Source organism: Boleophthalmus pectinirostris, unplaced genomic scaffold (genome assembly GCF_026225935.1).
Source record: "Boleophthalmus pectinirostris isolate CB_2022bp ecotype Guang Dong unplaced genomic scaffold, ASM2622593v1 HiC_scaffold_8, whole genome shotgun sequence".
Taxonomy (NCBI): Eukaryota; Metazoa; Chordata; class Actinopteri; order Gobiiformes; family Gobiidae; genus Boleophthalmus; species Boleophthalmus pectinirostris.
The window spans coordinates 2,514,469-2,586,250 of record NW_026571515.1 but is presented as its reverse complement, the minus strand read 5'-3'; the positions used below and the strand labels follow the sequence as shown (position 1 = coordinate 2,586,250).

The window sequence follows — 71,782 nt, the reverse complement described above, 5'->3', positions numbered from 1 at the left end:
ATTACCGTTGTACATTTATAATTTAGACTGAACTCTGCGCACTGATAACTGGATAATGGTTTATTTTTCATACACATCTATCTGTTCCCGTCTAAAGCTCTCCGCGGCTTTTGTATTTATTCGGCTAAAATCAGCAGATCTCTGGGATTTTCGTTTTGTAAAGGAGGAGAAACAAAGACTGGAGGCCCCTGACACAGAGCAGTAAAACACAATAAAACAACAACAAAGCAACAAAAGTGTCAGCGCAGCTCAACAGGTCGAGTCATCAGATCCATTGTCAGGGCAGAGTGAGGAGAATAACAACCCTCAGGACAAAAGTGTCCATCCTCTGTGTCCTGCAGCATCACAACAGCCTCCAGAGGGCGCCAGGTGAGGCCAAGACACACAACAGGAAATTCTCTCAATCTGTGTGTCATTCGTTCATTCGTTTTTCAATATAAAACCAAAAATAAGAAAATGAAAAAAACAACAATTTTCTTCATTATTTGTCTCCAAAAAAACAAAATGAAAAATCAAATAATGATTTGTTTTTTCAGTTTTCAATTTTGTGTTAAAATGAAAAATGGAAAAAACGGATAAGGGACGTTTCCCGTTTACGTGACTTCCGTGACTGCGATGTCGGACTTTTGCACCGCGTACGGACTGAACCAGGACTGATCCAGGTCCAGGACCAGACTGAGACCAGACCAGAACTAGAGCGGGACTGAGACCGAGACCAGACCGGACCAGAGCGGGACCAGAGAGGGACCAGAGAGGGACCAGACTGAGACTGAGACCAGACCGGGACTGAGACTGAAACCAGGCCGGGACCAGGCCGGGATCAGACCGGGACCAGACCGGGACCAGATCGGACTCCGAGGTTTGACTCCGAGCCTCCACGGGGTCCGAGCCTCAGCTCCGAGCTCTGGCCCTGCCGTTTGCTCTGAGCCTCCGGTCTGGTCTCAGTCTCAGTCCCAGTCCTGGTCCTGGCCCGGTCTCAATCCCAGTCCCGATCTGGTCCCGGTCTGGTCTCAGTCTTGGTCTGGTCTTGGTCTCAGTCCTGCTCTGGTCCCGGTCTCAGTCCTGGACCTGGATCAGTCCTGGTTCAGTCCGTATGTGGTGCAAAAGTCCAACATCACAGTCACTGAAGTCACGTAAACGAGAAAAAGCCGTTATCAGTTTTTTCCATTTTTCATTTAAACACAAAATCAAAAACCTAAAAAAACTAATCGTTATCCATGTTTTCATTTTGGTTTTGGAGACAAATAATGAAGAAATTTGTTATTTTTTCATTTTCTTATTTTTGGTTTTATATTGAAAAACGAATGAACGAACGACGTACGGATTCCTCTCTTCAGCTTTTCTCTCTTTGCTCTGTTGTTTCGGTGAAGAAAGGCGACATTTCCTCTGAAACGTTTGACATATTTGGTGCAGAAAGTCTGTAGCATCTTAAAAAATTCAAGAGAAAAAGTTGATAAAGTTGAAAAACTCCGTGCTCTGTGTGCCAGGAGTCAGCTACAAGAGCAGCCAACCACAACCAGAGCTTCCAGGTTTATGGCATTTTGAAAAATCGGTTTAACTTGGCATAGACTTTTATCCTGTTTTATTTATTTTTATTGGATCATTTGCGGCAAAAGCAAAAACAAAACATAAACCACGACTAAATGGGTCGTGACAGGAAGAGTCCGAGCTGAAACGAAGGCACCAAACGCATCAACAACAAGTTTACATTCACAACTCCACTCACTGGACAAACAAGAGACAAAATATGAATTAAAACAAACAAAAAAAATTCATCACCTCCAGATTTTCCAAAACACAACAGTCTATCGTCTTTTTAAAATGTTTCTACAGTGTTGGACTGTTTAAAATCATCACTCCGATTATTTTACAAACCAAAATCTCTACCAGAAATACAATCACTTACTTCTTCATTCTTATCTTTTTTTTTTTTTTCCCCCGTTTATGGTCGTACAAACTAATAATAGTATTAACAAAGGGACAAAATTTTATCATTTATGATCGTGCGAAACAAAAAACGATGAGAATGAAAGAACGTAAAGGATTATTTGTTTGTTTATGGTCGTACAAACTAATAAACTTTTTCGCCTTCGTTTAACAATATTATCGTTTATGATTGTGCGAAATAAACAACAATGAGAATTTTTTTTAAAAAGTAAGGACATTTTGTTTTCGTTTATGGTCGCACAAACTAATAATAATGTTAACGAAGGCGATAAAGTTTATCGTTTATGATCGTGCGAAACAAACAACAACGAGAATCAAAGAATGTAAGAATCCATTCAATATAAAACCAAAAATAAGAAAACGAAAAAAATGTTTTCTTCATTATTTGTCTCAAAAAAAATGAAAAAACAGATAATGATTTGTTTTTTCAGTTTTTGATTTTATGTTTAAATGAAAAATGGAAAAAAAAACAGATAACGGCCGTTTCCAGTTTATGTGACTTCTGTGACTGCGATGCCGGAACCAGGACTGAACCAGGACTGATCCAGGTCCGGGACCAGAAGAGACCGGACTGAGACCAAACCGGGACCAGACTGGGACCAGAAAGGGACCAGACCGAAGCTGAGGCTCGGAGTCAAAACTCTGAGTCCTTTCTGGTCCCGCTCTGGTCCTGTCTGGTCTGGTCTCTCCCGTCTGTCCGCTCTGGTCCCTGTCTGGTCCTGTCTGGTCCTGGTCTGGTCCCGGTCTCAGTCCCGCTCTGGTCCCGGTCTGGTCCCGAACCTGGATCAGTCCTGGTTCAGTCACTGAAGTCACGTAAACCAGAAACGGCCGTTATCCGTTTTTTTCCATTTTTCATTTAAACACAAAATCGAAAACTGAAAAAACAAATCGTTATCTGTTTTTTCATTTTGGTTTTGGAGACAAATAATGAAGAAAATAGTTGTTTTTTTTCATTTTCTTATTTTTGGTTTTATATTGAAAAACAAATGAACGAATGATACACGGATTTGTAAGGATTATTTGTTTTTCGTTTATGGTCGTACAAACTAATAATAACGTTAACGAAGGCGAAAAAGTTTATTGTTTATGATCATGCGAAACTAACTACAATGAGAATTTTTTTTAAAATGTAAAAGGAAATTTTGTTTTTCGTTTATGGTCGTGCAAACTAATACTAACATTAACGAAGGCACAAAGGTTTATCGTTTATGATCATACAAAATTAAAGAAAATGTTAAAAAAGAGCATGTGTTTCGTAGTTAATGTCGTGTTTTTTTTTTATTTATACCCCCATCTCACTAATCCCAGGTCCTACAAACACAAAACAGGTTATATATAAATAATAACCTGCATTATACTTTTTTTTTTTTCCTTTATACCAGTTTGTACAAGTGGAAGCACATTTTATTTTATAATTTTTATAATTTTTTTTCTGTCTTTTGTTGTTGTATTTATGAGGACCCCCTTGAAAACGAGATGGCAAGACATCTCAAGGGGCTTATCCTCCAAATAAATTAATTAATAAATAAAATAAATAAATTATCCTGTTTTACTGCGTGTGTGTGTGAATGTAGTGATGTCAGTCCTCACTTTTTCTCTCCTCACTTTGTCTTTTCTCACACTGTCTCTTCTCGGCGGGGGTCTAAGATCTGGTTGCGTAATCATCCGTCCCACTGTGCGACCATCAAAGCCCGAGTCCCATTCAAGAAGCCGCTCCAAATCATCAAATACACAAGAACCATGATGAAAAGACAAAAAGAGAAGCGGCTCCAAAAACTCTGTGTTCTCCTGGAAGCAAACTACAGCGTCTATAGTGTTTCAGAGTTTGCTGTTATTAAAGTGTTTGGGTGGATCCTGATTATACTCACCAGTTGACCTCCACCGCTGATCCTCATCCTCCAATCACCTCCAAGTCCTCTTCTCCAGTGCCAGGTCGTTCCTTCGTCCGAGTGATGAACTTGTGCTCAGACTAATTCTATGTTTTTGAAGATTTTGTAGATTTATCTGTCCTTTTTTCTGTCCGTTCTTCAGTGCCTGCTTCATCTTCGTTGCCCCTGGTTCAGGTCCAAGCCACTACTTTCCTGCTGCCGACCCGGACTCGGATTTACAAATTCTACTACGCTCACGCCGAAGTTTGCTAAACTCTGCTTCTGATTGGTTGCGCTTCACACGTCGTCACCAGTAACGTGAGGTGCGCTTTGGCATTTGCCGAAAAGTAGGAGGACATCGTATCAGCTCATCATCGTCTTTTGGTGAAATTTACGAAGAATCTAGCAAAAAAATAAGACACACACACATACAGACATGGACAAAATTGTTGGTACCTCTCTGGTAATCAAAGAAAAATCAACAATGGTCACTGAAATAACTTAAGAAAAGCAGTAATATATAAACATTTCCTGAAAAATAACCAATAAAAATCAGACACTGCTTTCGAATTATTTAAAAAAACAAACTAATACCCTTAGAAGAGATTGTAAATACTTGGACAATTGGGACATGTTATATTTAGGTAGTGCAGAAGTCTCATTAACAGTTACAGAAATTGTTTGTTTGCAGAATTTGCCTCAAAATTTTATGCAACAAAATATTTGCATAAGTAAAGGGACGGAGAAGTTGGAAACGTAAGTAAAAGTAATTTATTGTTTTATCATTATTCGTTTCACGTTGTAGTTCTTCTTCTTCACTTGCCGCTTGATCGGTCCATCAGGAAATAGAGCCCGCGGTCACTTCTGTCATGGCTTTTTGATGTGTTGTGGTGTTTGTATTTGTTGCGGCATTTGCATTAAAATAGAGTCCCGTGGTCAATTCTGTTGTGGCTTTTTTTGGTTTGTTGTGGCTTTTTTGTGTGTTGTGACTTTTTTGTGTGTTGTGTTTTTTTGTGTTTGTGGCTTTTTTGGTGTGTTGTGGCTTTTTTGGTGTGTTGTGGCTTTTTTGTGTGTTGTGGCTTTTTGGTGTGTTGTGGCTCTTTTGTGTTGTGAATTTTTTGGTGTGTTGTGGCTTTTTTGTGTGTTGTGGCTTTTTTGTTTGTTGCGGCTTTTTTGTGTGTTGTGGCTCTTTTGTGTGTTGTGGCTTTTTTGTGTATTGTGGCTTTTTTGGTTTGTTGTGACTTTTTGTGTGTTGTGGCTTTTTTGTGTTGTGACTTTTTTGGGTTTGTTGTGGCTTTTTTGGTGTGTTGTGGCTTTTTTTGTTTGTTGTGGCTTTTAGATTTGTTGTGGCTTTTTGTGTGTTGTGGCTTTTTGTGTGTTTGGCTTTTTTGTGTATTGTGGCTTTTTTGGTTTGTTGTGACTTTTGTGTGTTGTGGCTTTTTTGTGTTGTGACTTTTTTTGGTTTGTTGTGGCTTTTTTGGTGTGTTGTGGCTTTTTTTGTTTGTTGTGGCTTTTAGATTTGTTGTGGCTTTTTGTGTGTTGTGGCTTTTTTGGTGTGTTGTGGCATTTTGGTGTGTTGTGGTTTTTTGGTGTGTTGTGGCTTTTTTGGTTTGTTGTGGCTTTGTTTGTTTTTTTGGCTTTTTGATTTGTTGTGGCTTTTTGTGTGTTTGTGGCTTTTTTGGTGTGTTGTGGCTTTTTGGTGTGTTGTGACTTTTTTGTGTTGTGGCTTTTTGTGTGTTGTGGCTTTTTTGGTTTGTTGTGGCTTTTCTGGTGTGTCATGGCTCTTTTGTGTGTTGTGGCTTTTTTGGTTTGTTGTGGCTTTTTTTGGTGTGTTGTGGCTTTTTTTGGTGTGTTGTGGCACTTTTTTGGTGTGTTGTGGCACTTTTTTTGGTGTGTTGTGGCTTTTTTTGGTGTGTTGTTTTTTTGTGTGCTTTTTTGGTGTGTGTGCTTTTTTTGGTGTGTTGTGGATTTTTTTTTTTGTTGGTTTGTTATAGTCTTTTTTTTTTTTTTTTGGTGTGTTATGGCTTTTTTGGTGTGTAGTGGATTTTTTTTTGTTGGTTTGTTATGTTTTTTTTTTTTTTTTTGGTGTGTTGGATTTTTTGGTGTGTTGTGGATTTTTTTTTTGTTGGTTTGTTATGGGTTTTTTTTTTTTTTGGGTGTGTTGTCGCGTTTGTATTTGTCGCGGCGTTTGCGTTTGCCGTGACGCCTCTCGTTCTTCCGTAAACAAGACATGAGCCTGTCACTCTTTACTCTTCAGTTCCATCGGCGAAACAAAACGATCTTTTCGATTCTCGTCGCTGCAGATCACAGGTTTCGGTCGAGACTTGCAGCTTAACCGACCACAGTTTGGCGAACTTTGGCGTGGTCATAGTAGGATTCGTAAATCATTGTTAAATAAATACTTTTTGTCTGCATATTTGTGTCCGCCAGTTGCCTCTGATAACACTTTCGGGGAACAAAATCGAGGACTGGCCCAGGACTGCGGGGTTAAAGCGGCAGCGCGGTGATGAATCTGTCTCGGCCCCCGGAGAAGTCGAGTAAATTACAGCTCAGACGGCCCGGGCTAATCTGTCTGTTTGCTAACCGGGCAGCACGTCACTCCGCGCCAGATTAAGCTCTAATGTGGGCCTCGTTTCCCCGTGTCATCGGTAATCCCGGAGGAGCCGAGCCGAGCGCGAGGGGCGAGGCTGAAAGCGTCGCCGTGGTGATGGAATGTACAAAATGTCTCTCCCGAAGCAGACGACACATTTAAAAAGGTCTGATATTACACAAAATGTGACCCTCGTGAGGTTTTAGTCACGTTATAAAGCTGTCACCTCCTCAGAAACAGACCTGGAGTTATGTTTTGTTTCATTTACATGTTTGAGTGATGACCGTACTTTTCGGACTATAAGGTGCACTTAAAATCCTTTTAATTTTACTCAAAAATCAACAGTGCGTCTTATGTATTAATTCTGGTTGTGCTTACTGACCTCGAACTGACCTCGAGTCCTGAGTTTAGTCCTGGTTTAGACCTGGTTTAAGTCCTGATTTAGTCCTGGTTTAGACCCAGTTTAGTCCTGATTTTAGTCCTGGATTAGACCTGGGTGAAGTCCTGATTTTAGTCCTAGATAGTCTTGGTTTAGTCCTGGTTAAATACTGGTTTAGATCTTGTTTAGACCAAGTTTAGTCCTGATTTTAGTCCTGGTTTAGACCTGGTTTAAGCCCTGATTTTAGACCTGGTTTTAGTCTTGATTTTAGTCCTGGATTAGACCTGGTTTAAGTCCTGATTTTAGTCCTGCTTTAGACCTGGGTGAAGTCCTGATTTTAGTCCTGATCAAATACTGGTTTGGATCTTGTTTAGACCAAGTTTAGTCCTGATTTTAGTCCTGGTTTAGACCTGGGTGAAGTCCTGATTTTAGTCCTAGATAGTCTTGGTTTAGTCCTGGTTTTAGTTCTGACGTATACAAGGCAAAAAAAAAAAAAAAAGGTGACAGTCCAAACTATGAGTCTTTTTCAGAATTGCGGCATCAAAACGCACATTTAAAGGTCTGATATTCCTCAAAACTCTCGTGAGGTTTTAGTCGTGTTCTAAAGCTGTCACCTCCTCAAAAACAGACCTGATGTGTTATGTTTTGTTTCATTCACACGTGTTTGAGTGATTATTACTTGGACGGGGGGGTTCAGAGGAGCAGGAGCCACGAGGAAACCGGATGAGCAGTGACAGGAAATATCTGAAGAGCACTGGGAGCAAAACAAAAACAATTACAAGAAGTAGCAGAACCACCAGTGTTGGGAATAACGATGTTTAAGTTACGTGGCCATAGCGGCTTGTCAAAACCTGATCCCGTCAGACCTCAGGAGCTCAGAGGTCTGGTCTGGTCTGGACTTGGATGGAAACACTGAGTGTGTTTACATGCACATCAATAACCCGGTTATGATCGGGTTTTTTGAGTATCCCGGTTTCTTGATGGTGCATGTAAACGCAGTAACCTGGTTTCAGTAACCCGGTTATGGCAGTATCCCGGTTATTAGAAACCGGGTTACTGTAGCTGGTTTATTCCGATAATAACCGGGATACTTGTGGCATGTAAACGCAGTATCCCGGTTACTGCAAAATAAAGTTGAGTCGCATGCGTCCAAAAGACACTTTCCAGCCTTTCACCACAACAGTAGTGACATAAATAAATTGACCAACATAAATAAAGTGACCAAACGAGTGAAATGACGTAAAATAAAGAGCTGCGCTAAACCTGCACATGTACAATCTGCACTCGTACGACCTGCACTCGTGTGACGCTGAAAAGCTAAAACATGAACTATCTCCTATACAACACACACACGAAACACACTCACCATCATCAGCACCTCTTCTGTCACAGAAATAACACACATAATCCACAGAGTCGTGTCATTTAGTCCAAAAGAAACTGATCGCATCAGCGGCGCAAGGAGCGAGTTGTTTTTATCGCCGCTAACAGTTTATGCTAATTAGCCAAACGGTCTTAAGTTTCGTTTCTGTAAAACGTAAACAAATGTGATCAGAGCTGAATGATCTGATCAAACGGGCTGATGTGTCTATAGTGTTTATGGTTTATATGTTGTAAAGTTGAGTTTATTTATGCAGAAGATTTTAATGAAGAATCTGCACAGTGGATTGTGGGAGATCTCGTAGCTCCTTAGCTTCTTATGCTAAAGGAGCTCACGGTTTGTATTTTTCCTGGTTTATGAAATTGATTTAAGTTAATTTTTGCGCCTGCGCATTTGTAAGATTATGTCAAGAAACCTTGATACTCCATTTGATCATGTACACGCGGATATGAGTGTCCCGGTTTCTCAGTGCTCATGTAAACACAGTAACACGAATACTGACAGAACCGGGATATGGCTAATAACCGGGTTATTGATGTGCATGTAAACGCACTCACTGAGAAAATCAGGAGCCACAGGAGGCACCAGTCACAAAAACATTTCATTTCATTGTGTCCTTAGGCAAGACACTTCACCCTCATTGTCAAGTATGAAAGTGTGTGTGTGTGTGTGTGTGAGTGATGGTGGTGGTCAGAGGGACCGATGGCGCAGATTGGCAGCCTTGCTTCTGTCAGTCTGCCCCAGGTCATCTGTGGCAACAGTAGCCTGAAGTGACCCAAATCAGATTTTTTGGCCCCCATGTTCCTGTATCTGATCTTTTAATGTCAGTCTGAACCACACAGATCTGATTTTTTCAAATGTGACCCAGGACACTTGGATCTGTGCTCCTGAAACTGATACATATCTGATCTTTTGACATGTGACTTCAGTGTGAACGGTCAAAGCTCATTCATCCACCTACACGTTATCAACAAGACACAAACGCACACAAACGTTCTTCTCGTCGTACGAAAATTGTTAATGAACTCCGTGTGACTGAAGTGAAGCACATCACCACTCACCACTCCACATCCACAAAACACCACGACCAAAAACCTCGTCCTTCTCCTTCTCAATCTCCTCCTTAAAACAAGTCAGTTGTTCATGTTCTGGCTCCGGTACGAGAGGAACTTTAAAATCTCCAGGTGCTCGATGCTGCGTCCGTGTTGACGTCGTCGTGTCTCCAGTGTCACATGTGGGACACTTTTGGGCCGTTTAATGTTCACACTGGAGTCACACACAAGTCACATTTAATTGGAAATGTGAACGACCTCGCAAAAACATCGGATTTCACAAAAAAATCCAAATTGAGCGTCAAGCCCTGCAGTCTGAACGGAGCCTTAGATGAAGAAAACTTTGTAATCGCATCTTTCCAAATGTCTTCTTGGTTTGTGACATAAGCGTGAATAGAGTTTACAGAGACAGACTGCAGCTGGGGTTGGTTTGGTGACTCCTTAAGTAGGTAGTTGGAGAAAACTCCTCCCAGGTGAGTGAAACACAAAGGGAGAGGGAAAAGGAAGGAACTGTAGAATCATTCCAGAGATTCAGTATTTTAGGAGAATTTCTGAAGAGTTTTCAAACCAAACCCGTCTGCACGCCCCATTTAATCAAAACAGGTTTAGTTCAAATCAAAATGTAATACTTGTGCCATTAAAGCGGCCTTCGGTTTAACAAAATCCATTTAATGACTTTTGATTCTTTTTTTAATACCCTGAATTAACTGCGCCGTATCTGAGGAGCTGCGCACGTCCCTGTTGCCATGGTTACCCCGGCGATACCGACCCGGGGATCGCTCGAGCGAGTCACCGAGAAGAAGGATGCCAACGGGAGCAGCCAACCGGGGCACAGACGCCGGGGCCGAGGAGACGGGGGCTCCTCTCTCGGCTCTTTTAACGGGATCCGAATCTCCTGTGAAAGAGCCGTTCGAAAGACAGACGGTTTATTGTGTTTATTTGTACCACAGGAGCCGTTTTATCCACAAACTAATCACAAAGAGGAATGATCTAGGTTAAAGGTGCGCTGTGGAACTTCTCGCCATCCGCTCGTCTCCATGGTGACGGTTATTGCTTTGCCTGGGGTGTTCCACAGTCTGTTATTGAACAAATGTATCTTGTATTTATTAAATTACAGCTGTTTTTATTTCTCAAAACGACCGAAAAAATGCAAAATCATGTGTTAATATTGTGAGCAGGTCCACTTCTCCGCAGATCTGACCTGTAATTTCACCTGGAGATGTGGTCTGTCTGTTTCCGTGCAGATTAAAGTTAAATTAAATGCCAGGAAAAAAATTACACGGAGAACCAGAAAAGTTACACAGTGCACCTTTAAGATTTGTTTAAAGGCCCATTTTACACTATTTTCTTGGACTTGGTCTTGTCTCGGTCTTGAAGCACTTGGACTCGGTCTTGAAGCACTTGGACTCGGTCTTGAAGCACTTGGACTCGGTCTTGAAGCACTTGGACTCGGTCTTGAAGCACTTGGACTCTGTGTTGAAGGTGCTTGAACTCGTTTGACATATATGTACCAAAATAAGTGTAAAATACAAATAAAATAAACGTTGAAAATTAGAAGATGATCTCGATTTGGTCTCGATGGGCCGTGGTTTTGAAGGCGCTTGGACTCGGTCTTGTCTCGGTCTTGAAGGCGTTTGGACTCGGTCTTGTTTCAGTCTCGAAGGCGCTTGGACTCGGTCTTGTCTTGGTCTTGAAGGCGCTTGGACTCGGTCTTGTCTCGGTCTTGAAGGCGTTTGGACTCGGTCTTGTTTCAGTCTCGAAGGCGTTTGGACTCGGTCTTGTCTTGGTCTTGAAGGCGTTTGGACTCGGTCTTGTTTCAGTCTCGAAGGCGTTTGGACTCGGTCTTGTCTTGGTCTTGAAGGCGTTTGGACTCGGTCTTGTTTCAGTCTCGAAGGCGCTTGGACTCGGTCTTGTCTCGGTCTCGAAGGCGCTTGGACTCGATGTTTTCTCGGTCTCGAAGGCGTTTGGACTCGGTCTTGTCTCGGTCTCGAAGGCGTTTGGACTCGTTCTTGTCTCGGTCTCGAAGGCGTTTGGACTCGGTCTTGTCTCGGTCTTGAAGGCGCTTGAACTCGGTCTTGTCTCGGTCTTGAAGGCGCTTGGACTCGGTCTTTTCTCGGTCTTGAAGGCGCTTGGACTCGGTCTTGTCTCGGTCTTGAAGGCGCTTGGACTCGGTCTTTTCTCGGTCTTGAAGGCGCTTGGACTCGGTCTTGTCTCGGTCTTGAAGGCGCTTGGACTCGGTCTTTTCTCGGTCTTGAAGGTGCTTCAACTCGGTCTTTTCTCGGTCTTGAAGGCGCTTGGACTCGGTCTTGTCTCGGTCTTGAAGGTGCTTCAACTCAGTCTTGTCTCGATCTTGAAGGCACTTGGACTTAGTCTTTTCTCGGTCTTGAAGGCACTTGGACTCGGTCTTGTCTCGGTCTTGAAGGCGCTTGGACTCGGTCTTGTCTCGGTCTTGAAGGCGCATGGACTCGGTCTTGTCTCGGTCTTGAAGGCGTTTGGACTCGGTCTTGTCTCGGTCTTGTCTCGGTCTTGAAGGCGCTTGGACTCGGTCTTGTCTCGGTCTTGAAGGCGCTTGGACTCGGTCTTTTCTCGGTCTTGAAGGCGCTTGGACTCGGTCTTGTCTCGGTCTTGAAGGCGCTTGGACTCGGTCTTTCTCGGTCTTGAAGGCGCTTGGACTCGGTCTTGTCTCGGTCTTGAAGGCGCTTGACTCGGTCTTTTCTCGGTCTTGAAGGCGCTTGGACTCGGTCTTGTCTCGGTCGTTGAAGGCGCTTGGACTCGGTCTTGTCTCGTCTTGAAGGCGCTTGGACTCGGTCTTTTCTCGGTCTTGAAGGCGCTGGACTCGGTCTTGTCTCGGTCTTGAAGGCGCTTGGACTCGGTCTTGTCTCGGTCTTGAAGGCGTCGGTCTTGTCTCGGTCTTGAAGGCTTGGACTCGGTCTTGTCTCTCGAAGGCGTCTCGGTCTTGTTTCAGTCTCGAAGGTGCTCAGCTCGGTCTTGTCTCGGTCTTGAAGGCGTTTGGACTCGGTCTTGTCTCGGTCTTGAAGGCGCTTGGACTCGGTCTTGTCTCGGTCTTGAAGGCGCTTGGACTCGGTCTTGTCTCGGTCTTTGAAGGCGCTTGGACTCGGTCTTGTCTCGGTCTTGAAGGCGCTTGGACTCGGTCTTGAAGGCTCTCGGTCTGTCTCGTCTTGAAGGCGCTTGGACTCGGTCTTGTCTCGGTCTTGAAGGCGTTTGGACTCTTGTCTCGGTCTTGAAGGCTTTGGACTCGGTCTTGTCTCGGTCTTGAAGGCGCTTGGACTCGGTCTTGTCTCGGTCTTGAAGGCGTTTGGACTCGGTCTTGTCTCGGTCTTGAAGGCGCTTGGACTCGGTCTTGTCTCGGTCTTGAAGGCATTGACTCGGTCTTGTCTCGTCTTGAAGGCATTTGGACTCGGTCTTGTCTCGGTCTTGAAGGCGCTTGGACTCGGTCTTGTCTCGGTCTTGAAGACACTTGGACATTTTTGGGATGTTTAAAGTTCACACTGGAGATCACATACAAGTCACATTTAGCTGGAAATGTGAACGACCTCACCAAAAAGAAAAAAAAAAATCAGATTTCCCCCAAAAATCTAAATTGAACTTTAAGCCCTGCAGTCTGAATGTACCACTGACTCACACACACACACACACACACACACACACACACACACACACACACACACACACACTGTACCTGGTCTCGCTGGCGGCTGTCTCACGCTTTGCCGACTAAAGGAAATGAAATGTGCATGTGTCAGACGGAGGCGATGGATTATGGGATCATTTGTGTCACGTACCTGCACCTGTCTGTTCAATCGAGCACCTGTCAGGATCAGAAAGTTGGACGAGCACAGTCAGACAGATGTGCAGAGAGAGAGTGTTGTGATGTGTGCAGAGAAGAGAAGGGCACAGTCGGAGAGTTTTGTTTGGTTTTATTTAATTTTACTTTTGTTTGTTTTTTTTATATTAGAATCAATAAAAAAATGATGTGGAGCAGAGGGCAGGTTAGGGCGATACAATTTTGGAGATAAATTGAATAGTTTTATTTTCTAAAATTAACTTTCGCTTCACAGTGACAATTTGAAACATCCAAAAACATCTGAGGAAGGACATGGACGTCTGAAGAACCCGTCACATTTCAGAACATGTTTGTGAATTAGATCAGGGGTCACCAACCCCCGGGCCGCGAAAACCAGAACTAAACCAGAACTAAACCAGGACTAAACCAGGTCTAAACCAGGATTAAACCAGGACTAAACCAGGTCTAAACAGGACTAAACCAGGTCTAAACCAGGATTAAACCAGGACTAAAACCAGGTCTAAACAGGACTGAAACCAGGTCTAAACCAGAACTAAACCAGGACTAAACCAGGTCTAAACCAGGACTAAACCAGGTCTAAACCAGGATTAAACCAGGATTAAACCAGGACTAAAACCAGGTCTAAACAGGACTGAAACCAGGTCTAAACCAGAACTAAACCAGGACTAAACCAGGTCTAAACCAGGACTAAGCCAGGTCTAAACCAGGATTAAACCAGGACTAAACCAGGTCTAAACAGGACTAAACCAGGTCTAAAACCAGGAACTAAAACCAGGACTAAACCAGGTCTAAACAGGACTAAACCCAGGTCTAAACCAGAACTAAACCAGGACTAAACCAGGTCTAAACCAGGACTAAACCAGGTCTAAACCAGGATTAAACCAGGATTAAACCAGGACTAAAACCAGGTCTAAACAGAACTGAAACCAGGTCTAAACCAGAACTAAACCAGGACTAAAACAGGTCTAAACCAGGACTAAACCAGAAGTAAAACCAGGTATAAACAGGACTAAAATCAGGTCTAAACCAGGACTAAAACCAGGTCTAAACCAGATCTCAAAGAGGACTAAAACCAGGTCTAAACCAGAACTAAACCAGATCTAAAAGAGGACTAAAACCAGGACTAAACCAAGGATAAACCAGGATTTAACCAGGACTAAACCAGGTCTAAACCAGGTCTAAATCAGGACTAAACCAGGTCTAAAACCAGGTCTAAACAGAACTAAACCAGGTCTAAATCAAACCAGGTCTAAAACAGAACTAAACCAGGACAAAATTTTCATATGAAATTTTCATAACTGCAAATCGTGCTGTGAAAAAGCCAAAACTCCTAAAATGTACACAGATATGATTATTTAACAAATACAATTATAAGAACACATTTATTTTTGTTGAATTCAAGTTTGAAGTATTACAAAAATGCATTTCTTAAAGGTGAATTGCGCAACTTTTCCGGTGGGACTCCATCGTCCGCTTGACTCCATGGAAATGTTATTGTTTTACCTGGAATGTTCCATGGTAAAACATTAAAAATATCCATCCAGCCCACCTGCTTATCCTCATGGAGACGCCTGATATGTTCCACACTGTGACATTAATTGGGGACTATGCAAGTTTTTAGAGATGTTGACTGGAATGTTCCGCAAATTAGCATTAACAAAACTTTTCTTAGACCGTACTGTGGAATATTTCAGACAAAAGCAATAACCTTTTCATTAGACAAACCCTCCACCAGAACATTTGCATAGTCTCCCTTTAAGCTGCGCCTTAATATTTTCATTTACTTGAGTTTTAAGGCCAACGTTGTAATTATGTTTTCCCTGGTAAAGGTTAAATACAAGTAACTGCTTATAAATACCTTTAAAACTTTTACTGAGGCTCGACTCTCCACAAATCTGACTTGTAACTTATGCTGTGTTTGTTTATCCATCTCGGATCTCAGAAATGACGTCACATTTATTATGTTTCGTGTGTGTCCAACATGGAGAAAAACGTGGACACTAAACCGGAAAGCTGATGTTGATTTAGAATCCGTGTGTCATTCGTTCATTTGTTTTTCAATATAAAACCAAAAATAAGAAAATGAAAAAAACAACTGTTTTCTTTATTATTTGTCTCCAAAACCAAAATGAAAAAAACAGTGATGATTTGTTTTTTCAGTTTTCGATTTTGTGTTTAAATGGAAAATGGAAAAAACAGATAACGGCCGTTTCCCGTTTACATGACTTCCGTGACTGTGATATCGGACTGAACCAGGACTGTTTCCAGGTCCGGGACTAGACTGCAACCAGACTGGAACCAGACCAGGACTGAGACTGAGACAAGACCGGGACCAGAGCGGGACTGAGACCAAGACCAGGCCGGGACCAGACCGAGACTGAGACCAGACCGGGACCAGACCGAGACTGAGACCAGAGCGGGACCAGACCGGGACCAGACCGAGACTGAGACCAGAGCGGGACCAGACGCGGGACCAGACTGGGACCAGACCGAAACCAGGCCAGGCTCAGAGCTCAAGGCATGACAGGAGCTTGAAGCTGAGGCTCAGAGTCAAAGCTCAGAGTCCGCTCTGGTCGCACTCTGGTCCCGGTCTGGTCTCGGTCTGATCTCGGTCTGATCTCGGTCTGGTCCCACTCTGGTCCCGGACCTGGATCAGTCCTGGTTCAGTTCGACATCGCAGTCACGGAAGTCACGTAAACGACCGTTATCTGTTTTTTTTCCATTCTTCATTTGAACATAAAATCGAAAAATTGAAAAAAATGAATTATTATCTGTTTTTTCATTTTGGTTTTGGAGACAAATAATGAAGAAAACTGTTTTTTCATTTTCTTATTTTTGGTTTTAAACTGGAAAAAGGACTGAACGAATGATACATGGATTTGTTTGTAATGAGGAAATAACATGAGAAAATATCGTAACACGACCCTTTAAGTCTGAACAAAGCGGGCCGTTCGTTGGTTTGTTGCAGCCCTGTTACCACGTCGTATTTTTACAGTTGAAATAAGACCAAACGGATTTGTCCTCACACACACACACACACTCAGCCTCCCGTGAGTAAACTTCAGAGCACTGACTCACTATTTGAACTGGAACACTCGCTCTATCTTTTCTCCGTGTTCTCCAGAAGAGTCATGTGATGTGCGTGAACCGTCAGAAAAAAGGGCCCGGCTCCATTTATCTGAGCCCGTCTGCTGCGTGCACCACTGAGCATGGAAATGAACTATTGAGGAGACTGCACGGAGATGTGGTCTCTGAGACTCCGCGGGCCTGGGAAAGCGGCGCTGGGCATGTAGATGGGCTCATTTTGTCAGAGGAACAGAAAAACAGAAGCCGACTGTGGCAGGGACAGAACAACTCGTACGATCTGTGTGACATGTTATGCAAATCTGATTTTTTTAAGGGTCGATATTACGCAAAATTGAGTCTTGTGAGTTTTAAGCCATGTTATAATGTTGTTACCGCATCAAAAACAGACCTGGAGTTGTGTTTTGTTTCTGTCTGAGAGAAGAACTCAGACTAAGTTTATGTTTAAACAGAAAGGAATCACTGCATCCTCGTATCACCGTATTGGAAACGATTTGAGTCCAGACACGTCTCTTCTGTGTCCGTGTGGGGAAGCTGACCAAAGTGGTCAAAGTAGGAGGCAGATGCAACAACAAAAAAAAAAAAAGTGTCTTTACTTAGACAACATTTATTTTAAAACAGACTTTCTGTCACATAGAAACAGAGGAGACCCAAAACGCAGGACTGCTTCAAAGTATTTAATGACCAATCCAAAACTTGAACTAAACTGCCATGACACAAGACAAGGAGAAACTCTGACAGAGACAATGGTCCAACAAAGGGCAGAGAAGAACACGGGGTATAAATGCACACAGACACAGGTGAAACAAGCTGAAAACTGACGCCAAACACAATTTACATGTTCTTTTGATGATGGAACGTTGTTATAACACTGATATAAACGCTCAAAAAGGCAATTTTGCATAACGTGCCCTTTCATAAATGATCTTCTCCATTATCTCCACTCACAGCTGAGCACTACATAACATAACATAACATCACCAGCACATTACATCTCCATCACAGCACACACACACACACACACACACTCAGCCCCAGCACGGCCGTTCACTTCGCGCTCATGCATGACTCCATCAGTGGAATTGTCAGGTTGAGTAAACGTTCCCGTATATGCCTGAGTATAATGAATGTCACATCAGTCACTACAGTAAATATCCATAACAAGAACCAATTATCATTTCAAAGGCGTTATAATGACCGCCGTGCTCGGGGACAGCGCGCGGTTCACAGCACATTATTTATGGAGCTGATTTCTTCCACCGAGGTTCAATGACCCAGGAACATCTCAAACATACACACACATATTCAGAAACGGCCTCATCTGATCGCCGACGTCTCCTGCACAACACCGATCACACACCCCATTAACAAATAAAATTGCATCGAAGGTAGTGGATTTAGCAGTTGTTGATGGACCAGGGGGTTGCTGGTTCAAATCCTCCCTTGGGACATACTGCTGTTGGCTCTAGTGAAGTGCTTCTCATTTATTTTCTGTCGCGCCCCCCTCCTAGGAAGAAGAAAATATTTCGCGTAACGTCGCCTTCAGGCTACGTTTACACATACCTGGGTTTGTTGAGATCAAATATTTTCCTCCCTCCATTTTCCAAAATAACATCGTGCACACAGCATCGTTTTCAAAAAAGTTGTCGTTTACTTTGTTTACAAATATTTTGAAAAACGTGCATTACTGAGTGAGCTCGCCTCTCCAAAGATCTGTTAAAGAAGTGGTAAAGTCACTGACCTCCGAGCTCATTCGTCTCTGGTCATGGATCTGATCCATCAGCTTTGAGCAAATATGCCAGAGCGGGTTCGCAAATCTGAGCCAGAAACAAAGTATACATGGGCTAGTGGCGCAATGGATAATGCATCTGACTACGGATCAGAAGATTCTAAGTTCGACTCCTGGCTAGCTCGCCTATAATTTTAACGTGTCACTGGACTACATCCTTCAACTGGTCTGTCTGTTGAGTACTGTTCCTTTCCTGTGTATAAAATGTAGACTGTAGGCAGATTACTCCACTGTAATTTCTACTGCCAAACAGCCGTGATCGTATAGTGGTTAGTACTCTGCGTTGTGGCCGCAGCAACCCCGGTTCGAATCCGGGTCACGGCAGCACAGCTCTATGCTTGCTATCATTGTAACATTTTTGTATTTCACTCAAAGGCATGAATATGTTTTACATGTATAAAGCACACAATGCAAGATCTTTTGTGAACTTTTACAAATCTTACAACTTTGCGATCCTCTGTTCGTTACAGTATTCGAGACTTTTCAAATCTTTGTTAGGCCAGTTTTGTTCAAATATGCCACAGCGGGTTTGCAAACCGAAGCCAGCGGTGACATCTACGTGGGATAGTGGCGCAATGGAAAATGCGTCTAACTACGGATTGGAAGATTCTAGGTTTGACTCCTGGCTAGCTTGACTACAGTTTCAATGTGACACATGTCACTGAACTACATGATTCATCTGGTCAGGCTGTTGAATATAATTCCATTGTTGTGTTTAAAATGTAGACTGTAGAGGGATTACTCCACTGTAACTTCTACTGCGGAACAGCTGTAAAAAATTTTGAAAATCGTGCATTACTGAGTGAGCTCGCCCCTCCACAGATCTGTTAAAGAAGTGGTAAAGTCCCTGATCTCTGAGCTCATTCATCTCTGGTCATGGATATGATCCATCAGCTGTGTGTGCAAATACAAACACTTTTGGCGAGTCAGTTCCTAAAACTCCACGTATCTCACTTTACACCGGGTTATACACGCAAACACTAAACCAGAGTTTTCCAGAATCTTCACTCTAGCCAGAGTTTTTAGAAAGATGTGTTTTCAGAGGTGAATTCACTCTTTGTAAAAGATGTGTACAAACAAAGGGAAATGTCTCCGTTTAAAAAAATATGTTAATGTAAACGGGGCCTCAGTCACTGACATACAAGAGCAAACGTTTTAGCTGCGTCTCCAAAGCGACTCCCGGGACACACGCAGCATGTGTCCGTCTGTATGCCGCACTGCACTCACCCGTATCATGAGGCGGTCTGCTCCTGTGTCCTCCTCGTCTTTAAAGATCATGTCCTTGTTATAATTTGGCCGTAGGTCAAACACCCCCTTGGCATTGCCCCACTATTTTCAAAATACTGCTCTAGTGTCGTCAGTCCTCTATGTAACGTGTGCTTGGTGTTTGCATTTGCATGTTTTGTTTACTTATTTTGCAGCGCTCTTCAACTGCCTAGGGTCATATATTTTATCTTGCTTTCCATTCAGGGCTGACAGATTTTCAGAGAGAATGAAAAGATAACCTCGAAAACAAACAAATCGTAGGACATGAAAGCCCCAGTAGGTAACTTTTTAGTGACAATATAATACAGACTAAAATATACTTTTTGATGTCATGAGTTTCTGGTTGCTGTGTAAGAAAAGAGGTGAGGACCACAAGAGCGTTTTCTGAAGATTGGTGGTGGACGACAGGTGTGGGGCTCATGTCAGACAGATCAATACATGGTCAAGCAACAACTGTAGTCAGAAAAGTGAACTGTGACACTTAACTTCAGCAACAACAAATGGTTTATTGGGATCCATAAACATTCCTTAATGTAATTTTAGGAAATAATAGACTTATTCTTATATTCTTTACATGAAGCTTAATTGTCATTCAACTAACATAAAAACATGCCTTCACTTTTTTTTTTTTTTTTGGTAGTTATTGGACTGAAAAAAATGAAAAGCCTGTTTCATTGGAAATGTTGCTCCTTTGGCTATAATCTTCCACAGAATAGAATAAAACACAATTTTCCATGGAGAATGTTCTGCTGCTTTAAGTAACAGGGTGAATTTAAAAGGCCCATTTTACAATATGTTCTGATCTATGTTATAATGTTATTTCCTCATGATGAACAGACCTAGAGTTGTGTTTTCTTTCATTCACACGTCTAAGGCTGCGTTCAGACTGCACCTGAAGTGACCCAAATCCGATTCTTTGGCCTCTATGTTCCTGTATCTGATCTTTTAATGACAGTCTGAACCACACAGATCTGATTTTTTTCAAATGTGACCCAGGACACTTGGATATGTGCTCCTGAAACTGATACATATCTGATCTTTTGACATGTGACTTCAGTCTGAACGGCCAAAGTGCATTCATCCACCTACACGTTATCAACAAGACACAAACGTCACTATTCTGCACTGAAGTAGGCGAAAATTGTTAATGAACTCCGTGTCACTGAAGCGAAGCACATCACCACTCACCACTCTTGGCTCCGTCTCCATATCCACACGTTCCTTTCAACGGACGTTGCTGCCGCTGTTCAACAAAACACCACGACCAAAAACCTCGTCCTTCTCCTTCTCAATCTCCTCCTTTAAACAAGTAAGTTGTTCATGTTCTGGCTCCGGTACAAGAGGAACTTTAAAATCTCCAGGTGCTCGATGCTGCGTCCATGTTTGGACAACTTCTGTAAACACAGAGACGCTCGCTGAGGTTGACGTCGTCGTGTCTCCAGTGTCACATGTGGGACACTTTTGGACCGTTTAATGTTCACACTGGAGCCACATACAAGTCACATTTAACTGGAAATGTGAACGACCTCGCAAAAACATTGGATTTCACAAAAAATCTGAATTGAGCATTAAGCCCTGCAGTCTGAATGTAGACTAACACACAAACGCTGCATATTTAGTTCTTCTCTCAAGCAGAAAACATTCTGTTCCACCTTGTGATGTCATGTCAAGTGGTAATACAGTCAGTGTTCCTACTATAAAACAAAATAGTAAACAGTCTCTGCCCTTACCACCCCCAACCAAACACACATATACATATACACATGTACATATTATACATATACATTATACATAGACATATATGTTTTATACATAGACATATACAACCACATCCTACCCATCCATTCACTCACACACACTCATACAGGCACACAGATGTACTTGATCTATATAGGGCCGCACGATATGGGAAAAGAGATAATAAATACATAAAAATATCCATCTGTGATCCCTCCAACCAGCATCCGGACTACGAACAGATTCGCGACCTTCACTTCAATCACAGAGCTCCGTTCAAAATTCAAACACATCTGTCATAATTAACAAAACAATTGGAAACTAATAGGATCATATGTGTTTTTGAACATGTTTGAACAGATCTAAACTCGAGTATCAACAGTTCTATGGAGAAAGTCACATACAGTATTTTCTGGACTATTAGACGCGCTCTTAAGGCTCTAACCCCATCAAAAAACGACCGTGCACCACAATCCAGAGCGCCCTATACACGAATCCACTCGGGTGTCCCAGCACGACTTAAGTAAACTACAAAGCCGCACCACCCGCAGGACACACAAACACACAGGGAGCAGACAGCGACCGCACAGACACACTCATCACTCCACGCCGACGAGGAACGGAACGGTGGAACGAACCAAAAAAGCGAGCGCAACGTGCCGCTTCTAGACACGACTGAACAACTGAGTCACTGCGAACACGCCGACAATCCGTTGGTCCCAGACACACCCTCCCTACACGCCACAACTGAACAAAGCCCAGAGTCACCGTGAACGAACAAACAAACAAAACCACTCACCCATCACACTGTTGTGTTTCCTTTAAAGTCCCACGCGGTTTATTTGTGAAAAAAGTTCGAAAAATAGACCATTTAATGACAGTGCGTCTTATAATTCAGAGCCCCTAATAGCCCGGAAAATACAGTATTTTGTTGTCTGTGAATCCATAAAAATTGCGATACCGATTCAATATTTTATACACATAAATATGTATATAGTAAAACCACTCCAAAACCAATCTACTGTTTTTAATCTCCGTACACCTTCATTAAAATCATCTGGATAATTTCAAATCTGGTATTGCCAATGTAAGCTAAACAAAAGATAAAAGGTCAACCTGAAAAGTACCTTATGTGACATCACAAGGTGGAACAGAGCATTTTACCATACCATACCAACTTTATTTATAAAGCACTTTAAAACTTGCCAGTAGGCCAAAGTGCTGCATACAAACACAGGACAGAAGAAAATATATGGTACAAACACAATACAGGAACTAAAAAACATAGAAAAACAGTAATATACTGAGGAAGAAATATACATGTCACTTATTAAAAGCCAGTGAAAAAAGGTATGTTTTTAGGAGTGATTTAAAAAGACAGACTCGGCCTCTGATCTCTAACGGCGACTGGTTCCAGAGCCGAGGGGCAGAAACAGAAAACACACGGTCCCCACAAAGCTCACGTTTAGTTTTTGGGACGGCGAGCTGGAGTTGGTCTGCAGACCTGAGAGTGCGAGACGGGGACGTGAGGGTGGATCATGTCAGTGAGGCAGGAGGGCGCTAGGCTGTGCAAACACTTAGAAGTAAATAAAAGAATTTTATTATCAACTCTAAAAGACACTGGGAGCCGATGGAGAGAAGCTGAAACAGGTGAGACGCTCTCGTGTTTCCGGGTTCCAGTTAAAAGTCGAGCCGCTGAGTTTTGGACCCGTTGCAACCGGCAAAGTGCATTTTGGCTCACACCAACATAAAGTGCATTACAATAATCCAATCTAGTCGTCACAAATGCATGAATGACAGTTTCGAAGTGTTGTGTTGATAAAATAGGCTTAATTTTGGCCAGTTGTCTTGGCTGGAAAAAAATTGATTTTACAACAGCGCTAATTTGCTGATCAAGTTTTAGATCTGGGTCCATTTTGACTCCTAAGTTTGTAACAACCGGCTTCACTAAATGATTTAATGAACCCAGGTCCACAGGAAAAGAAGAATTTAAGGAGCTAGGGCCAAAAACCATAACTTCAGGTTTTTCTTTTGCATTTTGAGCTATGGACATGCAGACAAATAATAAAAGGTTATTCAAACACGTGTGAATTAAACAAAATATAACTTGAGATATTTTTTGAGGAGCTCACAAGAGTCATTTTCGTGTAATACAGGACCTTTTAAATGTGCATATTTTTATCATATGTATCACTAAATGATTTAATCAGCCTCACAGTAGCAAAATTTGAGACTTTCTAAGAAATACAATTAAAGAAAAGGATCCTACACTGCTGCATTGCGCCACAACATAATTTACCAATTTATGTTTTGACCTTTAGAGATGTATCTTTTTTTATTTTATTGACTTTATAAATGTGTTTTGGTTTTTAGTTACAAGCCCATGCATACGGCCTCTGTGGGCACCACCACCGTTCTGCATCACCGACCCGGGCACATCCCAGTCGGCGCACACACCGCAGCCCCATCAGCCCATCCATCACCGCCGCACGAACCACAAATCACACTTAAACAGCACTAAATCACCGCCAATGACCCTCGCTGACAGGAAGCCTTCCCACCCACCGTCAAAATATTTTGGCCAGTGTTTTTCTATTTAAATGCAAATGAAGTGGCGCTGTCTGGCAGGCAGTGAGCCCCTGGTCAAGGTGATTAGTTTAATTAAATATAGCATACATAAAGCGCTGGAGTTCTCTGACGGAGCCAAAGAGCCACCAGTGAAAGTGCATGAAAGAGCAGGGATGAAGCATGCATTTTTCATCAAAGGTATTGTGGGAAAAAAAACTGCACCTCATTAGTTAAGAGGTCAGCTGGATAAAATCAAAATGGTGGACTGAGAAACAACTGGCATCACTTATCGAAGAAATGTGTAACTGTGGGAAGGCCAGACCGTAATATTCATTTTTACAGAGGTGCTTGGACTAAAAATGGCCATTAACAAGCTCTTTTATGGATTATGATCAGGTAAAAGTCATTTCATAGTCTAAAGAGCCCTGTGATTGAGAATAATGGATTAAAATAATTGAATATTTCCATGCAATGTTGATTAAAATGCAGACAGCTGCCCATAGGGAAAAGTAATGACACAGCAGGAGTCTAGAGAAATGGTTATGGAGATGTCGATAGCGATTCATGTTTGTAGAAATCCAATCCACTTAATTTATATAGCACATTTTATAAATATGCCAGTTTTGAAATTGTTGCAGAGACAAGTGAAAACCATAAGAGAGAGTAAATCATTACAAAAAACATAAATAAAAAGTCAGTGAATCGTATAAAAGACAGTCTGCAATATTGGGCCACTGCAAACAAGGAAGCCATGTGACAGTTTGAAGACAAATAAGAACGGGACAAAAATGAAGATTCTAAGAAGATTCTAGGTTCGACTCCTTCGCGTATTATTTTAACGTGACGCTGGTCACTGGACTACATTGTTCAACTGGTCAGGCCGTTGAATACAGTTCAACTCATGTGTATAAAATGTAGAATTTAGGAGGAGAAGATTCTAGGTTCGACTCCTGGCTAGCTCGACTATAGTTTTAACATGACCCGTGACCCTGGCCACTGGACGACATGATTCAACTAGTCAGGCTGTTGAATACAGTTCCACAAATGTGTATAAAATGTTGACTATAAACGAATTTCTCCACTGTAACCTGCACTGCGGAACTGCCGTGATCGTGTAGTGGTTAGTACTCTGCGTTGTGACCGCAGCAACCCCGGTTCGAATCCGGGTCACGGCAGTACTAATATGTACTTTCCAATGTTAAATTAATGTAGTTTACTCAAAGGCAAAAATATGTTTTACATGTATAAAACACACAATGCAAGAGCTCTTGTAAACTTTTACAAATCTTACAACATTTGCAATCCTCTGTTCGTTACACTATTACAGACTTTTCAAATCTTTCTTAGATTAGTTTTGATCAAATATGCCAGAGCGGGGTCGCAAATCTGAGCCAGAAATGGCATATATGTGGGCTAGTGGCGCAATGGATAACGCGTCTGACTACGGATCAGAAGATTCTAGGTTCGACTCCTGGCTAGCTCGACTATACTTTTAACGTGACCCGAGACCCTGGCCACTGAACGACATGATTCAACTGGTCAGGCTGTTGAATATAATTCCACAAATGTGTATGAAATGTTGACTATGAAATGTTGACTATAAACGAATTTCTCCACTGTAACCTACACTGTGAAACAGCTGTGATCGGATCAGAAGTGATTCTACGGATCAGAAGATTCTAGGTTCGACTCCTTCGCGTATTATTTTAACATGACGCTGGTCACTGGACTACATCGTTCAACTGGTCAGGCCGTTGAATACAGTTCAACTCATGTGTATAAAATGTAGAATTTAGGAGGAGAAGATTCTAGGTTCGACTCCTGGCTAGCTCGACTATAGTTTTAACGTGACCCGTGACCCTGGTCACTGGACGACATGATTCAACTGGTCAGGCTGTTGAATACAATTCCACAAATGTGTATGAAATGTTGACTATGAACGAATTTCTCCACTGTAACCTGCACGGCGGAACTGCCGTGATCGTATAGTGGTTAGTACTCTGCGTTGTGGCCGCAGCAACCCCGGTTCGAATCCGGGTCACGGCAGTACTAATATGTACTTTCCAATGTTAAATTAATGTAGTTTACTCAAAGGCAAAAATATGTTTTACATGTATAAAACACACAATGCAAGATCTGTTGTAAACTTTTACAAGTCTTAGAACATTTGCAATCCTCTGTTCGTTACACTATTACCAGACTTTTCAAATCTTTCTTAGGTTCAGTTTTTGATCAAATATGCCAGAGCAGGGTCGCAAATCTGAGCCAGAAATGACATATATGTGGGCTAGTGGCGCAATGGATAACGCGTCTGACTACGGATCAGAAGATTCTAGGTTCGACTCCTGGCTAGCTCGACTACATTTTTAACATGACCCGTGACCCTGGCCACTGGACGACATGATTCAACTAGTCAGGCTGTTGAATACAATTCCACAAATGTGTATAAAATGTTGACTATAAACGAATTTCTCCACTGTAACCTGCACTGCGGAACTGCCGTGATCGTATAGTGGTTAGTACTCTGCGTTGTGGCCGCAGCAACCCCGGTTCGAATCCGGGTCACGGCAGTACTAATATGTACTTTCCAATGTTAAATTAATGTAGTTTACTCAAAGGCAAGAATATGTTTTACATGTATAAAACACACAATGCAAGATCTGTTGTAAACTTTTACAAGTCTTAGAACATTTGCAATCCTCTGTTCGTTACACTATTCCAGACTTTTCAAATCTTTGTTAGGTCAGTTTTGATCAAATATGCCAGAGCGGGTCGCAAATCTGAGCCAGAAATGACATATATGTGGGCTAGTGGCGCAATGGATAACGCGTCTGACTACGGATCAGAAGATTCTAGGTTCGACTCCTGGCTAGCTCGACTATACTTTTAACGTGACCCGGGACCCTGGCCACTGGACTACATGATTCAACTGGTCAGGCTGTTGAATACAATTCCACAAATGTGTATAAAATGTAGACCGAATTTCTCCACTGTAACCTACACGGCGAACCCGATTTTAGTACTCCGGTGGCCGCAGCAACCCCGGTTCGATCCTCATGCGTCTGACTACGGATCAAACTTCGACTCCTGGCTAGCTCGACTATACTTTTAACGTGACCGGACCCTGGCCACTGGACGACATGATTCAACTGGTCAGGCTGTTGAATACAATTCCACAAATGTGTATAAAATGTTGACTATAAACGAATTTCTCCACTGTAACCTACACTGTGAAACAGCTGTGATCGGATCAGAAGTGATTCTACGGATCAGAAGATTCTAGGTTCGACTCCTTCGCGTATTATTTTAACGTGACGCTGGTCACTGGACTACATCGTTCAACTGGTCAGGCCGTTGAATACAGTTCAACTCATGTGTATAAAATGTAGACCGTAAGCGAATTTAGGAGGAGAAGATTCTAGGTTCGACTCCTGGCTAGCTCGACTATAGTTTTAACGTGACCCGTGACCCTGGTCACTGGACGACATGATTCAACTGGTCAGGCTGTTGAATACAATTCCACAAATGTGTATGAAATGTTGACTATGAACGAATTTTTCCACTGTAACCTGCACTGCGGAACTGCCGTGATCGTATAGTGGTTAGTACTCTGCGTTGTGGCCGCAGCAACTCCGGTTCGAATCCGGGTCACGGCAGTACTAATATGTACTTTTCCAATGTNGCGTATTATTTTAACATGACGCTGGTCACTGGACTACATCGTTCAACTGGTCAGGCCGTTGAATACAGTTCAACTCATGTGTATAAAATGTAGACCTTAAGGCGAATTTAGGAGGAGAAGATTCTAGGTTCGACTCCTGGCTAGCTCGACTATACTTTTAACGTGACCCGTGACGCTGGTCACTGGACGACATGATTCAACTAGTCAGGCTGTTGAATACAATTCCACAAATGTGTATAAAATGTAGACAGTAGGCGAATTTCTCCACTGTAACCTACACAGCTGAACTGCCGTGATCGTATAGTGGTTAGTACTCTGCGTTGTGGCCGCAGCAACCCCGGTTCGAATCCGGGTCACGGCAGTACTAATATGTACTTTTCCAATGTTAAATTAATGTAGTTTACTCAAAGGCAAGAATATGTTTTACATGTATAAAACACACAATGCAAGATCTGTTGTAAACTTTTACAAGTCTTACAACATTTGCAATCCTCTGTTCGTTACACTATTCCAGACTATTCAGATCTTTGTTAGGTCTTTTTTGATCAAATATGCCAGAGTGGGATTGCAAATCTGAGCCAGAAACAGCATATACGTGGGCTAGTGGCGCAATGGGTAATACGGCTACAGATCAAGAAGGTTCTAGGTTCGACTCCTGGCTAGCTCGACTACAATTTTTACGTGACCCGAGACTCTGGCCACTGAACGACATGATTCAACTGGTCAGGCTGTTGAATACAATTCCACAAATGTGTATAAAATGTTGACTATAAACGAATTTCTCCACTGTAACCTACACTGTGAAACAGCTGTGATCGGATCCAGAAGTGATTCTACGGATCAGAAGATTCTAGGTTCGACTCCGTTCGCGTATTATTTTAAACGTGACGCTGGTCACTGGACTACATCGTTCAACTGGTCAGGCCGTTGAATACAGTTCAACTCATGTATATAAAATGTAGACTTAGGCGAATTTCTCCACTGTAACCTACACTGCGCAACAGCCGTGATCATATAGTGGTTAGTACTCTGCGTTGTGGCCGCAGCAACCCCGGTTCGAATCCGGGTCACGGCAGTACTAATATGTACTTTCCAATGTTAAATTAATGTAGTTTACTCAAAGGCAAGAATATGTTTTACATGTATAAAACACACAATGCAAGATCTGTTGTAAACTTTTACAAGTCTTAGAACATTTGCAATCCTCTGTTCGTTACACTATTCCAGACTATTCAGATCTTTGTTAGGTTTTTTTGATCAAATATGCCAGAGCAGGGTCGCAAATCTGAGCCAGAAATGACATATATGTGGGCTAGTGGCGCAATGGATAACGCGTCTGACTACGGATCAGAAGATTCTAGGTTCGACTCCTGGCTAGCTCGACTATACTTTTAACGTGACCCGGGACCCTGGTCACTGGACGACATGATTCAACTGGTCAGGCTGTTGAATACAATTCCACAAATGTGTATGAAATGTTGACTATGAATGAATTTTTCCACTGTAACCTGCACTGCGGAACTGCCGTGATCGTATAGTGGTTAGTACTCTGCGTTGTGGCCGCAGCAACTCCGGTTCGAATCGGGGTCACGGCAGTACTAATATATACTTTCCAATGTTAAATTAATGAAGTTTACTCAAAGGCAAAAATATGTTTTACATGTATAAAACACACAATGCAAGATCTGTTGTAAACTTTTACAAGTCTTAGAACATTTGCAATCCTCTGTTCGTTACACTATTCCAGACTATTCAGATCTTTGTTAGGTCTTTTTTTGATCAAATATGCCAGAGTGGGATTGCAAATCTGAGCCAGAAACAGCATATACGTGGGCTAGTGGCGCGATGGGTAATGCGGCTACAGATCAGAAGGTTCTAGGTTCGACTCCTGGCTAGCTCGACTACAATTTTTACGTGACCCGAGACTCTGGCCACTGAACGACATGATTCAACTGGTCAGGCTGTTGAATACAATTCCACAAATGTGTATAAAATGTTGACTATAAACGAATTTCTCCACTGTAACCTACACTGTGAAACAGCTGTGATCGGATCAGAAGTGATTCTACGGATCAGAAGATTCTAGGTTCGACTCCGTTGCGTATTATTTTAACGTGACGCTGGTCACTGGACTACATCGTTCAACTGGTCAGGCCGTTGAATACAGTTCAACTCATGTATATAAAATGTAGACCTTAGGCGAATTTCTCCACTGTAACCTACACAGCTGAACAGCCGTGATCGTATAGTGGTTAGTACTCTGCGTTGTGGCCGCAGCAACCCCGGTTCGAATCCGGGTCACGGCAGTACTAATATGTACTTTCCAATGTTAAATTAATGTAGTTTACTCAAAGGCAAGAATATGTTTTACATGTATAAAACACACAATGCAAGATCTGTTGTAAACTTTTACAAGTCTTAGAACATTTGCAATCCTCTGTTCGTTACACTATTCCAGACTATTCAGATCTTTGTTAGGTTTTTTTGATCAAATATGCCAGAGCAGGGTCGCAAATCTGAGCCAGAAATGACATATATGTGGGCTAGTGGCGCAATGGATAACGCGTCTGACTACGGATCAGAAGATTCTAGGTTCGACTCCTGGCTAGCTCGACTATACTTTTAACGTGACCCGGGACCCTGGTCACTGGACGACATGATTCAACTGGTCAGGCTGTTGAATACAATTCCACAAATGTGTATAAAATGTTGACTATAAACGAATTTCTCCACTGTAACCTACACTGTGAAACAGCTGTGATCGGATCAGAAGTGATTCTAGGTTCGACTCCTTCGCGTATTATTTTAACATGACGCTGGTCACTGGACTACATCGTTCAACTGGTCAGGCCGTTGAATACAGTTCAACTCATGTGTATAAAATGTAGACCGTAAGCGAATTTAGGAGGAGAAGATTCTAGGTTCGACTCCTGGCTAGCTCGACTATAGTTTTAACGTGACCCGGGTCACTGGACGACATGATTCAACTGGTCAGGCTGTTGAATACAATTCCACAAATGTGTATGAAATGTTGACTATGAATGAATTTTTCCACTGTAACCTGCACTGCGGAACTGCCGTGATCGTATAGTGGTTAGTACTCTGCGTTGTGGCCGCAGCAACTCCGGTTCGAATCGGGGTCACGGCAGTACTAATATATACTTTCCAATGTTAAATTAATGAAGTTTACTCAAAGGCAAAAATATGTTTTACATGTATAAAACACACAATGCAAGATCTGTTGTAAACTTTTACAAGTCTTAGAACATTTGCAATCCTCTGTTCGTTACACTATTCCAGACTATTCAGATCTTTGTTAGGTTTTTTTGATCAAATATGCCAGAGCAGGGTCGCAAATCTGAGCCAGAAATGACATATATGTGGGCTAGTGGCGCAATGGATAACGCGTCTGACTACGGATCAGAAGATTCTAGGTTCGACTCCTGGCTAGCTCGACTATACTTTTAACGTGACCCGGGACCCTGGTCACTGGACGACATGATTCAACTGGTCAGGCTGTTGAATACAATTCCACAAATGTGTATAAAATGTTGACTATAAACGAATTTCTCCACTGTAACCTACACTGTGAAACAGCTGTGATCGGATCAGAAGTGATTCTACGGATCAGAAGATTCTAGGTTCGACTCCTTCGCGTATTATTTTAACATGACGCTGGTCACTGGACTACATCGTTCAACTGGTCAGGCCGTTGAATACAGTTCAACTCATGTGTATAAAATGTAGACCTTAGGCGAATTTAGGAGGAGAAGATTCTAGGTTCGACTCCTGGCTAGCTCGACTATACTTTTAACGTGACCCGTGACGCTGGTCACTGGACGACATGATTCAACTAGTCAGGCTGTTGAATACAATTCCACAAATGTGTATAAAATGTAGACAGTAGGCGAATTTCTCCACTGTAACCTACACAGCTGAACTGCCGTGATCGTATAGTGGTTAGTACTCTGCGTTGTGGCCGCAGCAACCCCGGTTCGAATCCGGGTCACGGCAGTACTAATATGTACTTTCCAATGTTAAATTAATGTAGTTTACTCAAAGGCAAGAATATGTTTTACATGTATAAAACACACAATGCAAGATCTGTTGTAAACTTTTACAAGTCTTACAACATTTGCAATCCTCTGTTCGTTACACTATTCCAGACTATTCAGATCTTTGTTAGGTCTTTTTTGATCAAATATGCCAGAGTGGGATTGCAAATCTGAGCCAGAAACAGCATATACGTGGGCTAGTGGCGCAATGGGTAATGCGGCTACAGATCAGAAGGTTCTAGGTTCGACTCCTGGCTAGCTCGACTACAATTTTAACGTGACCCGAGACCCTGGCCACTGAACGACATGATTCAACTGGTCAGGCTGTTGAATACAATTCCACAAATGTGTATAAAATGTTGACTATAAACGAATTTCTCCACTGTAACCTACACTGTGAAACAGCTGTGATCGGATCAGAAGTGATTCTACGGATCAGAAGATTCTAGGTTCGACTCCGTTGCGTATTATTTTAACGTGACGCTGGTCACTGGACTACATCGTTCAACTGGTCAGGCCGTTGAATACAGTTCAACTCATGTATATAAAATGTAGACCTTAGGCGAATTTCTCCACTGTAACCTACACTGCGCAACAGCCGTGATCATATAGTGGTTAGTACTCTGCGTTGTGGCCGCAGCAACCCCGGTTCGAATCCGGGTCACGGCAGTACTAATATGTACTTTCCAATGTTAAATTAATGTAGTTTACTCAAAGGCAAGAATATGTTTTACATGTATAAAACACACAATGCAAGATCTGTTGTAAACTTTTACAAGTCTTAGAACATTTGCAATCCTCTGTTCGTTACACTATTCCAGACTATTCAAATCTTTGTTAGGTTTTTTTTGATCAAATATGCCAGAGCGGGGTCGCAAATCTGAGCCAGAAATGACATATATGTGGGCTAGTGGCGCAATGGATAACGCGTCTGACTACGGATCAGAAGATTCTAGGTTCGACTCCTTCGCGTATTATTTTAACGTGACGCTGGTCACTGGACTACATCGTTCAACTGGTCAGGCCGTTGAATACAGTTCAACTCATGTGTATAAAATGTAGACCGTAAGCGAATTTAGGAGGAGAAGATTCTAGGTTCGACTCCTGGCTAGCTCGACTATAGTTTTAACGTGACCCGGGACCCTGGTCACTGGACGACATGATTCAACTGGTCAGGCTGTTGAATACAATTCCACAAATGTGTATAAAATATTGACTATAAACGAATTTCTCCACTGTAACCTACACTGTGAAACAGCTGTGATCGGATCAGAAGTGATTCTACGGATCAGAAGATTCTAGGTTCGACTCCGTCGCGTATTATTTTAACGTGACGCTGGTCACTGGACTACATCGTTCAACTGGTCAGGCCGTTGAATACAGTTCAACTCATGTATATAAAATGTAGACCGTAAGCAAATTTAGGAGGAGAAGATTCTAGGTTCGACTCCTGGCTAGCTCGACTATAGTTTTAACGTGACCCGTGACCCTGGTCACTGGACGACATGATTCAACTGGTCAGGCTGTTGAATACAATTCCACAAATGTGTATGAAATGTTGACTATGAACGAATTTTTCCACTGTAACCTGCACTGCGGAACTGCCGTGATCGTATAGTGGTTAGTACTCTGCGTTGTGGTAGCAGCAACTCCGGTTCGAATCCGGGTCACGGCAGTACTAATATGTACTTTCCAATGTTAAATTAATGTAGTTTACTCAAAGGCAAGAATATGTTTTACATGTATAAAACACACAATGCAAGATCTGTTGTAAACTTTTACAAGTCTTACAACATTTGCAATCCTCTGTTCGTTACACTATTACAGACTTTTCAAATCTTTCTTAGATCAGTTTTGATCAAATATGCCAGAGCAGGGTCGCAAATCTGAGCCAGAAATGGCAATTATGTGGGCTAGTGGCGCAATGGATAACGCGTCTGACTACGGATCAGAAGATTCTAGGTTCGACTCCTTTGCGTATAATTTTAACGTGACGCTGGTCACTGGACTACATCGTTCAACTGGTCAGGCCGTTGAATACAGTTCAACTCATGTGTATAAAATGTAGACCGTAAGCGAATTTAGGAGGAGAAGATTCTAGGTTCGACTCCTGGCTAGCTCGACTATAGTTTTAACGTGACCCGTGACCCTGGTCACTGGACGACATGATTCAACTGGTCAGGCTGTTGAATACAATTCCACAAATGTGTATGAAATGTTGACTATGAATCGAATTTTTCCACTGTAACCTGCACTGCGGAACTGCCGTGATCGTATAGTGGTTAGTACTCTGCGTTGTGGCCGCAGCAACCCCGGTTCGAATCCGGGTCACGGCAGTACTAATATGTACTTTCCAATGTTAAATTAATGTAGTTTACTCAAAGGCAAAAATATGTTTTACATGTATAAAACACACAATGCAAGATCTTTTGTAAACTTTTACAAGTCTTAGAACATTTGCAATCCTCTTTTCGTTACATTATTACAGACTTTTCAAATCTTTCTTAGGTCAGTTTTGATCAAATATGCCAGAGTGGGTTCGCAAATCTGAGCCAGAAATGACATACATGTGGGCTAGTGGCGCAATGGATAACGCGTCTGACTACGGATCAGAAGATTCTAGGTTCGACTCCTGGCTAGCTCGACTATACTTTTAACGTGACCCGGGACCCTGGCCACTGGACGACATGATTCAACTAGTCAGGCTGTTGAATATAATTCCACAAATGTGTATAAAATGTAGACAGTAGGCGAATTTCTCCACTGTAACCTACACAGCTGAACTGCCGTGATCGTATAGTGGTTAGTACTCTGCGTTGTGGCCGCAACAACCCCGGTTCGAATCCGGGTTACGGCAGTACTAATATGTACTTTCCAATGTTAAATTAATGTAGTTTACTCAAAGGCAAGAATATGTTTTACATGTATAAAACACACAATGCAAGATCTGTTGTAAACTTTTACAAGTCTTAGAACATTTGCAATCCTCTTTTCGTTACATTATTCCAGACTTTTCAAATCTTTGTTAGGTTATTTTTGATCAAATATGCCAGAGTGGGATCGCAAATCTGAGTCAGAAATGGTATATATGTGGGCTAGTGGCGCAATGGATAACGCGTCTGACTACGGATCAGAAGATTCTAGGTTCGACTCCTGGCTAGCTCGACTACACTTTTAACGTGACCCGTGACGCTGGCCACTGGACTACATGATTCAACTCGTCAGGCCGTTGAATACAGTTCTGTTGATGTATATAAAATGTAGACCTTAGGCGAATTTCTCCACTGTAACCTACACTGCGCAACAGCCGTGATCGTATAGTGGTTAGTACTCTACGTTGTGGCCGCAGCAACTCCGGTTCAAATCCGGGTCACGGCAGTACTAATATGTACTTTCCAATGTTAAATTAATGTAGTTTACTCAAAGGCAAGAATATGTCTTACATGTATAAAACACACAATGCAAGATCTGTTGTAAACTTTTACAAATCTTACAACATTTGCAATCCTCTGTTCGTTACACTATTCCAGACTTTTCAAATTGTTGTTAGGTTGGTTTTGATCAAATATGCCAGAGCGGGTTCGAAAATCTGAGCCAGATACAAAGCATACATGGGCTAGTGCTGCAATGGATAAAGCGTCTGACTACGGAACAGAAGGTTCTAGGTTTGACTCCTGGCTAGCTTGACTATAGTTTTAATGTGACACTGGTCACTGGACTGTAGATGAATTTCTCCACTGTAACCTACACTGCGAAACAGCCGTGATTGTATAGTATAGTATAGTCACTGCTCTACACTTTTTAAGGTAACATTTTTGTATTTTATTCAAAATTCTGACTGATGTCTTTCATATGGAACTTTCAACTTTGTTCAATTTTCATGATTTTTGTTTTGTTTTGAACTTTTATTTACAAATTGTTTCTTGATTTAAAACTATGATTCATAATTACAGCAAGAATTAATCCAACAAATTAAGTCAGAATGTGAGAATTTTCAAAGCCTGTCATGCGCACTTCAAATTAAACGCATTTATATTTACATATTTTGTAGTTTGAGATTAAAGGTTCTTTTGACAGCAGCCTGGTGCATCCTGTGGCAAAGATGGTCCCATTTACCAGCCCTTCAGTCAGTGCGGTTTGCAGAGGGCAGAGTCACGTGAAGGAGGACTGGGGGTGGTGAATAATTAGCCCCGCCGCTGGGAGAGCTTTGCATACTTTTCCACATTACACAGAGTTATGCTACGGTCTCATTCCTCATTCATAGAAATGGCGCACTTCCTCCCAGCTGAACAGTTCCAGTCTAAAAATACTCTGGAGGTAATTTGCTCAGCTTATTACAATCAATATTTCAAACGTGCCCCTGCGCAGGACAGCCCCCAGGTGGTGCTGTGTTTGGTGGGAGGGGGTTGGGCTTTTGATGTGTGATGTGGTGAGGAGTGGGTGTAATTAGAGCAAAAAAAAAAAAAAAAAAAAAAAAAAAAAGAACAACAGCAAAATATGACAGTTTTTCCTTTCTCACAACTGAATTTCAATTTGTGAATCCAAACAATCGTGAAGCTGGTGTAATTATTTCCTCTTTGTAAAACGTAAAACAATTGGGTTATGCAATTTTTCCACGTAGTTAAAGCTGCTCTATGCAAAGGTGGGACCAAGTCATTGTTTTGCGAGTCTCAAGTCAGGAGGAAAAGGAGAAGCATCAAGTCTTCTTCAAGTCACAGGGCTCAAAATCCAAGTCAAGTCACTGACCTTCAAGTCCAAGTCGAGTCCCAATTCTTAGTCTGTTTTATCAAGTCAAGTCTCAAGCCCTAAAAATAGTGACTCAAGTCTGACTCGAGTCCAAGTCATGACTTCCAAGTCCCCACCTCTGGCACTATCTAACTTTGTGGTTGGGGATCCGTCACCTGCTTGTTTCTATGGATACGCCATTACTCTGCTTTAAATGTTCCACAGTGTGACATTAAACAGCTCTACCTTACATTTATTTAATTACAGGTGGGTTTATAGCTCCAAAATACATAGGAAAACAGACATTCTAACTGTGAGTGGGGTCGCCTCTCCGCAGATCTGACCTGGAATTTCGTCTGGTTTGATCTCCATGAAGATAGAAAGGTTTAACACCATACTGTGAAACATTCCAGACAAAACAATACGCTCTAGAGATCAAAATAAGGCACCACACACATGGGTTCGTATTCGAGTTGTTTTGGTTGTGGATGTAGTGTTTGTTCACATTAATCCGACTGAAAACGGCTCCAGAGATGGAACGATCTGGTGCCTCCAGCTCCCACGAATTCACGTTCGTACACATCTGATCCGGCACCGTGTGGACACCTGAAAACACTGATAATCTGATGTAGGTCTGTGCGGCGCGAAGTAATTCACCGCCAAAACACTAAGAAGAGAGAATATCTGTTCACTCATATAAATGTGTGTCTGTGTGTACGACCTGCACACGTATAACCTCTGAAACGTTTCACATGAACCATCTCCAACACGACAGAAACACAGAACAGACTCACCATCAGCAGAACACCCCTCTGTCACAGAGAGAACACTCATATTCCACTGAGTCGTGTCCTTTAGTCCGACAGAAGCTGAACTGCATCAACGCACAAGGAAAGAGCTGGGGGTTTTTGAGCTTTTGTAGTTTATGCAAATGAGTCATGTGATTTTAAGTTTCATTTCTGTAAAACATAAACAAATATGTGCAAAGTTGTGTGAATGGAGAAGACTTGCGGACACAGAAACGCGTTTGGACGCAGATTATTTCCGATACAGTGATTTGTTTCAGTGTAAACGTAGTCAAAGTCCATTCTGTGCTGTCTGCAAGTAATTACAAAGCAATTTAATGTACGATAATCAGGAAGTGCAAGTTAGCATGCTAGTTGTTGGGAAAAATTTGCAAAAAGTAATTATAAACTCATCATTGTCAGTACTTAGAATGTTCAGTATCAAGAAACCAAGGTAAGTGAGGAATAACTTGTCCACCTCAAACCACTCAAACAGATCTATAGACAGTAAAAAAAAAAAAAAAAAACAGGTACAGCGCCTGAATAAATCAGCAGGGTTTGTATTGAACTAGAGACAGTAAAAAAACAAGTACAGCAGCTTTAAGACACATCTTTGAATAAATCAGCAGGGTTTGTATTGACAGGTGAAACATACCCACAGGTGGCAGGCACTACAGTAAAACGGAGAATACGAGAAACACACCACAGGAGACTACGCTGGACGGGGGGGAAACACATTAATATATTCTCTTTTTTGAGTATAGACCCTTAAAATTGTAATGTGTGTAAACAAAAACATTCTAAATTCTGGTAATAGAGGAAACTGAAGGCAAAAGTGACGTGACAAAAGCGGGATTAATCACAGAATTTTACAAAAATATGAAAATATAAAGGAATTTTGGCAAATAAAAACCCCCCCTGTTACATGTGAGTGATATCAGAGTCTGGTTTAAAAACATTCACAATTGTGTTTAATATTATCTGGTAATATAAGAAGAGATTATGATGGACACTTTGCATTTTTGACAAAGATTTATAGATTTTACTGGACAAATCCTCACAGAAAAGTTGAGCTCACTACAGTGTCATTTCATAAACATCATAAATTATACTTTTTGTGAAGCTCCAATACAGTTTTGAGGTTAGTACGTTTTATTTTTCCATCCTTCTTAACAGAGAAGCAAATTAACTCACATGTGTACCTTGGAATTCACATTCACATTTAGTACCAGTTTTTTTTTTTTCTATTAATTATATTTTACTTTGCTGTGAAATACTGGAAAGGTGAATTCTCAAATATGGAACCTGATCATTTCCATTACTGACCAGATACAAGCCTTTTCTATATTACAACAAAAATCTGCAGTGGAGTGTAACCAGGGTTAAATCCAATCCGGTTAGTTCAAAGATCCAACCCAGGTTTTCCCCCACGCCACAACTCCGCCCACTCCACCATTTATCCAATCACAACATGGCAGACGAAGTATAAAAAGGTCCCTGACTTGTCACTCCTCATTTGTGTGGAAAGAGAAGTCAGAGGGCAGAGCTTTGATGGTCAGTACATCCAAACATTTCAACTTTATATTCTCATGTGTTATGTTTTGTCTTCACACTTCATGTTTCTCTTTTAGAACCAGACCTTTTGTTGGGACATTGTCATATTTGCTGAGCATTTGAACTAAACTGAACTGGTAAGTTTAAACCCAAACCCTCGTGTACTGATGACATGTTAAGTTTTTTTTTTTTTTTAATACTTCAAATCCTAGATACAAACAAAAGGCACCGTACAAAGATCACATCCAAACCTAGTAAGAAAAAAACAAAACAAATCACAGTCGTGAAGAAAAATAAAAACAAAAGTACATTCATGAACGAACCATGGGGGCAAATTCTAAAGCTGTAATCAAAGGAACAAATTGACATCATTCAAAAAAGATACAAGGAACCCGGCTTCTCTTTTTTTAATCAGGTTCAGTGAGTCTCCTCCTGAGCTGGACATTAGAATCAACAGCCATGCTAACTAGCATTAGCATGCTAACTGTTAGCATATGCTAGTCATGACACTGTGTTTGCGATTATTTTATTCAACTGTTGTAATGGTAATGATAATTTATTAATTTTATTTATTTATATATTTCATTCATAAAGAATAAAAAGACATAGACAGTTTCACAACATCAGACACACAAGAAATTAATGAAAAGGAGCAGAAAGAACAAAAAATTCTGCCCCCTTTCCTTTTTCAAGACAAAACATAAACACCAATGGTTACGAAACATTCCAAATCAGTTCAGACACAATTACTGATCAACTGCAAACAGAAATCTTCACTATTATGCACAACAACTTAGTTTTCTTTTTCATACAGACATACTGCATTCGATTTTATATGTTAAATGTCGTCATTGTACTTGATTCTTTTATTTCTTTGTCAAGACTGTTCCATAAGTTAAACTCCTTTCACAGCGATGCTTCGCTCCATAACCTTAGTTCTGACTTCTAATTGGCTCGGAGCAGTAAGCATAACCATGTTCTAAGAGGCCTTTCAATGTGCACACAGGACATGATGGCATGTTTTTGTTTTTGTTTTTTTTTACATTAGATGAACAAGCTTCATGTAAGGAGTATGAAAATAGTTCTTTCCTAAAATTACGTTTATGGATCCCAATCGACCATTTGTTGTTATCAGTCACTTTTACGACTACACACGTTTCCTGACCGTGTAATGATCACTGTTTGACATGAGCCTCACACCTGTGTCCACCACAGTGTATGAAAAACTGTCCGTTCCTGAGACTCACTCTCTCTGTCGTCACATGTCTGCAGTAGAGCTCTGAATGTGTGCATATTAAACCATCAGAAAACGCTCTTGTGGTCCTCACCTCTTGCCCAAAAACTGGGTCAAACCCGACGGCGAGCGAGGAAACGTCCTATGAGCAAATCTCCGGTCTGGTAGGAGGATAACAGCCTGTCCTCTCACTTTTCTACCTAATCGAGCCACACACACTACTCAACTGTCGGACAATTTGCGCTTTAATGGACAGTACACCTTTCGGACTCTAAATGGAGTTTGATTTCAGGTTTTGTCATCCTGGGGGAACAGACCAGCTGATTGAGGTTCACTTTCCAAGGACTGATTTTGATTGTTTTCTGTTTTGCTGCAGCACTTGTGTATATTGAGTTATTCCACTTTTTTTTTTAAATTTCTGCACAATACACGTTATTCATTTTCAATTATTGCATTTTCTTTATTTACTGCCTCTGTCCTCCAATAGTCCCACCTTTAAATCTTCTGGTCATCCATCTCCGCTTCTGTATTACTATATTTTGTTGGCCTATAGAATTCTGTGATGTCGTCTGAATCCCAGCAATATGTGAACTAGAATTCTTGAATCATTGAGTCATGGTCATACTGTGTCGTTCGTGATGCGTTTCCCCGCTGTTTCAATTTGTCACAGGTACGGAAAATATCTGCTCCGCTCGTTCTCGCCGTTCACCGCAGGCTTCTCTACCTTTGCCCATCTGGCCTGCAGTTCCGGATGCTTTTACATGTCAGATGCAACATTTAAAGGTTTGACTTTGGGAGGAAAAAAAAAAAAAAACGCGAGCAGGTGCGCTTTTGATCCCCGCGCCTTCAGCGTACGCGGCGGAATCTGCTTCATCAGGCTCATTTGAAGCTCGGTTTGAAACAGATGCGCAGGGTGACTTTGGATCTACAGGTAAATGATGCAGACAAGCGCACAAATTAAGAAGGAAGTGAGCGGGTTTGCCAAATCATTTTTATTCTACGCTATTTACTGTTTTCTCACCAATGACATGCCTGGAGTTATATTTCTGTGACCTGTCTGATCCTAACACGTCCTCCTGTCCACCCACGTGACTAAATTTGATAGGGACATCGTACAAGACAATGAACATTCGCTCTGGTTCTGCAAGTTCATTTTTTATTCTTTTTTTTTTCCCATAGACTTTTAGAAGTATTCAAATAGTTACGCTGCAAAAAGTAATATCTAGGGAAGTTCAAATTACTATATTTTTCGGATTATCAGTTTTTTTTTTTTCATGGTTTGGTTGGTCCCACAACTTATACGCCGGTGCGACCTAGATATTAAATTTTTTTCAGAGTGAGCCGTGCGAGGACGGTCTAGGCTCCTGTATCAGTTTTCTGCGCATGTCTCCTGTCGAAAAAGCCACGATCTTGCTGCAAGTAGTGAAAGATGCATCAGCAAAATGGTAATTGAGCATCAGAAAGAAAGTTTGGAGTGAGCAAGAAACTTGTGAGGGACTGGAGAAAGCGGGAATGGAGAACACAACTTCACAGCAGCTGGGAGTGTGCGCCAGAAAACCTTTCTGGAAGTCACTGAATGGATCGACAAAGCCTGGATTTCAGTGACAGCTGAAGTTGCGCGGAGTTGCTCAGAAGTGACACTGAGGATGAAGAATTCAATGGATTTAGTGATTTGGAGTGAGATGGAGTTTGGTAAACTTGTTCTGTTTAGTTATCTTAATATATTTAATGATTGAGTTATCTGAATATATATGCTGTTCCTTTATATGGTTTAAAAAATAATAAATGTGCAGAAAAAGTACTATATAAATAGGTCTTTAACACTGTATTTTATTAGTATTAATCACAAGCATACATTCTGAAGAAAAATATTGATATTTTGGCTTGAGGATTTATATTTTTTATATCTTGGTGCCGTGAGACGGGCTGATGGAGACGTGACTGCCATTTTACTGTTTAACTGTTGAATGTTGAAAGCAGAACTGAAAGTGGGGAGAAGTACAAAGGAAGTATCCGTTTTATTTCTGCCCTCAAAAGTAAAAGTGACATTCAATGTTTTATATATACATCTATAATTACCTCCGCCAAGGAAGTTATGTTTTTGCCGGCGTTTGTTTGTTTGTTTGTTTGTCTGTTTGTCTGTTTGTTTGTTTGTTTGTTTGTTTGTCTGTTAGCAACATAACTCAAAAAGTTATGGACCGATTTTGATGAAATTTTCAGGATTTGTTGGAAATGTGAAAAGGAAGAACTGATTTCATTTTGGGGCTGATCCGGAAGAAATCCTGGATTCTGGATCACTTTGAAATTTTAGTTAACATTGTGGTAAATGGGGCCAAAAATTTTGTTTCTCAATATCTGGGTTAATTATTGACCAAACCCCATGAAATTTGACTCAGGGATGGACAATGGGATCCTCTTTCATATTCCAAATTGAAAGATACGAGACAAATATTTATGGAAAACACAATTAATATGAGGGGGACTGTAGTCCTTGGCGGAGGTCTGCGCTCTCTGACTGCTTTTCTAGTTGTTAATGTTACATTAACATATTAACGCCTATTCAGCCTGTTGTTCTTTATTCTTTTTTTACTATAACTTTCCTTTCAGTCCCTAGACCCTAATTTTATAAAATTTCCCCCGACTTATATAGTCCGGTGTGACTTTTTTGTTTTTCTTCATTACACATTTTTTGGCTGGTGCGATTTATAGTCCAAAAAATACAGTACTTAAATTAATAACATTTGCCTTTATTTGAGCAGATTCTACCAATGGCATAAGTGTTTTTCTTCAAGAAACATTCAATTTTTGTTTATTTGAAGTGCAAAGAGTTCTTTTTTTTTTTCTTAAGTGCAGCAAGTTGTATTTTCATATTTTGTATTTTGTATTTATTTATTTCATTCATAAAGCATAAAAAGACATCAGACACACAAGACATGAATGAAAAGGAGCAGAAAGAAGGAAAAAATCTCATGCTATCTGCCCCCTTTCCTTTTTCAAGACAAAACATCAACACCGATGGTCACGAAACATTCCAAATCAGTTCAGGCACAATTACTGATCAATTGCAAACAGAAATCTTCACTTTTATGCACAACAACTTAGTTTTCTTTTTCATACAGACACACTGCATTTGATTTTATGTTTTTTAAATGTCATCATTGTACTTGATTCTTTTATTTCTTTGTCAAGACTCTTCCATAAGTGAACTCCTTTCACAGCGACGCTTTGCTCCATAACTTTGGTTCTGAATCTGGGTTTTTTAAACATGTAGGTTCCTTTTTAAATTGTAGTGGTTTGTTCTGATCTCAAACAGTCTTTGAATATTTACAGGTCATACATTGCACTTTGCTTTATACACGACTTTGAGGAGACTTAAGTCGACAATATCCTGCATTTTCAACACTTTAAGTTGAACAAATATTGGGTTGGACGGCTCTCTACAATGACTGTTGGTGATAATTTTAATTTAATTTCATATTTTCATATTGTTCCATTGGCAAATAATTTTACTTGTCAGGTGAAATTTACTCAGATCGTGATAAAACTTTTTTAATTCAAGTGATCAGATTTTTTTTGGCATTAAATGAAATCATAGACAATTATTTATCTTAAAACCAGATTAAACATGAGTGACCTTTATCTGGCACCAGTGTGAGTACAGATCGTGTAGATTTTGTCTTAACTCTGCAATATTTGTAAATCTGGTACTTTTAACTTTTCTTATATCATTCAAAAGTGCTGCTGGAGATGTTTGTGAAAAACAGACTTGATTATAAAGCTCTGCACCTGAAACATTTACTCATAATGACAGTTTAAGTGATGTGAAACGGATAAAATAGTAACACCATGATGCGCTCCGACTAACGTGCAGATGTTGTCGTTACGTAGCAACACTGGTTTAACTTTAGTTTATGATTTAATTTCTTACAATAGACATTTCTAAGCAGTCAATTAAGCAAACGAAACATGTGGGGATTGTTTCTCTTCAAACAGCTCGACATTCGCGAGCTTAACCACTGACACAAATTGGCTCTTGTTTGGTGTAGCTGAGTTTTTTGGGAGGGAAAAGCTGGAGGTGTTTTTGGTGCAATTTTAGGGCTAAATTGGCTTTGTCTTGTCAAAAGTCTGTTATTTAGACCTGGCTGTTTTAGGTGAATAGGAAAACAGTGTTTAAAATGCGCTGCCGTGGTTTCAATAGAATATTAAGTCCCGCCTCTGGACGAAACGCGGCGCTTTTAGGGAGCCCCACCTCCTCTGGCAGCGTGGAGTTTGGTGGTGCATGCTGGGATTGCGTGACGGCCGCTGCAGGAGCTCTACACGCTTGAATAATCCTTAGGGGATGAATACATTTGACTGACTTGGAGTGTTTTATTTAATATTCTACTGAGAGGGGCTTTGTTTCAGCTCCCCTTGACTACTACCTCCATATACATTATAAAACATTTTCTATTATTAAAGGCACGCTGTGTAACTTTTCTCAGTGGAGATGTCACTGATCTGCTTGAAATGTTCCACAATATGACACTTAAACAGCTCTATCTACATTTATTCAATTACAGGTAGTTTTATTGCTCAAAAATACCTTGAAAAACAGATATTCTGACTCTGAGCGGGGTCGCCTCTCCACAGATCTGACCTGGAACTTTGTCTGGTTTGGTCTCCTTGAAGATGGAAAGGTTAACGCTACGTTTACTCAGAGCCGGGTTTGTTGAGAAATTAATATTTCCCTTCCTCAGTTTTCCAAAATAACATTGTGCACACAGCATTGTTTTCAAAAAAGTGTTCGTTTACATCGTCCCTTGATGGACCATCCATTAAAAGTAACACAATGCAGCTTTAAGGTGAGACACTACAGGCAAAACTCTCCAAACTAGACCAAGTTACAGGTCAGATCTGTGGAGAGGGGACCCCACTCACAGTCAGAATATTTGTTTTTCAAGGTATTTTTGAGCTATAAAACCCCCTGTTAGGATAAAATAAAAATAAATGTAAAGTAGAGCCGTAATGTTGACAGACATCGAGAGACCGGCCTTGAGACTATTTTTTGCGATCTTGGTCTCGTCTCAAACGCATCTTTTCTCGGTCTTGGAGGTGCTTGGACTCGGTCTTGTCTCAATGTCTGACACTTGACGAGTGATCAAATGGAGATTATATATATATATATATATATATATATATAATATATATATACATATATATATATTATATATATATAAAATAACTAACTGTAAAATACAAATGTTAAATTAAATCTAAACTGTAAAATACAAATGTTAAATTACAAAGAGTCTCAATTTTGTTTCGATGGGCCGTGGTCTCGGTCTTATCTCAGTCTCGGCCTTTAAAAGGCTTGGTCTTGTCTCGGTCTTGGTCTTGACCCTTAGAGGTCTTGGTCTTGTCCTGGTCTCTGGACCCTGTGGTCTCGGACTGGTCTTGGGTCTTGATTAGTGTACTCTTGACCACAACAATAGAGCAGTTTAATGTCATATTGTGGAACATTCCAGGCAGAGCAATGACATTTCCATACAAACAAAAAAAAGTTTCACAATGTTCCGTTTTAAATTTGCAGCATGAGTAGTAGTGAAATTCTAAATCCGTCTGTGGTCTACATATTTGGATGTAAAATCTAAGTCTCTGGTTCCCGCCTCTGCTTCAGACGATCTGTAAACTCGTGACAATCCCGTGACTGTGGGGTGTTTCTCTTCTCCGCACGCTGCCGGGTCAGAGCCGCGGGAGGCCATCAGCTGTTCGTCATGTATACTGCCCCCTAATGGCTGCGTAATGCGCGATCCAGCTGAGCCGCGTAATGACTGGAGGAATGTGCGCCGTTTATGCTCTCACCAGTGCAATAAAGCTGCACACGCAATTTGAGCTTATTACAGAAACAAAGAAACATCCCAGAGACATGATGGAGCTCCCGCGGCGCTCCGATTGACTCGCGTGACACACACAGACCCAGGTATGTAAACGCCACGAATGGGGGAATGTAAACATGAACAGTGGGTCACATCCCGCAGATAAGTGGTCCAGACCCAGACTCGAGATCTGCAGATGGATCCCCTGGCGCTGCACTCTACAAACTCACTGCTTCTGACACTCTTACCGTCTCTTACAGTATAGAAGTGTGATACTCTATTTATATGACGATATTTGTGTTTTACTCGGTGTACAGAGATTTATTTCACCAGCAAGGACCACGCCAACAAAGACATGGTGCGAAGAAGTTTATTGATAAATGTACAAGGCAGGGATGGCTGAGTTGAGACTCTAGGGCTACTTTCAGACTGCAGCCTGAAGTGACCCAAATCCGATTTTTTTGGCCCCTATATGACCTGTATCTGATCTTTTAATGACAGTCTGAACGACACAGATCTGATTTTTTCAAATGTGACCCAGGACACTTGGATATGTGCTCCTAAAACTGATACATATCTGATCTTTTGACATGTGACTTCAGTCTGAACAGTCAAAGCGCATTCATCCACCTAGACCAGTGGTGCTCAACACGTCGATCATGATCTACCAGTCGATCGCCAAGGTCGTGTGGGTAGATCTCCGTGTCTCATCTCGGACTCGCGTTTGGACTCGGTCTTGTCTCTCACTCGAGGTCTGACACTCAACAAGTGTGATCATATTTCATTCCGGCCGCTGCTGTTGGTAATAAACTTGTAGCGGGTGCAGGAGCGTGTGGGGCGTCTCAGTGCAGCCTGTGCGCTCATTTGAAACCCGCGGAGACTCTACGGCGCATCACAAACACACACGCTCCCTATGCACGGCTCGTCTGCGACAGCGTGTGCCCTCGTGTACCAGCGTGCATCACAGGGCAGGTTCAACTTCCTAAACATCCTACCTGTCCACCTGCCTCACGTCAGCACGCCGCCCCTCGCCTTTTCACGCTCTCGCTCCTTCCTGCGTACAGCCAACACAAGCCCCTCCCACAGTGCGGCTGATTAGAAGAACAAGACCAAACGTGAAGCAAAAACCAGTCTAAATTTGTGTTCCAGTGTTGGCACAAAGCAGGTCTACAGCATAGAGCGGATCTACAGAACAGACCTACTGCCACATTTGGCTGAAGTTTGTCTAACAAAAGTGACAAATGCATCTGTGTTTGTCACGATGTGCGTTTGGTTTGGTAAACGTGCAGAGGCTGGTAAATATCACTGCAAAACCAGAAAAGAATGAAACTCCAGTTTGGAACTTTAAAAAACAGGTTTAAAAATCTTCCTTCACTTTTTTCACAGTTTTGTGTAAAGTGCCAGAGGAAGTTCTCTTAAAGAAGAGGTTCTCAAACTGTGGGGGAGGGTCCAAAAAAGCGGCACAGTGTTTCAGTGCAGTTTGCTTGACTTTGTATTAGGTAGATCATTTTGACTTGGTCATTTTGTAAGTAGCTCGCATGATGAAAAAGTGTGAACACCTCTGACCTACACGTTATCAACAAGACACAAACGTCACTATTCTGCGCTGAAGTAGGCGAAAATTGTTAATGAACCCCGTGTGACTGAAGCGAAGCACATCACCACACTTGGCTACGTCTCCGCATCCACATGTTCCTTTCAATGGATGTTGCTGCCGCTGCCCCACAAAACACCACGGCCAAAAACCTCGTCCTTCTCCTTCTCAATCTCCTCCTTAAAATAAGTAAGTTGTTCATGTTCTGGCTCCGGTCCAGGTGCTCAATGCTCGCGTCTATGTTTTGACAACTTCCGTAAACACAGAGACGCTCGCTGCGGTTGACGTCGTCGTGTCTCCAGTGTCACATGTGGGACACTTTCGGGCCGTTTAATGTTCAAACTGGAGTCACATACAAGTCACATTTAATTGGAAATGTGAACGTAGCCTAGGTGGGGGCTCAGTCTCAATCTTCAGTTGGCCTCACCGGAACGGGACCCCCCTCGTAGGAATCTTATGGCTGAAAGACAAACATGATAGGGGATGGGACGGTGGGGTCAAGTTAGCCCAAACAAACTGGGACGATGGGAAAAGCTGCTACAAATGGGCTTCTGGAAAATTTGAGGTGTAGTCAAAGTGAGCTGTGGTTCGTTGTGGGTCCCTGAATCTCAGTTAATCCACATAATTTGTGTCCTATTGATGCCAGTCTCTTGCCATTTTTTGGTACTTGCGTATTTAGAAGTTTATTACCATTTCTTATATATAATTTTTACTCTTTGTCATTATATTATATTGTGACGTGTGAGCTACTGTGTCCAAGTAATTTCCCTTGTTGAGCAATAGTCTGAGTCTGAGTCTAAGGCTCCCTGTGTCACTGAAGGATGGTTCAAATGCACAGAAATGCATTCCCCACTACAGGGATCAGTAAAGTATAACGTATTTTTATGTATTTGATTGGGACAGAGCATGTTAATGAATAAACATGACACAACATGAACGTAAACACACCAGATTGTTGCTTCAGACTCATTTCAATTCGTTGGAGTCACAGGAGCCAAACAGGAGGTAAAAACATTGCAGACTCCATTCATTGCACAGCATTTCAAGGTACTTTTTTTACCACTTGAATTTACCTTTGGCTTGGACAAAAAGAGTTAAGAGATGGTGAGTTATGTGATTTGAGAAGCTGTAGTTCCAAACAGCAGTACTACAATGACTGCTAAAGTACTACATAAAATAAAAAATTGTGAAGCCAAAATTGTGAAATGTCAATTATGTCAAAAATTATGTCAAAATCTCATCTTGTCTCGTTCTCATGGACCCAATCTCTCTGAGGTTTACATGGAAAACACATTAAATCGTCTTTAATGTGTCTGAGCGTCGGGGGGTGGGAAGGTTCTGATTGGACAGAAACGCCAACGTATTTACGTCTTTGGGAAGAAAACACACACTTCAGCTGCTCCCGGCTTTTCTGTCATCTCGGTTTGGCGTTACGCCACGGACACAAACACCATCCAAACTCTTTTTGCAGTTGTTACAATGATAATTATGCTGCACTGCTGCACTTATGCAGCCCCAACCTGAAACTTTAAGAAAAATACAATTTCAACACAAAGTTTTAACATGAACTTGTCTGTAAACAGGAATAAGTCCATTTTTTTTGTAAAATCCTGCACTCGGCTCCACTTTTCTCATGTTGGACATTTTTCTGATGAGGGTGTCACGGTCAACAGTCAAAACGATCGTCCTTTAAGAGCGTTTGGAAAGAGACAAGTCTTCATTTGTGCTGCTCTGGTGGGAGGGGCCACGTACAGAGACGCTGGAGACGCTGCTGTGATAAACACCACAGAAAATTAACAAGATTTTAATAGAAAATATCATTAAAATATTTTAGTAGAAAATCAGCCGAGGGCCAGATTAAAGGTCTTGGAGGGCCAGATCCAGCCCCCGGGCCGTATGTTTGACACTCCTGACTTAAATCTGCCTCCCTGAGTGTGTTCATGTGAGTTTGGATGGACATATGAAATTGCAGCTGAAGCAGTAAAACAGCCGTCTGTAGATTCTATTCTATGTAAAGGAAATGTAAATGAGCATGGAAGTGTTCGTAGCTGAAGTGTTGACGCATTCTTCTCTTTAGAAGGAATTTGGTTGCGTAAGAAGTTCTCAAGTTTTGTTCTCTGCATTTTGTTAAAGTGGAAGTTACGAAAATTTTAAGGAAAGATTCATGAATGAGTGCGTATACATGCACATCGATAACCCGGTTATGATCGGGTTTTTTGAGTATCCCGGTTTCTTGATGGTGCATGTAAACGCAGTAACCCGGTTTCAGTATCCCTGTTATTAGAAACCGGGTTACTGTAGCTGGTTTATTCCGATAGTAACCGGGATACTTGTGGCATGTAAACGCAGTATCCCGGTTACTGCAACATAAAGTTGAGTCGCATGCGTCCAAAAGACACTTTCCAGTCTTTTCACCACAACAGTAGTGACATAAATAAATTGACCAACTTAAATAAAGTGACCAAACGAGTGAAATGACTGTAAAATAAAAAGCTGCACTAAACCTGCACATGTACGACCTGCACCTGTGTGATCGATGAAAACCTAAAACATGAACTATCTCCTATACAACACACACAGAACAGACTCACCATCATCAGCACCTCTTCTGTCACAAAAAGAACTCACATAATCCACAGAGTCGTGTCATTTAGTCCGACAGAAGCTGAACCACATGAGTGGCACAAAGAGCGAGTGTTTTTATCACCGCTAACAGTTTATGCTAATTAGCGACGCGGTCTTAAGTTTCGTTTCTGTAAAACGTAAACAAATGTGATCAGAGCTGAATGATCTGATCAAACGGGCTGATGTGTCTATAGTGTTTATGGTTTATATGTTGTAAAGTTGAGTTTATTTATGCAGAAGATTTTAATGAAGAATCTGTTAGTTTGATGTGTGCAGTGGATTGTGGGAGATCTCGTCGCTCCTTAGCTTCTTATGCTAAAGGAGCTCACGGTTTGTATTTTTCCTGGTTTATTAAATAGATTTAAGTTAATTTTTGGGCTTGCACATTTGTAAGATTACGTCAAGAAACCAGGATACTCCATTTGATCATGTACACGCAGATATGAGTGTCCCAGTTTCTCAGTGAACATGTAAACACAGTAACACGAACACTGACAGAACAGGGATACTGATGTGCATGTAAACGCACTCAATGAGGACCATTATTTCTAAATTCTAAATGCAACTAAAATCCCCAATATATATTTGAAGAAATGAAAACGTACCCTCTAACTCTCCTCGTCCTCATCGTGTGACATCAGTGACCTTCAGCACACACGTGACCTGGACGCAGTACTTTCTAAACCCAGAATATTGCGTATTAAAGGACTTCACACACGTTGCATATTGAGCGTAGAGAGCTCTGTACGGCTAAGTGGCCCTTTGAGCACTTCTCCCCGGAGACCGCCTGAACCCATTTACGCGGGACGAGATGGGCAGGAAAAAACCACTCCTCACTTTATTGCTTTTAATTTAACTTCATGTTCGTCTGTATAATTCACGCGGATTCCCTGGCACTCCCACGCGGACCATTACGACGACTACTTTTGGTTATTGTGGCCATTACGCGTCGACGAGATCTGCTGTCGGCTCCAGGTGGCCGCAGAGGGCTCCGGGCTGGCACAGACCCCCTCAGTGATCACCGTGAAAGCCGCAGGTGCCAGAAGGTCCCGCTGTACTATAAATATTTGATGACAATTTTAATAAAAGACTTAACCAGTTGAATTATTGAGAGGACATGTCTTGAGTGAACTGCACCTGGAGCTAAACGGCCATCTGATGAATTATGGAGCCTGCGCCAAAAAGCTTCGTGCTGCTAACAAGATGTCTGAACTCGTCACCCTGGTGGACCGTGTGAGGGTCTGCTGTCTGTCACCTGGGCGCCTTCAGGGGCTGCTGTGGAATCTACGGAGGAGGGCACGGCACCTGCTCGTGTTCTTCGAGATGTCCGTGGTCAATGTGTTTCCCAGAATGCACCTTTAGTGTGGCATTAAACTAGTCTGTCGATATCTTAAACCATTTATTCTGACATAAAAGTGCACTGTGGAATGTTTGTGGTGGAGGGTCTGACACCTGTTTGTCTCCCTGGAAATGTTTTTGCTTTGTCTAGAACAGCGGTTTTCAAAAGGTGAGGTCCACCAAAGAGCCACTGGGGAGGCGCGACACACGTGGACAAAACCAGGACTGATCGCAGGACTGATCGCAGGACTGATCGCAGGACTGATCGCAGGACTGATCGCAGGACTAGGACTAATTCCGAACTACACCAGGACTGAACCAGGAGGACTAAAACAGGACTAAGTGTCAGGGATGGGCTTGAAGGTGCATCCATGTTTATCAACCAGTGACGGCAGGAGAAAGAACTGACAGAGCTCCACACCCCACAGTGCTTCGTGGACACCCTGCTCAACGGGCTTGGGATTCTCCTTCTCTCTCTCTCAAGTCCTAGTTTACTTCTAGTTTACGCCTGGTTTACGCCTGGTTTAATTCTGATGCCTGTTTGCACACCTGACCAAACAATGGCTTTTAACCAAACAAACCTGAACACATGAATCTGTCCTGTATAAATGCAGCAGTATGAACTGTAAATATGTAAATAGTGTTTGGATGTGGTGACTGAGACCGAATGGGACTATAGTTTTACTTATTGACTGACTGGATGAATTATTGCATTAGTATACATTGTGTTTTATTTTATGGGCATGGTCGCCATCATGACATCAGCCTGGCCAGGGACTGAAAGTGGAAATCAGCAATTTTGCTCTAACCTGCACAAACGTATGTAGCTCAACGTTTTTATGTGCATTGTCCCTGATAAATAAATAAACTAAACTAAACTGACCTACTGATGTTCAGTGATGTCGCCTCAGTTATACCTGCACGAAGTTGGAAATTATTTGCTGTTACAAAAATCGATTATAAATGCACTTAATATATTTTAAAAGTTTTGTTTTTCATATTTTTTATCAGTTATTGAAACTCATCGTTGCAGGAACATAAAAGATGCATTGAAGACCTGTTGTTTTGGGGGAGGGTGGATGGGATTTGGGCAATTGAAAGCGGGGGGGCTGGGCTGTTTTTACCTGCTCTAAGGGGAGGCTCACATTCACCCAATCTGAAACCTCTGGTCTAGAATGTTCCACAGTATAGATTAAACTGTGGCTGGTGGTCCGTAGGTTTGTGAGTTCGAGCTCCCCTGGGGACCTGGAGGCTGGTTTGCACAGGCTCCGTGGGAAGGCAGTCGAACTCGCTGTGCCCCGGAGCCTCGGATAAACGTCAATGGGACCAATTTTGGATCATCTGCAGGTGTGGAAGGAAAACACTGGAGTAAATATACTACATTTTTTATTTTTATTTTTTTTGCTTGTTTATTTGGTCCACAAAATAAAACTAGCAGTGTGAAAGCGCCCTAAGTCCACAACATCCATCCAATAATCTCCATGGTGTCAAGAAGCTGGCAGACTCTCCACCAGGAAATATAAATATGAATAAAAAAAAATAAAAATAAAAGTTAAAAAAAGTAATAAAAATAAGTAAAATAAATAATAAATAATAAAATAAATAAATAAAAATACATAATTAAATAAAATACATGATAAAATAATATAAAAATAAAATAAATAAAAAAGTAAAAAAGTAAATAAATAAATAAATAAATAATAAATAATAATTTAAATAAATAATAAAATAATATAATAAATAAAATAATAAAATAAGTTTTAAAAAGTAATAAAAATAAATAAAAATAAAAGTTAAAAAAAGTAATAAAAGTAAGTAAAATAAATAATAAATAATACAATAAATAAATTATAAATAAAAATAAACAAAATAAATTATATATATATATATATATATAATATTATATATATATATATATATATATATATATATATATATATATATATATATATATATAATATACAATACATACAAATAAAAGTTACATATTGCACCTTTAACGTGGGACTAACTGGCCACTGCGGAGAACTGAATTGGTCGAGCAGGAACCGTATGGAAACAAATCTGTATTTATTGCAGCTTTAAAACATTACATGAACAGCTGTGTGTTTTAGTGAGAGCGAGCGAGTCTGAAATAAAGCAGAATATAAAGATAGAATGAATAATTGTACTGCACGACTATTCCAATGCACATAGGCCACATTATAAAGTGAATACTGAAACAGGCTTTCAAATGCCCTATTCACACTGACATTATAGCCGTAATATACAGTGAATATGTGGACATTATGCAACGGCGACGCAGTGAATTAAACAGTAATAAATGACACATAAACGAGACGGGGCTCATTAAGTGAAGCGAGAACACAACACCGTCTCTAAAGGGACGATACGAGGCTAAACGAGCAGGAGAGATTTACATGACTGTCATATTTCAGGCCTTAATTGGTTTGCAGAAAATGGATGCACAATTAACTACTAAACTCGAGTGTTACTTCACCGCAGAAAATGGCATCTGCATTTACAAATGAGAGCGACACTTACGCGGGGTTCATTAAGGCACGGGAAAGCAGAGGTAAAATGTAGTCGGACTCCTTTAATTGGTCAGTTATGTTTGTCGACCGGACAGTGAGGCGCCCGGATCCTTCACAGCAACAACGGCAAACATGTCAAGTGAAAATTTAAATGTGCACTATGTAATGTTTATAGTGGAAGATCCATCATCTGCTTGTTTCCGTGCTGATGTTACGGTGGCTGAAACATCGTGATCCCAGACACGACAGCGGCTCTTTCTGCAGGAGACATGCGCACTAGTCTGATAATCCCTCTAGACCAGTGCTCCTCAACCTTTTTAGCTCCACAGGACCGGGATTCGGGTTTATGTCAGACAATATTTCGAGGACCTTGGGCTGTGGCAGCGCGGCATTGTTTAGTCCTGGGTTTAGTCCTGGGTTTAGTCCTGGGTTTAGTCCTGGGTTTAGTCCTGGGTTTAGTCCTGGGTTTAGTCCTGATTAAATCCAGTTTTAGACCTGGTTTTAGACCTGGTTTTAGCTCTGGTTTAGTCTTGCTTTCAGTCCTGGTTTAGTCCTAGTTTAGTCTTGATTTAGTCCTGGTAAAATCCTGGTTAAATCCTGGTTTAGTCCTGGGATTAGACCTGGTTTTATCTTTGGTTTAGTCTTGCTTTTAGTCCTAGTTTACTCCTGGTTAAATCCTGCTTTAGTCCTGGGTTTAGTCCTTGGTTTAGTCCTGGGTTTAGTCCTGGGTTTAGTCCTGGGTTTAGTCCTGGCTTTAGTCCTGATTAAATCCAGTTTTAGACCTGGTTTTAGACCTGGTTTTAGACCTGGTTTTAGACCTGATTAAATCCTCTTTTAGACCTGGCTTTAGACCTGGTTTTATCTTTGGTTTAGTCTTGCTTTTAGTCCTGGTTTACTCCTGGTTAAATCCTGGTTTAGTCCTGGGATTAGACCTGGTTATGGTCCTGATTAAATCCTGTTTTAGACCTGGTTTTAGTCCTGCTTTTGGTCCTGGTTTTAGTTTTGGTTTAGACTTGGTTTAGTTCTGGTTTAGGGATGCATAGGGGAGGTGTTGCTCTTTTGTGGCCTGGTACTGGTCCGCGGCCCAGAGGTTGGGGACCCCTGCTCTAAACAATAAAGACTAAACTATTGCTAACAAAAACACGAAAAAGCGTAATTTATTCGACTCATTATTCAACATAAAACATTTGAAACTGTGACTTTTCCCTCTGTGGCCACACGTCCACACACCGTCTGTGAGAGGAGCTGATAAACCTGTGACTGGACTTACGAAGCTACGAATGGAAGCATCTTTAGAAAGTAATTTGAGTACACAGACACAGTACCAACATGTCACCCTCACAATATAATCACTTTGTAAGGGTCTCTAAAAAACATTGCAAAAAAAAAGGTATCCTGTCTAAACCAGACTTGGAGAGACTTATCCATGCGTTTGTCTCCAGGAGGTTAGACTACTGTAATCACTCGCTCACTGTCCTCTCCAAACGAGCTGTGAGACGCTGCAGAACATCCAGAACGCTGCAGCTCAAGTCCTGACTCGACCCAGAAAGCCTGAGCACATGCGTCCTGTTCTCGGGTCTCTGCAAGTATTTATATTTAAATAATTCTATGACATTTACATTTGCCGCTGAATTTTCATGACTTGACACACTCGAGATCAAACAGACCGTCGATGCACGCACGGAGTTCTGTTGTGCAGTTAAGAACAGCAAAATGTCTCGTGTTAAAGTATGAAAAGTTGACAGAGTGCCTAGTTTTCAAAGAACAGTGGACGACCAATTTTTTTTTTTTTTGTTCAGTGTAAGTAAGGCGACCATATTTCCATTTGTGAAAACCGGGACAATTTACCTCGACACTGAGCTACACTCGCCTCGCAACCAGTGCACATGTCCTCCCACTTGTCTCGATCGGATCGGGAAACGGAGAATTTCTCGTACAAGTCATCGTTAAATGCACATTTGAGCTTCGGCGTGTTGCAGATTGACCGACTGTTTGTGTCTCGCTCCTTCTGAGTCACAGAGCTACGAGAGACGCTCAATTTAATGTCTGGGGAAAAATGGACTTTTGGTCACCCTAGTGTGTAGTTTGTCTGATGTGTAAAGAAAGTGTGGAGGTTTTTAAAGAATGTTATCTGGGTTAAGCATTCCTGTTATACGGCCCCGACCCCGACCTTTATCACAGTCAGCAGCCATAATGTGGCCCCCAGAGTCTAGAACCAAAGTAGATCTGTGACATGTTAGTGCCACATGAACCATCTCGCACTCTGAAGAGCTCAAGGACCGACCTCCTGCTGGTGCCCAGAGTCACGACTAAACACGAGGAGTCAGAGTTTCAGGTTCATGCAGCTAAAACCTGGAACACTTCCTGAAAGATTTCTGAGAAAACAGACAGTTTAGAACTAAGACTTTGACGTCTGATCACGAGAATCTCCTCTCATTTAAAACCTCTTCGAAAAATTCTGTTCAGCTGCATCTGATTTCGCATTCTTCTCTCTAATTTAATGTCTCTCTCTCTTTTTAATTTTATGATGATTATTTATGTTTTGATTTCTTTGTATTGGGATTTTAATTTCTTATTCTGTAAAGCACTTTCAGTTACTTTGTGTATGAATTGTGCTGTACAAATAAACTTGCCTTTGCCTTTTATCGAAGGCGTGGACAGGATGTGACATGACACACAGCAGGTCTAAAACATGCACTTACCCTATAACTGCTTTTTTTTTTCCTTTTTTAATCGCCAAACCAAATGTACTGTACAGTGAAATACTCTTGTCGTGACAGTGACCTCAGCTGTGTGTTTCAGAAGCCTCCGTTTAATGTTGTGACTTCTGTACTTTGGTCTGGTCCAATTACCGAGAGTGGGTTTTCGTGCCCGGCTCTTGGCGAGTGACTGAAGTGCCGTCTTAATTGGTGGTCCCTGCGCTCGTTAGGACGGGGGACGCGGAGCCGGCCTCTCTGCTCCGGGATTTCACAGTTGGGCCTGGAAACGTCGCAAATGAACAGAGCGGGAGTGAACTCAGGTCGACTGTTAAATGTTGGTTTTAGGTCTAAGACATGTTGACCTGCATATGTTTTTAATCCAATTCATTTTATTTCTACAGCACATTTTATAAACATGACAGTTTCCAAAGTGCTGCAAAAACAAATCAATACAATAAAAGACGGTAAATAAAATGATCAGCCCCTTATAAATCATCCCGCGGGTGGTGGGTCCACGGAAGAGGTTCCACCTCACTGCTTCGAGCTGAGCCTGGCCATGGGGGAAGGTCCGGCCGCCAGGCACTGGAGCACCCACCAGAGTCCTGCACGGGTCCAGTTTTGGAGACCCGCACCTGCCCACACCCGTTAACATTCCACCCGTTACCCGCCCGTGCCCGTGATAAAACACACACAAATTACAACAGTCTAACTGAAGCATCCATCAGAATACGAATTGAAAAGTTACGACTTCAAGAATTACAATCAAAAAATGAAATGAAACGGTTTTACTTTCTTCAGGATGAATATGAATGTCACAGACGCAACTCGACTGTCAAAACTTCACAGGCTTTATTTGACCGAAGCAACATTGATTGAAACGCTGGATTTCTGCACTGCACACACCACGGACTGAACCAGGACTGACTGTTGGGACGAGCCCAGAGGTGCACCAGTGTAGATCGTCGGGTGACCACAGACAAAAGGACCAACGTAGAGCTCCATGCTCCACGGAGGTAAGCGCAGCCGTCGCCTGATCGCGCTTTGTGGACACCCTGCTCCACGGGCTCGGAGTTCTCTCTCTCTTAAGTCCAAGATTAGTCCTAGTATAGTCCTCGTTTAGTCCTGATTTAGTCTTGACCCGTCCGTGTGTAATTACTACGCACCCGCATACCCACACGGAAAATTCCAGAACTTTAAAACCCACCCGTTACCCGCCAGTAGGTACCTAACCCGGGCCTGGCTCCAGGGTGGGGCCCTGTTACCACCAATCTGGGTGATGTCACTGGCCTGGGAACACCTTCGGGTCCCCCAGAAGAGCTGGAGGACGTGTCTGGGGTGAAGGAAGTCTGGGAGTCCCTGCTTAGCTGGCCCCTCGATCCAGCCCCGGATAAGTGGAAGAAAATGGATGGATGGGCTTTCGTTATAGCACTGAAAACCCTCGGCCTCCTCTCAGCGATCTTCATGGCGTCTCCTGAAATGGTCTTCACTTCACAGCTGTCAAGGTCAAGTAGTGCAAAATGTTCAAAGCAGTGATCAATTACAAAGGGTGAACATAGACTGTATAAAGAAGCAAACTAAGGGCATTTAGCTCCAAGTCAAATGAAGCTCACACTGCAAAAAACTAAATCTAGTCAAGTTTTTGTACTTAAAATACGAAAATGCATCTTGCTACACTTAAAATAAGACTGTTTTGCAATAAAGTAAATCTTATGTTGCTTGAATGAAGGAAAACACACACTTTGCTAGATCATTTTACTTGTTCAGCTGAATCTACTCCAAGTAAAATGTTCTTAACTTCAGTCATTTTAAATAACTTGGATATTGTTTTTTTCCCAGTGCACAAGGCCAACTACAGAAGCCCTGAGAGGCAAGAGAGAGGAAAAAAAAGAGGCAGGTTATTTGGGCTCTATTTTCAAAGTGTTTTTTTTTTTTTCACCAACTCAAAAAAAATTTAAAACATTCTTCCAGCCTGGAGCAGTGATCTCCACTCTCGCTCTCACAGAACGACAGCGGATCAGTGATGCATCGATCTTACTTCTCATGTTACTCATAAAAGAGAACATAAAACATAAAACTCATGAAAAGACTGTATTCAGCTAGAATAAAAACACACAACCCAGACCAGGTGAGTTTCAAACCCCGACCTCCCACGTCCCAACCCAGAACCTAACGCCATAAGCCAATTCTCCAGTGGTTTGCCGGGGCTGAAGTGTGGTACTTATAGGAATACACCAGGAAAACACTTAGGCTCTGAGTGGTGTTTTTTTTTTTTTCACTGTCGATGTGGCTGATGAAAAAAAAAAAAAAACACTTAGAGCGTTTTCCTGGTGTATTCCTATAAGAAAAAAACACAAGGAAAAAAAAAAAAAAATTTGAAAAAAAAAATTTTAGAATTTTTTTTTATTTTTATCTTTTAAAATTTTTTTTTTTCTTTTGTAGAATTTTTTTTTTTTTTTTTTTTTTGAGTTGGTGAAAAAAAAAAAAAAAACACTTAGAAAATAGAGCCCAAATGACCTGCCTCTTTTTTTTTTTTTTTTTTTCCCGCTCTTGCCTCTCAGGGCTTCCGTAGCCAGCAGTTAAAGGGGCGAATTTGAAGTAGAGTTCCATATTAGGAAAAGGAATTTATTTACGTACAAAATAGCCAAATAAAAACCCCAGGATCATGTCCGACGGGTTAATACAAACTGCAATTACAGAGAAAGAAGGACAATTTTAATAAACAACAGGGTTACGGTTCAGAAAATTCTCCCTTCAAATTATACACAGGTAATAAAAAGAAAATCTAAGCCAAAAGAATCCTTGGCACCTCCCGAAGCAAAGCACCGTTGGAGACTCGAGAATTAAAATCTATCCAGGTATGTCAAGAAGTCTGGAGCTTTGTTTTAGCCAAAGAAGAGTGGGCTCAATTATCTGCTCCGTGTGTTACAGCGTCCTCTTTCCAACCCTCGAGTAAAAGATTTGGCTCCAAAAAGTCTCTCTGCCTGATTTTTCTGTCTTAAAAATATGAAAAACAGGAACTGGTTCATTTTAAACCATTTGCCGTCGTCCAAAATCCTTCCTCACTTACCTTCTGCACCCAGAGCGTCTTAATTATGCGCTGGGATGAGTTTATAAAAGCACTTTCCACAACCAGAGTGAAGTTTTGTCATCACACTAGCATGCAAACGGGCACTTTCTGATGATCACACAATAAAACGCGCTGTAATTACTCGTTAGTCCAATGAGGTTTATTTGGTCTTTCGATAATTTATGTTCTCAGGTTCTTTTTTCAGACCAAGAGTTTGTTTTCGTCCTGACAGTTTGTTCTGGTCCCTCCGCTCTTCCTCAGAGTCTCGTGATGTTTCGGATTTGAACAGGTTTTGGCGTTTTCTTCCTACCGGTGGAGGCAGGACGACAGCGCCACCTGCAGTCCCACTTCGTCAGGACAGAATCCCAGGTGTGTGAAAGTAAAAAAGCCCCTTGTCTCTGTTTATCGTCCCGTGGATAAGTTTCCATATTTCAGTTGCCTTTTTAATCCAGAGACGATGTTTAATCCGTGTGTCATTCGTTCGTTCGGTTTTCAAAGTAAAACCAAAAATATGGAAACGAAAAAACAACAATTTTCTTCATTATTTGTCTCCAAAACTAAAATGAAAAAACGGATAATGATTGGGGTTTGTTTTTTTTCAATTTTTTCGATTTTATGTTTAAATGAATAATGGAACTAAACCGATCTCAGTCCTGGTCTCGGTCCTGGTCTCAGTCGTGTTCTGGTCCCGGTCTCAGTCTCAGTCTCGGTCTGGTTGCGATCTCAGTCCAGGTCTCAGTTACAGTCTTGGTCCTGGTTTGGTTCTGGTCTTAGTCCCGGTCTCGGTCTCGGTTCCAGTCCGGTTGCGGTCTGGTCATAGTCCGATTGCTGTCTCGGTCCCGTTCTCGGTCCAGTCCCGGTCTAGATCTCGGTCCTGGTCCGGTCCCGTTCTGGTCCTGTTCTCAGTCTGTTTCGGTCCCGGTCTCAGTCCCGGTTTGGTCCCATTCTCAGTCCTGGTGTCAGTCCTGATCACCCGATAGTGTATGTGGGCGCATCTCCAGACCCGTCCTGGTCTCAGTACTGGTTCTGCCCTGTTTTAGTCCTGGTTCAGTTTTTGTTTTCTTATTTTTGGTTTTATATTGAAAAACTTATGCACGAATGACACACGGATTATGTTTATTTTCCTCCGTCCCAGTGATTGTTTCCAGAATCTGCTTCTCTTTTACAGCGTCACAAACGACTGATTTGAATTGTTCCTGTTCTGCTTTGTGTTTTGTTTCTCATGTTTCGCCTTCACTTTTTCCTTCTCGCGTTCTGTCCTATGTTCTTTTTTCGTGGACTGAACGCCCTCCCTGTTTCTCGATGTGTGTGTTATTGCCGGACATGCAGGATATTTCATATATGACATTACATTTATGCTCTAGTTTTATTTTATCTTTTGGGTGGACCAGTAATTGACTGAGTTTTCTGTACATCCTGGTCCTCCTGCAGGAAGACGGCGCCAAAACTTGTTTAAAGGTTGTATGGAGGATTTTTTTTGTTTCAAATTGTCAGTGATAGATTATAGATGCAGTCGCCTTGTAATTATGATGACCAAAAAAAAGAGAATAAAAATTCATCAACTCTGGACGTGGTGGGGCTAAACATTTGCCAATAGATAACGACACTGCCTCGTTATCTGTGAGCTGACAGGCTGTCAATCAAACTCCCTACGTTTCTAGTGTAACTGACTTGCCTGCGCCGCCGGTTACGTGGTTTACGTACGACTGTCACACAGTCCACAGACGCAAGACGCACAGACGCTGTTTACTCCACCAACGCAACAGTTCTTAGCGGCTTTTTTGACCTATATCTTCCTCGCAGTTCGCACAAAGTTTGTTGCGATGGCGACAAGAATCCAGGAGCAGTTCACCGCAAAAGAAAGTCCGTTTTTGAGGTCGAAAGAAGAAGACAAGGGGAAAAGCAGCGAAGCCAAACTAAGGTGATTCTTGTAGATTCATTCCAGCGATGGCGCGAACTGAAGCAGACGAAGGGTCTAAAGACTGAACCACTGGTCCACAAATTACTCCTGGACAGGAAACTTCTGCTTATTATGAAAAATACTTTATTTCCAAGAGCGACACAAACGTTTTTCAGGACACGAAATGTGATATCCTATGTCTGAAAACGTCAATTTTCAAGGCAAAGAAAGAGTCCGCTTGCTGCTGCGTGTTGTAGCTAGTTCATTCGCACTGAATCTCCGCAACCTTCTCTGCACCCCTTTCCTGCTCCTGCCCCTGCTCCCCTGCTCCTCACTTCTCCGTCTTGCCTAACCAACACTGTAGTTAGTTGTTGTTGTTTACATGTGCAGCACCGGCTGTAAACAAACCTGTTTGTGGCGTAAGGAGGAGGAGGGAGGAGGCGTTTCTACGTAGGAGCTGTGGGGGAGGGGGGGTGGTTTCACGCAGGCGCAACATTTGAAAAAGGACAAACAGTCGCTGGATTTCTCGTTCCTTGGAAAATCCTCTATACAACCTTTAAATCATCTGAGCGACACAACACAGAAACATCACGAGACTCTGACAAAGAGCAGGGAGCAGAAGAATCTGTCAGGATGAAAACAAACTCTGAAAAAAGAACCTAATAACATAAATTACAAAGATATTTTAACCTGAAGAGCTGTTTATACTCTCTCTATCTGTGCTGGGGTAAGACACATTTTTGCTCAAACACATGAAAATCTGGTGTTCAGGCCCTTTAAGACTTGCAGCTGCTGGTGAAGTGGGTGTGGCCCTCCTGAGGTGACAGGAAATTGCTGCTATTTCGGGCTCGTGTTGCTGAAAATTGTCTCTAAACAAGAAACAAAAAATGACTATTGTGGAGAGTGGGGAAAAAAGTCGTCTCTAAAAGCAGCGTGTGCCCTAAATGAGCTGAGCTGCTTATTTGATGCCTCCACATCTCATCTCTCATAAACCTGCCAGGAAGCTTCTAGGCCCCATTATTATCCCACAACAGTTTTGCGATTTGTTTCTTCCCGTCATTCTCCGTCTGATGTGTGCACTTCTGAACAGGGGCGGGCTGGGACCAAAAAAACGATCCTGGAATTTTCCCCCACAAATTGGCGCATGGTGGAAACTGAGGACGAGGGGAAGGGGGAGTTCAAAACGGACCACGATCTAAAGCTCCAGAGCAGAGACGCCCAAACATATGACCCTCGGACCAGTTTATCTTGGCCCTCAGACTTTTACACACTTTTTACAGCAATAATATAATCATAAAATAGTACACATACATTAGGGGTGTAACAGTGCATGTATTTGTGCTGAACAGTTTTGGTACGGATCGTTCGGTTCGGTGCAGGTGCACGAGTGAGTTCCTGCAATAGAGGCTTTGCACCGTCACGTGACCCCCTATAGCAACAGTACCTACGCCGCCATGATTGACACCAGGGGCAGGTTTTGTTTTGTATTTGGTTGTTCTAGACGCTCTGAAAGGGATAAAACGATTCGTTTCTTCACTGTTCCTCTGAAAATTACTCATCAGGATCAAACAAGGGAATTATCAGGAAAAAAAAAAACGGGAATTATGTCTAGAGAACAAAAACCACGGAGAAATTTCCTGTGGTACCATCAAGACACACTCACGTCACTTTCATCAAGGTATCTGCTGTTTAAATTGTTTCATAGTTTATTTAATGAGAGAAGCACATTTACTGAACTAAAATGTAAAAAGAAAACATTTGCAGTGTGAGTGGCAGTAGAAACTGTATCTTCCAGCACATATAAACATGTCACTCGTCGTAGGACCATGTTTTCTTTATTGTCTTGTTTATCCACAACTTTGTCTTCTAGAATTAATCTCTTTTTGTGAGTGGATCTTTCTAACGTTCGCGAGGATCTTTTCATGGTCGATTCTTTCGAGGTTCGGCTCACAGACTTTTCGACTCATGCCTCATGTTGATCACAGGAGCCCAGTGTGGGTTCGTTGAATCGTAAACTAGTGCGGGTTTTCCTGGATAAATTAATGAAATTTTTGTTCAGTAAATGTGCTTCTTTCATTAAATAAGATATGAAACTATTTAAATAGCAAATACCTTGATGAAACTTCGGGTGTCTTCATGGTAACATAGGAAATCTCTTCGTGGTTTATTTTTGTTGCTATAATCCGTGTCTTTTCGATAATTCCCTTGTTTGATCCTGATGAGTAATTTCCAGAGGAACAGTGAAGAAACGATTCAATTTTACCCCTTTCATTGTGTCTAGAAGAACCAAATACACAACAAAACCTGCCCATGTTTCTCCGATGCTGCTGAAGTCAATGACATAGTGTTGCCCGGTGTCATGGCGGCGTTAGGTACCGTTGCTATAGGAGTCACGTGACGGTGCAAAGACTCTATTCAGCCGCTACATGTGCAGCTACACGGAGACTCGGCTCTTTAATATTCACAAGGAACTCATCCGTGATTGGGGCAGTGTTTCCTGCAGCGCTTTATAGTTAGAGCGGCCGCTTTCACAAGCGCCACAGTCCTCGCTCTCGCCTTTCGCCAGCATGGAATTTCTGCCCCCCCCCCCATCCCTTCCCTCTGCCAGATGATGTGGACAACTTGTCTTTTCTGTCCAAAAATCTGAAGATTGAGTAAAAGTTCATGCTGGAACTCTTAGTGCTGCTCTTTACTTTTTGAAAAGTTTTGTTTACTGTTTACTATGAATTATTTTTCATAATATTTAATAATATTACCGTTTTACCGGTCAGTCTTCGTTCCTACTCTCACCTCTGGTCATGAGCTCTGGGTAATGACCGAAAGGACGAGATCGATGATACAAGTGGCACAAATGAGTTTCCTCCGCAGGGCGTCTGGGCGTCTCCCTTAGAGACAGAGTGAGGAGCTCAGTCACACGGGAGGAGCTCGGAGTAGAGCCGCTGCTCCTCCACGTCGAGAGGAGCCAGTTGAGGCTCGGGCATCTGTTCTGATGTGTCCTGGACGTCTCCCTCAGGAGGTGTTCATGTCCCACTGGGAGGAGGCCCCGGGGAAGACCCAGGACACACTGGAGGGACTATGTCTCTGGACTGGCCTGGGAACACCTCAGGGTTCCCCCGGAGGAGCTAGAAGTGTCTGGGGTGAAGGAAGTCTGGGAGTTCCTGCTCAGACTGATGCCCCCGCGACCCGACCCTGGATAAGCAGAAGAAAATGAATGGATGGATGAATATTTCATAAATTTCTTGCTTATTTGAGAATATTTTTTTAACTTATGGGAGGAGGCGCGGGGGGCGGTCCAGCGGCATGGTTAAGTCCTATTTTAATCCTATTTTAGTCCTGGTTTTAGACCTGTTTTAGTTCTGGATTAGTGGTACGGGAGGGGGGACAGTCTACTGCTTAAAATGTTTTTATTAATGCCAAATAAAAATGATGCATGATATTCTTATATTCATCATTTGTATATTTGACTTTACACTCATATTTAGTTTGTGGGACTGCAGTTTACCATCCCACCTGCCGCCTCCCGCACTGTGTAGTCCCACTCCCACCTGCAATGAGTTTTCAAAATGTGTCCCGCGCTGCACTGTTTTGCATTGGGTCCCATGGGTGCAGGACTTTACTCTGGAGCCTAAATGTGCACAGAGTTTGTTTGTTAAACGTGTGAATGAAACAAAACACAACACTCCTGGTCTGGAAACTACATTAGAACATAGATCAGAAAACGGCGTCACACGGACCTTTTAAAAACTCCGCCGGCAGCTCGTCCGTTGAGTCGGTGCTTCTGCTTCTGGTTCGCGCTCTCCCGGATAATCCAGCGGCTCCATTAGAATTCCGACACTCACTTTCCATTATAAGGCCTGAGAGATGATGTCAGCGTAATCAATAATGCCATTACCTTTCAATTAGCCTCGGTCATGCTGAGTTTATTCCATTACCGCTGTGAAAATACGCCACATACGGGCGCTGTCCGGTCGGCCGCGCCTCCTCCTCCGTCTCTGGCTCCTTGATCCTTCGTAGAGACGAATCCGTGAACTAACATGGCCCCGGCAGACGTCGGTTCGCCCCGGTGACGGTGGCGTTTGGAGGGGGGGGGGGGGCAGGTATCTGGAGGTTTCAGGGGGAGGGGGGGGGCAGGTATCTGGAGGTTCAGGGGGAGATTGTAGTAAATATCCCACAGGCAGAGTTGTCAGAAACTCAAGGTTGCGGCGCGTCGTCACTTATCTCGGGCGAAACCTCTGCATTTCAAACTGAGACATTTATAAGCGAGACGGGAGACACGGCTCACCACAGATCAAATATCGGCAGCGTCGGGGAGTAACAGATTACAAGTACCGGAGTAATCAGAGTACAAATGATGAGTAACTGTATTCAGTTACAGTTACTGTGTCAGTGAGTGGTAATTGGATTACAGTTACTTTGTTGAAATAAATGGATTACACAGAGGGATTTTACTGTTTTCACATTTTGGACTAAACCAGGACTGAACAAGGACTAAACCCAGGACTAAACCAGGACTAAACCCAGGTCTAAAACCAGGACTAAAACCCAGGACTAAACCAGGACTAAACCCAGGTCTAAACCCAGGTCTAAACCCAGGACTAAAACCAGGACTAAACCAGGACTAAACCAGGACTAAACCCAGGACTAAACCCAGGACTAAAGGACTAAACCCAGGACTAAACCAGGACTAAACCAGGACTAAACCAGGACTAAACCAGGACTAAAACCAGGACTAAAACCAGGACTAAACCAGGACTAAACCCAGGACTAAACCAGGACTAAACCAGGACTAAACCCAGGACTAAAACCAGGACTAAACCCAGGACTAAACCCAGGTCTAAACCAGGACTAAACCCAGGACTAAACCCAGGACTAAACCCAGGACTAAACCCAGGACTAAACCCAGGACTAAAACCAGGACTAAACCCAGGACTAAACCCAGGACTAAACCCAGGACTAAACCCAGGACTAAACCAGGACTAAACCAGGACTAAACCAAGGACTAAACCAGGACTAAACCCAGGACTAAACCAAGACTAAACCAGGACTAAACCAGGACTAAACCCAGGACTAAACCAGACTAAACCAGGACTAAACCCAAGACTTAAACCAGGACTAAACCCAGGACTAAACCCAAGACTTAAACCAGGACTAAACCAGGACTAAACAGGACTAAACCAGGACTAAACCAGGACTAAACCAGGACTAAACCAGGTCTAAACAATATGACACTAACAGTAGGATGAACATAATTTAAAGCAGCAGTGTCTCATATAAAATCATTTCTCTATCAATAATATTTTTAATCTGGTTAAGGAAAGTCTGGACTTTTTATTTTCTTTAAGCAGAAAAACTTCTCATGTTCAGATCCTCGTCTTTTCTTCTCTACAGTAAAACAAAAGTCTGTTCATGGAGATTTGGGCTCAACAGACAATTTGAAGAAAACAAACATGAATTTTCAGGATGTGGTTGTTACATTCATGGAGTTTTTAAAAAGCACGACAATATCAAGTAATCCAAAGTAATCAGATTACATTACTCACTTTAAGTAATTTAATGGATTAATGGATTCTGTTACAAACTACATTCTGGTGTAATTTAATCACTTTTATTTATTTTACTGAAACACAATTAAAACTAAGAAAAAAAAGAAATTAAAATCCCAGTTTGGCCATTTTTTCGGTTTAAAACGTGCATTGTGAAACTTTTTCGGTGAAAATCCCGTCAAAATTACTTTTCTCGATTTCTTTTCTCTTACTTTGTCTGGAATGTTTCATAGTATGGCATTAAAACTTTCTGTCTTCATGGAGACCAAACCAGCCCACGTTACAGGTCAGATCTGTGGAGAGGCGACCCCACTCAGTCAGAACGCCTGTTTTTCGAGGAATTTTTGAGCTATAAAACCACCTGTAACTGAATAAATCTAGTATTTATGTAAAAGAAGAGCTGTTTAAAGTCATACTGTGGAACATTTCAGGCAGAGAAATTACATATCCATGGAAACAAGCAGTTGACAGACCAAAAAGTTACACAGTGCACCTTTAAAAAGTACTAGCAACCATATTGTACACTTGGCCAAAACTTCTTTAATGGCACAGAAATTATTATTTGACAAATAAAAATACAAGAAAACACATATTTTGTTGAATTAATGTTTAAAGTTATGTAAACACTCTCTTAGAAAAACAGTGTAAATAGGCTTTTGGATAGAATTCTCCTCAGTGTGAAGTCATCAGTGTGGAAAACTCTCCACTTTTACTCACAAATTGCTTCCTGATTGGTGTAAAAATATAATTTAAAGGGTTCAGAGGTTGTTTTGTAACTTCTGATTATTAAAAAGTAGTGGAACATCTGTGCTCCAACGTCTTGGATGGAAAAGCTTTGAGGAATGTCGAAAATATCAACGACTACAACATATAAAACTACCAACAACTCAGAGCAGTGCCCCCACCTCAGTCCAGCGGATCAATGAACCAGATCAAGTGTCGAAACTTTAAAATCCAACAGACCCAGAATAAAAACTCCACACATTTGCCATGAGAGATTTAATTCAGAATAAAAATAATTCAATTCAGAATAAAAATGTATTCCACTTTAAAAAGACCATGTAAATACTTAAATCCTAATCAAAGTGATTATTTGGAATTAAACTTCATTTTGAAATAAGTAAGTTTGTGTTTTATTCCAGTTTTAAAGCCAAATTAATTTTATTCCTGGATCATGTAAACAACTTCTTCTTAAAAATAATGTTGGTGGTTCAGTTCATGCTCGTTGTGTCGTCCTTCTGACACGATCTGGACGATGCGGCTCCACCAGTCGTGGCTTCAGACTTTGATCCACGTCTCTTTGGATTTGTGAGCAGGATGTGGGAGTGGGTTGAGGTAGAGCAGCCTCAGTCTCAGTTTGTCTTCTTCCTCCTTCTCCGACACTCTTCCTTCTCCTCCGCTGACACATCACCTTTTTGTTTTTTTGCTTTATTACACCGATGGGCCCCTGACTTTCCAGATATTTGTAATAAATGTGCAGATGATGAGGACACTTTGAGCCATTGTTCATAGGACTGCTGGGAAGTTCTGAGCTTTTGGAAATCTGTGATTCATAATAATCCACTATAGTTGCTGCTACAGCGGCTCCTCATCGGGCAGCGCTCTGTATTTTGGGTTTATATCCCGAAGACTTTGTTGTCAATAAAAAACAAGCCACACTGGTGGATTTTGGTCTCCTAAAGTTCCAGGAGAACTAACGTCTTATGTTGGAAAAATGTGGATGTTCCTCCTATAAAAGTTTGAACTATGGAAATAACTTCTTGCACTGGAAAGATTTACATTTATTTCAAAAGGAAAAGACTTTGAGGACATCTGGAGACTCTTCATAGAAAAGTGAAAGAGAGAGAAAACTAAGTCATTTTTATTGTGACTTGTACAATACTGAAGGTTATATGAATATTTACAAGTTTGCACTTCACTATTGTCAGGGTCCCAACTTTATTTCACTGACACAATTTCAAAACTTTTCCATGACTTTTTCATGAGCTAAAGTGAATTCACTTTACGGCATCTAATGTGTAGAACTGATCAGACTTTTAGGTCTAAATCTGAAATGTGACTCTTTCCCCTCACTTTATGGTTTGGGATTATAGTTTTTGAACATTCTAAATCCTGTCAGTGCTTTTATTTATTGTCGTCTCTTTTAAACAAAAGACTCATGAGAACTTAACAGAACGACGGAGTTGCGTGAAAGAGATACTAAAATTCCATGACTTTTCCAGGATTTCAAAGACTGTGGGGAAGCCTTGGTAATTTTTTGTGTGCGATTAATGTTCTTTTTGTTTGATTTTTTTTGTTTTTGTGTTTTTGTCAATACTTTAATATGAAAAATCTTAAGTTCATACCTTCATCAGCCCATTAATCCACCAGAACCAGATGAGAAAATGTTGCTGTTGTTTTGTTTTTCGCCAACATACGATTATTTAAAAAGGAGAACAAAACCATTTCCCATCTGGGCCGTTTTCGTGCATCTGAGTTTGGATCTGGGGCTGTGGGCTGAGCGTGGAGCCTCCTCCCCACAACCGGTATTTTCCTTTTTTTTGTTTTTCTATTGTTTCTCTGTGGTCTCGGCAGACTTAATTTTTAATTCCATCCTTTGAAAGGCGTCCGTGAAGTGGGTTTGCTAATTACGCCGCCTGTCTGTGCAGATGGAGGCGTGAGGAGCCCCGCGAGCCTGTGTTGTTCTGAGGCCCAGATCCATCACCTCAAAGCTCCGCTCGCTCTTCTCCACAACAAAACAACCCCACCGCTGACGAGGTTCGACGCGGAGCCGTTTGTTTGGCGTTGGGCGTGAGGTTCCTCCAGAGCGAAGACGTGTTCACTGTAAATGAGACCAACAAGGGACACGTGACCCGAGCACAAACGCATTAAACTATACGTGATTAAAACATATTTATATTTGCACTGTAGGTGAAATCTGATAGTGTTGGGAAGGTGACTTTTAAAATGTAATCCCCTACAGATTACAGATTACACACTCCAAAATGTAGTTTGTAACAGAATCCATTAAATGACTTAAAGTGAGTAATGTAATCTGATTACTTTGGATTACTTGATTTGCTGTAGAGAAACAAAGACGAGGAAATCTTCACATAAGAAGTTTTGTCTGATAAAAGAAAATAAAAAGTCCAGATTTTACTGAACCAAATTAAAAATATTATTGATAGAAGAAGAAGAAACACGTCCACACAGCAGGATTTAGTCCTGTTAAATCCTGTTTGAGACCTGGTTTAGTCCTGGTTTTGTCCTGGGTTAGTCCTGGTTTAATTCTGTTTTTAGACCTGGTTTAGATCTAGTTTAGACCTGGTTTTAGTCCTGGTTTAGATCTGGTTTTAGTCCTGGTTTAGTCCTCGTTTAGATCTAGTTTAGACCTGGTTTTAGTCCTGGTTTAGATCTGGTTTAGTCCTTTTAGATCTAGTTTAGTCCTGGTTTAGTCCTGTTTAGTCTTTTAGATCTAGTTAATGAGTGGAATTTTACAAAAAAAAAAAAAAAAAAAAAAAAAAAAAGGGATTTAGCCCAAAATGTGAAAACAGGAAAATACTGCAGTGTAATCCATTTATTTCAATAGTAAGTAACTGTAATCCAATTACCACTCACTTAAACAGTAACTGTAACTGAATACAGTTACTCATAATTTGTACTCTGATTACTCTGGTACATGTAATCTGTTACTCCCCAACACTGAAATTTGAGCATTATGTGTGTTTTTCGTTCGTCAGTCTGGTGCCACCTGCTGCTGTTCAGGAATCAGAAAACACTAGAAGATTTGTAAGACCCGAGAAGTGTGAGTCCGGGCACCAGTCGCCGATCAGCGAAGAGACAGACATTCTGTGTTGGCGACGATTCCCGAGATCGAGGATTTAAAACCGGAGCAAAGAGAATGTTTTGGTGAATTTTATCTCAGGGAAAGTCGTTATTGTTCTTCTTCCTACAGGATTTGGTGCATTACAAACGTCACGACCAAACAGCAGCGATTGGTTAAATGAAAAAAGTACCGTCGAGCAAATTAATTCTAATGAAACGAGGTGAGACAGTTTCCATGAAGTGAAACCGGCTCATAAATCAGGGTAGTTTTCCGTCGTCCAAGAAACAGTGTATGAAGTGTTAAAAGCAACACGATTGTTTGTCTAATCCTTTAGTCTCACAGGAAGGTTCCAGGGACCTTTGTGTTTTATTCCACGTCTTGTTTGATCATCCTGACTTGTGCTCAGTGCAGACAGTGTTTATGTCTTGTTTTTCACCGCAGCAGAAACTCTCTGTTACAGCTGCTCGATTATGGAAAAAAACATTATCACGATTAATTTGGTCAATATTGAATATTGTACGATTCAAATGAACTTCAAATTATTTTTTAGTTACAGAATGCAACAACAACAATTCTCTCTCTAAAATAAAAAAAAAGAACACTCTTTTGCGTAAATTATCAATAAGAAATGGAAAATTAATATATGCTACAACTTTGTGCCTTTTTAAACCTAAAATGAATAAAATAAACTTTATATCCTGCTGTTCTACAATCTCTATATTTAAAAAAATAAAATAAATATATTTATTTATATAAAAAATATCCCAAAATAAACTTTGTTAAGCTTTAGGGCGACTCACACTTGGACTTTAGAACCGTGCGATCGATGTGGTAGAACCCAAAGCAACCGGCACGACTGAACCGAGCCACAAGGACGTCAACACACGGCGCCGTGTCAGCAGAGCGAATGCTTTAGTGCACAGGTGTCAAACATAAGGCCTGGGGGCCAGGTCCGGCCCTCCAAGACCTTTAATGTGGCCCTTGGGTGATTTTCTTTTTAATTCTATTTTCTATTAAACTATTGTTAATTTTCTGTGGTGTTTATCACAGCAGCGTCTCCAGCGTCTCTGTACGTGGCCCCTCCCACCAGAGCAGAGTCTCTGTACGTGGCCCCTCCCACCAGAGCAACACAAATGAAGACTTGTCTCTTTCCAAACGCTCTTAAAGGATGGAGGATTTTTTAAGGGAGAGAACGATCTTTTTCAAATGTTTTCCACAGACTGACGTTTTGACGCTGTGAATCACCTCAGTCAGCGACAAAACGGACTCTTTTCGCGTCGATGGTTGTGGATTCCGTCCG

At 41.6% G+C, this 71,782-nt stretch overlaps 16 non-coding genes across 16 annotated transcripts; all 16 read left to right on the top strand.

The window, feature by feature from the left end:
• The first annotated feature begins 18,168 nt into the window (after nucleotides 1–18,168).
• Nucleotides 18,169–18,240, top strand: trnah-gug (transfer RNA histidin (anticodon GUG)). The gene has a single exon. It is a non-coding gene; the product is annotated as a tRNA-His (tRNA).
• Nucleotides 18,241–24,590: 6,350 nt separating this feature from the next.
• Nucleotides 24,591–24,662, top strand: trnah-gug (transfer RNA histidin (anticodon GUG)). Its single transcript has one exon. It is a non-coding gene; the product is annotated as a tRNA-His (tRNA).
• Nucleotides 24,663–24,897: 235 nt separating this feature from the next.
• On the top strand, nucleotides 24,898–24,970 carry trnar-acg (transfer RNA arginine (anticodon ACG)). The gene has a single exon. It is a non-coding gene; the product is annotated as a tRNA-Arg (tRNA).
• Nucleotides 24,971–25,461: 491 nt separating this feature from the next.
• Nucleotides 25,462–25,533, top strand: trnah-gug (transfer RNA histidin (anticodon GUG)). The gene has a single exon. It is a non-coding gene; the product is annotated as a tRNA-His (tRNA).
• Nucleotides 25,534–25,771: 238 nt separating this feature from the next.
• trnar-acg (transfer RNA arginine (anticodon ACG)) lies at nucleotides 25,772–25,844 on the top strand. The gene has a single exon. It is a non-coding gene; the product is annotated as a tRNA-Arg (tRNA).
• Nucleotides 25,845–25,985: 141 nt separating this feature from the next.
• Nucleotides 25,986–26,057, top strand: trnah-gug (transfer RNA histidin (anticodon GUG)). Its single transcript has one exon. It is a non-coding gene; the product is annotated as a tRNA-His (tRNA).
• A 234-nt stretch (nucleotides 26,058–26,291) lies between these two features.
• On the top strand, nucleotides 26,292–26,364 carry trnar-acg (transfer RNA arginine (anticodon ACG)). The gene has a single exon. It is a non-coding gene; the product is annotated as a tRNA-Arg (tRNA).
• A 1,094-nt stretch (nucleotides 26,365–27,458) lies between these two features.
• On the top strand, nucleotides 27,459–27,530 carry trnah-gug (transfer RNA histidin (anticodon GUG)). The gene has a single exon. It is a non-coding gene; the product is annotated as a tRNA-His (tRNA).
• Nucleotides 27,531–28,478: 948 nt separating this feature from the next.
• Nucleotides 28,479–28,551, top strand: trnar-acg (transfer RNA arginine (anticodon ACG)). The gene has a single exon. It is a non-coding gene; the product is annotated as a tRNA-Arg (tRNA).
• An 852-nt stretch (nucleotides 28,552–29,403) lies between these two features.
• trnah-gug (transfer RNA histidin (anticodon GUG)) lies at nucleotides 29,404–29,475 on the top strand. The gene has a single exon. It is a non-coding gene; the product is annotated as a tRNA-His (tRNA).
• A 234-nt stretch (nucleotides 29,476–29,709) lies between these two features.
• On the top strand, nucleotides 29,710–29,782 carry trnar-acg (transfer RNA arginine (anticodon ACG)). The gene has a single exon. It is a non-coding gene; the product is annotated as a tRNA-Arg (tRNA).
• Nucleotides 29,783–30,551: 769 nt separating this feature from the next.
• Nucleotides 30,552–30,624, top strand: trnar-acg (transfer RNA arginine (anticodon ACG)). The gene has a single exon. It is a non-coding gene; the product is annotated as a tRNA-Arg (tRNA).
• A 487-nt stretch (nucleotides 30,625–31,111) lies between these two features.
• On the top strand, nucleotides 31,112–31,183 carry trnah-gug (transfer RNA histidin (anticodon GUG)). Its single transcript has one exon. It is a non-coding gene; the product is annotated as a tRNA-His (tRNA).
• Nucleotides 31,184–33,488: 2,305 nt separating this feature from the next.
• trnah-gug (transfer RNA histidin (anticodon GUG)) lies at nucleotides 33,489–33,560 on the top strand. Its single transcript has one exon. It is a non-coding gene; the product is annotated as a tRNA-His (tRNA).
• Nucleotides 33,561–33,795: 235 nt separating this feature from the next.
• Nucleotides 33,796–33,868, top strand: trnar-acg (transfer RNA arginine (anticodon ACG)). Its single transcript has one exon. It is a non-coding gene; the product is annotated as a tRNA-Arg (tRNA).
• A 448-nt stretch (nucleotides 33,869–34,316) lies between these two features.
• On the top strand, nucleotides 34,317–34,389 carry trnar-acg (transfer RNA arginine (anticodon ACG)). The gene has a single exon. It is a non-coding gene; the product is annotated as a tRNA-Arg (tRNA).
• The last annotated feature ends 37,393 nt before the right edge of the window (nucleotides 34,390–71,782 follow it).